The 72,089-nt window shown below is 30.7% G+C and overlaps 6 protein-coding genes across 6 annotated transcripts; 4 read left to right on the plus strand and 2 right to left on the minus strand.

The window, feature by feature from the left end:
* Window positions 1-2,996: 2,996 nt before the first annotated feature.
* LOC129286587 (uncharacterized) lies at window positions 2,997-4,744 on the minus strand. Its single transcript, XM_054922531.1, has one exon. The coding sequence runs from the start codon at window positions 4,532-4,534 to the stop codon at window positions 3,242-3,244; it is 1,293 nt and encodes a 430-aa protein (XP_054778506.1). The 5' UTR covers window positions 4,535-4,744; the 3' UTR covers window positions 2,997-3,241.
* Window positions 4,745-12,967: 8,223 nt separating this feature from the next.
* Window positions 12,968-16,282, plus strand: LOC129285237 (uncharacterized). Its single transcript, XM_054920829.1, has 4 exons — window positions 12,968-13,351; window positions 13,451-13,511; window positions 13,874-14,018; window positions 15,804-16,282. Exons 1-4 carry the CDS (start codon window positions 13,123-13,125, stop codon window positions 16,059-16,061), a joined length of 693 nt encoding a protein of 230 aa, XP_054776804.1. The 5' UTR covers window positions 12,968-13,122; the 3' UTR covers window positions 16,062-16,282.
* A 2,696-nt stretch (window positions 16,283-18,978) lies between these two features.
* LOC129285236 (probable protein phosphatase 2C 62) lies at window positions 18,979-27,371 on the plus strand. The gene is made up of 10 exons (XM_054920828.1): window positions 18,979-19,439; window positions 20,039-21,667; window positions 21,785-21,951; window positions 22,122-22,252; window positions 23,338-23,404; window positions 24,428-24,515; window positions 24,889-25,058; window positions 26,043-26,186; window positions 26,329-26,457; window positions 26,919-27,371. Exons 1-10 carry the CDS (start codon window positions 19,193-19,195, stop codon window positions 27,093-27,095), a joined length of 2,949 nt encoding a protein of 982 aa, XP_054776803.1. The 5' UTR covers window positions 18,979-19,192; the 3' UTR covers window positions 27,096-27,371.
* A 7,956-nt stretch (window positions 27,372-35,327) lies between these two features.
* LOC129285122 (non-specific lipid transfer protein GPI-anchored 31-like) lies at window positions 35,328-38,184 on the plus strand. Its single transcript, XM_054920682.1, has 3 exons — window positions 35,328-35,731; window positions 36,350-36,379; window positions 37,801-38,184. Exons 1-3 carry the CDS (start codon window positions 35,398-35,400, stop codon window positions 38,010-38,012), a joined length of 576 nt encoding a protein of 191 aa, XP_054776657.1. The 5' UTR covers window positions 35,328-35,397; the 3' UTR covers window positions 38,013-38,184.
* Window positions 38,185-44,910: 6,726 nt separating this feature from the next.
* On the plus strand, window positions 44,911-45,704 carry LOC129285112 (chaperone protein dnaJ 20, chloroplastic-like). Its single transcript, XM_054920668.1, has one exon. The coding sequence runs from the start codon at window positions 44,924-44,926 to the stop codon at window positions 45,476-45,478; it is 555 nt and encodes a 184-aa protein (XP_054776643.1). The 5' UTR covers window positions 44,911-44,923; the 3' UTR covers window positions 45,479-45,704.
* A 3,512-nt stretch (window positions 45,705-49,216) lies between these two features.
* LOC129287316 (high affinity sulfate transporter 2-like) lies at window positions 49,217-54,267 on the minus strand. Its single transcript, XM_054923531.1, is given in 15 exon segments — window positions 49,217-49,672; window positions 50,670-50,746; window positions 50,827-50,912; window positions 51,296-51,486; window positions 51,568-51,854; window positions 51,980-52,106; window positions 52,194-52,310; window positions 52,390-52,503; window positions 52,582-52,647; window positions 52,748-52,816; window positions 52,818-52,923; window positions 53,257-53,461; window positions 53,539-53,587; window positions 53,681-54,036; window positions 54,128-54,267. Coding segments are annotated over 14 exon segments (1,968 nt in total). The 5' UTR covers window positions 54,011-54,036; window positions 54,128-54,267; the 3' UTR covers window positions 49,217-49,528.
* Between the last annotated feature and the right edge of the window lie 17,822 nt (window positions 54,268-72,089).

Consider the following 72,089-nt stretch of genomic DNA (forward strand, 5'->3'; position numbering starts at 1 on the left):
TCATCAGTGCTTCTTTTTTTTTTTTTTCTTTTTTTTTTTTTGGGCACCATCCTAAATCCTAAAGATGCAGATAGTGCTTGCGCGGAAGTTTTGGGGTTAAAGGCAAAATTATTTATGAGATGTTACTCCTTTCACTTTCCGATCCTTATCATAAGATATTTTTTTAAAAGATTCTTTAATTTTTAAGATAAAACACATGAAAGGTCATTTATTATAATTTTTTAATTTTATCTCTATTGTAAATTTAATTTTATGACTCATCATCTAATATTGTGTATCTCTCTATTTTTAATAGGGTAAAATTGAATTTTTTTTTTATTTTAAACATTAAATGAGTTAACTGTCAGTCCTTAATTTCAGTAAAATAATAAAAATCATCTTATAATAGAGACCAAATGAAGTATTATTTATTCATCTATCTTCATTTCACATTTCTTCATGACTGGTTATACATATAGGATATAAATAAGTAATAAATTACAAATGAAAATATATCATTAATATCAATACTTAATGAAAAAATAATAATCAATTATATATGATATAAGTGAATATTTTTTAAGACCGGAGACGACTGCTTCATTTGTTTAGTGCCACACGAGGCTTGCATCCGTGGCAAGCCCCAAGGCATTATAAATTGGAGATAAGCTAGACCATCAGTTTGAATCACGCATTTACATAAATTAATAGTTATACTGATTGATTAGTACAACGAACATTAAATTTTAATTTAGATAGATGTTAAATTTTTGAGTACACATAATTTTTGATCTCTATACTTTACTCACGTTTTGCTTTGGCCTTTCTACCTTTTTTTGAATATTTTACATCCTTACATTTTTGTTTTCCATTGTTTTAGATCCCCCTAGTAGCAAAGAATAGAAACCTTAAAAGGATCCAAAATAATAAAAAATAAAAATTTAAAAATTTAAAATATTGAAAAAAAAAATATAAAGATTAAAAGTAAAATGTTTCACCGTGGACGTGAAACTTTCTGTGCTATGACATAATCCAAGTTGTCACTTTTCTGCGGGGATTTGTTCAAGACCTAATTAAAAATAAAAAAACTTGAAACATCATAAATTGCTTCAAATTTTCAGATTTTCAAATACAAGACAGCACTTGTCATTCTGAAAAACAGGAGGGGTGCACCATATCATATAACCAACAATTCGTGATGCAAACATGAACATAGACTAAACCCCATTGAAGCATTCCATTACAAGCATTGGGCTCTAGAAGTCAACCAGCATTATGAATGTAAGAGTTTGAACTTTGAAGGGTAACCCATAAAGTACTAACATTCCACAAGAAACGTTGACCTGTCAAACTTGGGCATATATATGCATAGAGAGAGAGAGAGAGAGAGAGAGCACAACTAAGCATGGCACATCTCCACGTGTTTATATTCAAGTCCAGATTCTCAAAACTTTCATTCCTAAAGAAAAACACAACTGACATTATTATGTACTTGAAATACCTTTCACTATGATTTTCTAAAGAAAAAAAAATACTAAAAAAAAGGATATTGAAATTCCTCATGTTCAGCAGGAAATAACTACATTATTCAGATTCCTTCTTTCCAGGTTTTTTGGGTGTTCATCTAAATCCTGGTTGAAAATATAACTAATTGTTCCGACACATGCCAGCAGTACCAGGCCAAAAGCGCTGTGTATAATAAAGAGCAACATCACAGGGTAGAAACTAGACAGGGCCAATTGAAGCTTCTGCCGCCAGCAAACAATTCTTGTTGTGCAGATTACTCATTTAACCTTGAAAATTTGAGACCAACAAAAGCCACATGACATGGAATTCAGTTAGCCTAGAGCGTACTGTTCATCATGGTGTCTTCTAACTTCTAGTTATTCCAACGACTATCGCTTTCATTAACTTCTATGTAACCATCATATATTTTATTATGATCTTGCAAGTCTCCCACAAACAATTGAAGTTTAAGGGATTCTCGAAACCTGAAGTAAAAAGTCTGAAGGCACCAGATCATGAAAACAAAAATCAAAGGTCGTAGCAGAAGTTATCATCAAAGATATATAGGGTTCGGATATAGGTTGCGGTTATCCTGTAAGTATACAATTGTTAAGTACTATGAACAGTGAATGAGCAAACTCACCTCACTCATGAATCTATTCTAGGTCACAGACCAGATTCTTCAGAGGCCTAGGCGTGAGTATAACAATGTTGGCTTAGGTGAACAGTGAACTTTGACAAAGAACCCATCTAATACAATCATCATCTTCACCTTGGTATCTTAATGTCAAAAGGAATCCAAAATGCCTGTGTTTGGCACACTGGTATCCAACATGCCTGGTGTCATTCAGAATACTAGGAGCCATAGGATAACACAACTTTGGGTAGTATTTCATACCCCTAAAAAAAAAACAATGGGGATCTTACAAGCTAAATGCTAAGCCTCGTAAACTTCTATAGAATGTCATTTATATCCTTTATATAACAATTGAAGATTGTCATATCAAACATGAGAATCTTAAATACCATATCATCTTCTTGTACTATAATATCTACAACACCAGAGAACATAAATGCCTCCTCGATAGGAACAATAATGGATAAAAACACATAAACCAGAAATTTAAGTGGATCAAGGTCCTGATCAGCAATATAGATACAAGCAAGATGATAGTAAATCATATGTCTAAAACCTGAATAAGTCATATATGAAGCTTGAAAAAAATAAGGAACAGAAAACATAGACTTTATCTTTACCAGACAACCAGTATTACATAGGACCTGCAAAGACCACTCAGTATATTCAAAGATAAGATTTGAACTCTAAAAAGATTACTCAAACCCAGAAAAACAATCATCAGCAAAACCAATCAAGAGCAAATTATGAATCATAAACAATGCCTCGTTTAATGTATTCAATCTTTACAGAGTACACCAACAATTCAGAGAAAGTAAAGCAACATATAGAATTGCACAACAAGTACGCATTAAAATCAAACGAGACACACCAATGAAACAAATGATAGCAATAAATCAAGACTATAAAGAACAATGTCAAAACAACTAAATATTCATTTGGGGTAAAGGAAAAAACATATATAACTTAAAAAGGCACAAACTATCGTTCTATGATACAAACACTGGATTCTTCTTACAGTATGAAGCCTAGACAAAACACTCTCGATCTGTTACTGATTTAGTCACTATACAGCAATCATCATCTTCTTCACAAGCACATTTTGAACCTTTCCACCAGTCACTTTGAGACCAAAAGAATTTCAGGTTTCTTGGCTTTGCTGGGCGTGTTAGCATTTGATGATGCACTTGCTGTTGAAGCCACCACCTTGGCAGCCTCCCGAGTCCTCTTATCTAGCTGGATGAGACTCCTTGTAGCCAGAATTGCCTGAGGCACCAAATCATGCGACGCCCTAGCGTATAAACACCTTACTGCAACTGAAGCAGAATCCTTGACTTCCTGAGAATTCAATGGAGCCAACAAGCAGTGTCCCAGGATTCTCAAAATTGGCTGCAAAAGCTCCCAAGGAAGAGGAATTCTACTCCCTTTGGAAGATTCAGATGCAAAATCATACCTTTGAATTGCCAAATTCTCCATCTCTTTCACAACTTCCTCCTCAATTTCCACATCCCCCTCCTTCAAATCGACGCCATTGGAAAGCCCGTTAGCGTTAATTTCTTCCCCGCCATCAAACTCTCCCTTACAGGGACAATCCTGCCCGGCCCAACCAGCAGCAAATTGGCAAAATTCAAGCTTAGACCAGCTAGGCATCTGGGAGATCTGCTTGTAGTAACAATCAAGCGCGACACCAACAATGCAAGCCCTTTTGGTCGATTTCACCGCAACCATAGGCTCAAGCGGAGCAGACATAACCCCAACGGAAGGCCTCGTTTGGTTAAACCCATTACCACCAGGTTTCTTCATCGGCGTGTGGTAAATAGAAGGCTGCGACAGATCTGGAATTGTAACCACAACAGGTTTTCCGCCACGAGATTTGGTCTCAGAAGCATAGAGAGCCAAGAGAACAGCCTCGAAGCCAGACAGAGAAGGAAGCGAAGGCGAATCGGGAGAGGAATTGTGGATTCGAGTGAGGTAAAGACCCGAGAGAAGTGGGAGATACGAAAGAACGACAAGACGGAGATGGGGGTCAGAGGAAAGGAAGGTATCGTAAAGCCAGTGGCAGAGGGGATCGGAACCGGCTCCAGAATCAGGGGAAGAGAGAGAATCAGCGATGGCGGAGTAGGCGAGGGGGGAGGAGAGGAGAGAGAGGGCAGGGCGGTCGGAATCGGCGAGGGTCATGAGAGAATCAGAGGAAGAAGAAGGGAGGATGGTAGCGAGGGCATGGATGCGGGAGCGAGCCTTGGAAATAGATTCCCACCAGGAGTGCATTGGGTCGTCGGCGGCGGTGGCGGTGGTCGTCGTGGTGGCGGTGGTGGTGAGGGAGGCAGATGGGGTATCCCTGAGGGGGTTAGGGGTGGAGGAGGAGTTGGAGGAAGAAGGAGAGGAATTGTTGTGATTGAGGTGGAAATTCATGGCGGAGGAAAGGAATTCCACCTCCTCACTCACCGAGAGAAAGAGAGAAAGATGATTACTTTAGGAGGAGGAATTTTGACTGCTTGACTGTACAGTGTAGAGAGCGAGAGAGAGGCTGATACAAAAGTGCTAACGGAAAGTCGGAGAACAGTCGCGGAGGAAGACAGACTTGAAAGAGGCGGAAGGAAGGAGAAAAGCAGAACTGATAAAAGGAGAGGGAAATAAGATGTGGTGTCCTTATTTGGTAATTGGCATCCTGGGCCGGGTTTAAGCTGGCAGTGGACCCCCTTGCTTGGTCTGGCTTTTGGAGAATGCCCAGGAAGGACCATGAAAAATAAACTAAAATTGTATCAAGAAAATAATAATAAAATAAACTAAAATTACAATGACAAATCAGGTTTAATATCTAATTATATTTTAAATAAAAGTATTTTCAATAAAAGAATATCTATAAATAATAAAAAAATCATGAGTTTGTGAAATTATAGGGCCAATATTTTTAAAAGAATTTCAATTAAAGGGCATGTAATATTTTATTTACAAATAAAAAATTCTAAAAATACACATGTAAGTTTTAAGGATGGAGATATAATAAACTTGTTACACAAAACAACTTAAATAACACATACTTATCAATAATATGTTACTCCCCCAGTCTTTTTTATAGGATAGGAAAAAATACTGAATTTTAATCATATTTATAAGATATTTTACTATTTTTATATTTATATTTATCTTTTTGTTTTTATTAAATATTAGAAAAAATTATTAAAAGAATTGTTGTCATTATTAGAGGGTAGAAATGAAAATTTAATAAATTTTAAGATAAAATTAATAAAACTTAAAGTTTTCATTAATTCAAATAAGATATACTAAAAATGAATTATAAATATAACGAAAAAGAATAACTAAGTACTTTTATTTTATCGAATTAGAATGAATATGCAAATGGGTTTGTTATAACCCTTACCCAACTTATAATTTTAGTTATTTATGCTTTATTAAATGCTGACTTGACTTGTCAATTAAATAATTAACTATTGCAAAATGAAAATGCGAGTGTTTGTTTTTTTTAAAAAAAAAATTATTCCCAATCTAACTCCCACACCCATGTAAATGTTTTTGTTATGTCCTTGCACAACTTGCGATTTTAGTTACTCATGCTTGTTAAAAAAAACTAACTAGACTTTCCAATTTTTAACTCCTACTTGTTAGTCAAAAAACTTGGTAATTTGATAATTTGATGATGCACAATAACCAACTTGTGATTTTAATGAATATAACTTATTATTTTGTTAACCCATACTTCTTTTAATATGTTGGAATTTGCATTAAAATTCACCCTTGACAAACCATCAGTGAGATGTGATATAAATCTAGTAATAATAAGTTAACTAGAATTTAAAATTAATTTAAATAATTTTTGATTGAATTTCAAAAGGAGAAGTAATCCTATGTAATAATAGTGATTATTTCAATTAATTTATTTCCTCAATAATAAGGCGAATTATTACTGATTTGATTTCTTTTTTCAGAGGTGACCTTTGTAATAGTACACCCTAGCTTCTTAAATGCTGGGCCTTAAGTATTCAGCCAACAATCCATCACTACACCGTAGCTAGCTTTCCCTATCATAATTCACAAGTTATCCCTCAACCCTTCGATATCTTGGGACCTTCCAAGACTCGAATTTTCAATCTCTCCTATATAACAAAGTTATTGTTAACTCTCGTACCATTGAGTTCTCCTTTTATGTAACAATACCCTCGACTTCTTGAACGCTGGGCCTTAAGTATTGGGCCAACAATCTATAACTACACAGCAGCCAGCTTTCCTTGTGGTAGTTCACGGGTTATACTTAATGATACGAGACTTAGCCACAACTTCACTATGTAAGAGAAATTAGGGGTTTGAGTCTTAGAAGGTCCTAAGATGCTGAAGGGTTGAGGGATAACGTGTGAACTACCATGGAAAAAGCTAGCTACGATGCAATGATGGACTGCTGACCCAGTACTTAATGCCCATTATTCAATAAGCTAGGGGTATTGTTACAACCTCCCTCCACTATTAACAGAGATAGGTGGCTGGAAGCAGAACACACACTAAAACAAACAATTCTCTAATTTGTTCTCTCTCTCTCCCTCCCTTTCTCTCTTTGGTGCGTTTGCGATACACTATAGTCTAAACTCTAGTAGTCTAAACTTATGTGGGTAGTCAAGTAGATTATACTATGCTTAAATCTAGTAAGAATCTAACCTAACTCTTTTATTCAATATATATTACTTATTTTAACATATTCTTTCAAAATATAATGTCATTTTATCCATAACAACACTTGATAAAACTTAAACTCAACTTATCAACTCCTTAAAGTGTGTGTGATGAACCACTAAAATAGTGTTGTGAATCTAATAAGTTGCACATGTCATAAAAGGAATCAACAAGTATTGTAATAGAAATAATAAGGGAGAATGACATTTAATGCCCTCTTAAAGAAATTTATTGTAATAAGGATTCATGAGTTTTATGTTAGATATTATCTTATATTACATATATATTATTGTTAAAAACTGAAACTTAACTTATATTTTTTGTTAGCTTTTTCTTAAAAATTTGACAAGTCAAGGTTCATCTTTTAACAGCAATTTGTATGTTTTTTAAAAAATAAGTAAGACTTATATAGTTAACCTTATATATTTTATATATTTATATCCAATCAAGTGATAACAAGTGCATATTAATATGTTAATAAAATTAATAACAAAAATTTATTATAGAATAAATAATCCATACAAGATTCATATGTTTTGATTTAATTGAAAACAAGCGTATTAAGTATATAAGACTAAATATATAAATTTTCTCCAAAAAAAAAAATCTAATGCAAAACTAATGAGCCCTTTTGTGATAAATTCATTTAAGAGGGCCTTAAATGTCATCCATCCAAATAACAACTATGGTATGAGAGAATAATAAGCTATTGGAACATCTACTTAGGGCTAAACACTTGGCTTGAATGCCTGACAAACTTAGCCTGGCCAAACAGTTTTTTGCCTGATCCAAAAGAGGAAAAAAATGGCCTAAAGTCTTTCAGGCATGGTTAGGCTAACCCAAAGCTTAGTTTGGGCAAGGTTTAGGGCCAACATTCTCAACCATGTTGCCTGATTAGGCCTAAAATATTTATTTATTTTTATGATTTTTATTTTTATGTTTGATGTTGAAGTTGGACAATATATTTGTTTTACCGAGTTTTATCGATGAATGTTGGACAATGAAAAATATTAGTTTGCAGGATGTTGAACATTATGCTTGTGTTTTGTAATTTGCATTATCTATGTTGGATAATTAATGTTGGACAAATAGTTTATAGTATTATTTTTTGCGTCATATGCTTATGTTAAAGGTTTGTTATTTTATTGTAATTGGTTCAATACCATAATTCCATATTTTGCAGTTTATTGTTTAGTTATGCTTTTAAGTTTTCATTGTTGTACCAAAATTGATCATAATAGAAAGAATTAGCCTCTCATGACACGACAAATTAATATTTGAATATTTAATAAAAGATATACTCATATTTAATATTTGATTGTTTTTTCAATAAGATTATCTTTAATAAAAGAATACTTTTGAGCAATAAAAAATTAGAAAAATAATAATAAAATTCTTATGAAATATATAAATGATAATTTAGTTCATCAAAATTCTATAATTCTACTGAAGTCTCTAAAAATTTTTCTGACATTAATGAATTTATATAAATTATTAAACTACCATTATTAAAAATAAATGATTCACAAGTTTTGTTTAAATATTTATAATTTTTTTCTTAAATCACAACTTCGCATATTAAATTTCTTATTTAATGTTGTATTATTATGAATATAAAAAAATTGTAAATATTTAAATAAAAATTATAAATTATTTATTTTTAATAAAGGTAATTTGATAATTTTTATAAATTTATTAATAACAAAAAAAATCTCTAAAGACTTCAAGGAAATTATATCATTTTAAGAGATTAAATTGTTATTTATATATTTTAAAGAAATTTTATTATCATTTTTCTTGAAAAATTTATGAGTTTGTGGAATTATTTGGCCAAGATTTTTGGAAAGATTTCAATGAAAGGCTCCATAACTTTTTATTTATGAATAAGGATTAAAAAAATCTGAAAATAGACTTGAAGTTTCAAGAATAGAGATGAAATAAACTTGTTACGCAAAATGATTTGAATATCTGAACTTTGCTTGACTCATACGGTCATATACCTATCAATAATATGTTAACAGTACTCTTATCAGAATTCAGAATGAAAATGCAAATGGGTTTGTTACAAACCTTACCCAACATATAATTTTAGTTATTCTTGCTTATTAGAACGCTGACTTGTCTTGTCAATTAAATAATTGACTATTGACAAACTTTAGAATGAAAATGCAAATGTTTTTTCATTTTTTAAATTTTACCTTTGACTTATTCTTCTTCATAAAAAGGAAAACTTACTTGCCCGGTCAAAATATATATTTGTTTATATTTGTTATACCCCTTGCACAACTTATGGTTTTAGTTATTCATAATTGTTAAAAAATTAAATTGTTAATTTTTAATCCTTACTTGTTAGTTATGTTAAAAAACTTGTTAATTTGATAAAGGTTAATGAGCAAAATAAACTTTGAAGTATTGTACAAAAATATTATAGATTCTAAATTTTTAAAATATTTAAAATGGATCCTAAACTTTTAAATTTATAACAAATTAAATTCCATCGTTAATTTTTTATTAATGTTGTTACTATTCACCATTATTGGTTCACCGTAAGCCCTAGTCAAATGCTGATGTGGTAGTTCCTTATTGATATATCATTTATTAATTAGCGCTATAAACCCTAAACTTTACACGAATAGCCTCTTAGACTTTGAACTTTGAAATTTTGAGTAAATTACTTTCATCATTTATATATAAAATATTAATTATTATGTATACCAAATTAACCTCAACATAATCTACTGCAATGAACACATCATTAGCCATGTTAAACAAGCCATAATTTTATGAAATGATATTTTTTGGCCCTTTTGTTACAATATTTTTCCAAACAATTGGTATCTTATGCTTCTGTATACTTTATAACTTTAATTTATTTTTATTTTAAATAATGTTTATTTATTTAATGGTGAAAACTTGGGATTTCATTTAAAAAAAATTTAAGTATCATAAGATTTTACAGATGATAGATGCAAAAGTTGACGATCTCATCAACAAATTTAAAACTCAAATTAATCGATTAATTAAAATCTCATATTTAAGTTTCTTTTTGAATAGGATCCCAAGTTTTCACCATTAAATAAATAAAAATTATTTAAAATAAGACTAAATTAAAGTTATAGAGTATACGAAAGTATGAGATATCAATCATTTGAAAAACATTACAAAAAAAAGGGCAAAAGAATGTCATTTACAAATTATAGGTCGTTCGCCGCAGCTAATAATGCATTTACCGCGGCGAATCACACTGAGGCTAATTTGATATACATAATAGTCAATATTTTATATATAAACAGTGGAGATAATTTGCTCAAAATTTTAAAGTTTAGAATCCAAGATGCTACTTGCATGATAGTTTTAGGGTCTGTAGCACTAATTAACAAATGACACATTAATAGGAAACTGTCATGTCAGCATTTAACTAGGGCCACGGTGAATAGTGATGGTGAACGTAATGGCGTTAACAAAAAGTTAATAGCAAGATTTAATTTGCTATGAATTTAAAAATTTAGGGTTCATTTTGCACATTTTAACAATTTAGGGTTAGAGCGCTTTTCACGCAATTCTTCAAGATCCATTTTGCTCATTACCCCATTTGATAATTTAAAGATGCATGATAATGAACTTATGATTTCAATGGGCTACTTTATCCATCTTTATATATAAGATATTTTTAACCAAATCATGCAACCTAATAAAAGTTAGTTATATACTTAAAAGCACATTAATATTCTAGTTTTGTCTTTAATTATTGTAAATAAAAAATGAATATTTTTTTTCAAAGTAAATATATGAATACTTATTTTTTTCCTTTTCAATATAATAAAGGAATAATGGTCTATTTATTAAAAAAATGTGCTGACAACATTATATATTTAGGAAAACAAAAAGTTCCAAAAAACTTATTATATATAGGGAGAGAGACTAACTTATTATTTTGTTAACCCATACTTCTTTAAGTACAAGATCATTTTAAATAGAATGTAATTTAGTAAAACCTGAATTCAACTTATTAACTCTTTAAAGTGTGTGTGTGTTGGATCACTAAATAGTATTGTGAACCTAATTAGTTGCACATGTCATATATAATGAATCACTAAATATTGTAATAGAAATAACAATGGTACAAGAGAATAATAGGTTGGAGGGTGAAAAAAAATACTTTGTAAAATTTAAAAATCAAATTAAAATTTTATATAAAATTAGAAAATAAAGGTATATATTAATTCCAATGTTTTAAAAGCTTCAGAAATTAAATCAGAAAAGCTAGTGATTCACGGTTCTCATAATTTAATTGATCGGATCAGTAATTCAACCGGTGAGATGATAATTAAATAAAAATATTTCATATTTATATAATAATATAAATATAAAAAATAAATATAAAATTATTTTACAACTTGAAAATAAAGCCAAATATTTCAATTTGATTATAAATTAACAAGCCACGTATAACAAAACACACACCAAATGAAGTATCTGATATGAGGGAGCTTTTTTTTAGGGTCAAAATTGAAAAGAAAAAATTTGACATACCTAATTTTCAAGTACTATCTCAGTTCGCACTTTTAAAACAGTTTTCAATCTCAAGCGGCCCAATCCAATTTAACATCAAAAATAATGGTTAAAATCTGGTTGCGATCGTGACTAGCTGGCAGACCAACTCGTTTGACCATTTGTTTTCAAAATCGTCGATACTTCCCATAAGATATATAAAGTAATGTGTTTATATTTTAGTTTATACATTTTTATATTTCGTCTTTTTATTTTTTAAGTACAAGTATACCTCATGGGATTTTGCCTGCAATATAAATTAAAAGTGTTCAAAATCGATTCAAACTGAAATGATTAATCCAAATCAAAAGAAATTGATCAAAACTGAACAACAATTAAGTTTGCTTCCGTTTTTATGATATGAGAACTGATTTGGTTTAAATTTGATTTTGAGTATAAGAAACCGAATCAAACCGAGCCAAATTTAATTAAAAAATATTACTTATTTATTTATAAAATATATAACCATTTATTTACAAGAAGCATTTTGCTTTGAATTTTTTTATAGTAATAGATAAACATTTTTAAAGGACTTGAATGGAAATACATAATATTAAATAATTATAATAATGATGCTATGACCATCATTTAATTATTTACAACTTGAAAGCCTCAATATTCAATTTATCTACAAGAAGCATTTTTTTTAATTTTGTATAATAATTTTTTTATTATTTATTAAAAAATAGATACATAGATGAACATTTTCAAAGAACTTGAATGAAAATATGTAATATTAAATAATTTTAATCTTAAAAACTTAGATCAATTTTTATGATTAATTATCATCATCACATTGAAATTTTATTATATTTTTATACCTCTATTTATGAAAAAGAGGAACTAAAAGAATTAGATTTAATTTTAATACATAGTACTATTATGAAGACGAAAAAAAAGAAAAAAATTAAATAAGTACTTTGAAACTTGATTCAGACCTTAACCAAATCGAAAATTAAACCGAATGAAATTGAACTCCATAAAAATCGATCAGGTCATAATTATGAGTAAATTGAATGGTTAGGTTTGGTTTGGTTTTTGGCCAAAACCAAACCAAATTGAGCCTATGAACACCCTTAAATTATGTACCATTAGGTCACAACTCACAAGCCTCTTGAGCATGTTTTGCATATTTTTTAAAAATAGTAATCCAAATTCATAAAAAAATAGTAATCCAAAATGTAAAGGGAGAATGATAATAAATTCTCAAAGATCATAATAATAATAATAATAATAATAATAATAATATTAATAGTAGCTAAGTTTTTGATAATTTTTTCAAAAATAAATTGAAAATACTAATTTAAAAACTATGCAAATAAAAATTTCAATTGTAAATTAAGAGTTGCGATAATGACTAAATGTCTCATTTTAATTTTTAATTAAAATTTCTGAATTCATGTTTGAAATTTATTTTTCAACAAATTTTGTAGCAACCTGACTTTTATTAATTTATTTTTTTGGGCCTTAATGTCATCCTTCTCAATGCAAATTCAAGAATGCAACAAGGCAAGTGACCAATTGTCTGTCGGATCCAGATAACCGACCCGTTTAAATCTGCTGTTACCATCGCAGTCTCACCAATCTGCCCTTCCCTTACAATTTTTTTTTGAAAGAAATTCAAAAAGCGACTTTGAAATCTCCGTCAGACGCTGCGTTCCCTTGTTCTGTCGGCCTTCCCTCCTTCCCCCAACTTCGATAAATGCAGCTCCACCTATAGCACTTCCAAGACCCAAGCAAGTAAGCACGCTCGGTGAAGCTCAAAGATGGCAACTTCTGCTTTTTCCAATGCCTTTCTCTCTTCTACTTGCCCAAATTCTCACCTTTCCGGTTCGCATCGTCCCAAATTCTCAGTTCTCAGATTTTCGAACATTGGATCTCCCTCTGTTGTGGCCAACCCTCTGAGGATGACAGCGGGTAAAAGACGATTCACGACGTTTTGTTCTTCGGATGCTGCTAATGGCCCAAAAGAAGATGATAAACCAATTGAATTAAGTAGGCATTCTTATCCTCTTCTGAGCTTTCGGGGTTGAACTGACTCCTGAACTTTCTTATCTTGCTGATCAACTTGTTTTCTGGGTTCTGCTGTTTCAGAGTATCCTGCATTCCCGACAGTTTTGGATATCAATCAGATTCGTGACATTCTGCCCCACAGGTGACTTAAATCTTTGGCTTTCTGATATTTTTTTATTGTTGATCTTTTATACTACAACCATATTTTGGTTATCCAAACGAACTTTTGTATATCACTTTACGCTCTAAACTGAAAGCTTTAACTTTGTTTCATATTTGATCCACTGAAGATTGCACAGTATTATTCTAGTTCCTATAAGTTGATGTCATTGGAATGAAATTGTACTCGTTAGCATCAAGGTGTTTAAAAGAATCTGTGGAGGACTTGGTTGATAATGGGTCACAATTGAGGATCAAAATCGGGTTTTAGTCCTTTTTTGGTTAGAGCCAGACCTTGTTGTGACGTTACCCTGATTTTCTTTGTTTTCTGCTGTTGTACTTTAGGTTTCCGTTTCTTCTAGTGGATAGAGTGATTGAATACAATCCTGGAGTTTCTGCTGTGGGCATAAAGAATGTAACAATAAATGACAACTTTTTCCCTGGGCATTTCCCAGAAAGGCCAATTATGCCTGGTGTTCTCATGGTTGAGGTAATAATTAGGTCCACGATGCTTCCTTTCTTGTACATTTATTTTTTAGTGATATTTTCTCGCAGATTTCTTTATCTTTTATATTAGTTTCATATCAATATTTGGTGATTTAATTATGCGCATCCTTAGTTTTATGCCCAATGGAAGCTGTTTACTTTTAATGCTTTGCATACTCCCAAAGATCAGTTTATTAGGGTTTTGAAAAAGTACACATCTGAGACTAGTTGGAGAAAATATATTGGATTGTAATTCCATAAGATTCAAGATCACAGTATCCTCTGGAGTTCTCATGTTTTTGGGTTTAAATATCATTAGATGGATGGAGGAGAAAAGTCTCAGTTAAGTTTTGAAAATTTTAGCATGTTGATGTTGATTGATTATTAGATATCAGCTTTCCAATGACTTCAACTATTTTTTGTGCCCCCAATATCTAGGGTGAGTGGTTGTAATAGAAACCATTTGTCTTCTCCTAAAAGATTATGCCACTAGTATAATCGGTTGATTTGGTTCTTTGGCATGGTGTGAGAACAGGTTTCCTTGAACCTATAACTGGTTCTTGGTCATGCTTAAGAATAGTTGATCCTGGATCTGGGTCATCAAAAACGTTCTTGGTGGCAAGGTCCTATGTGTTGGACTCTGTAAATGCAGAACAATGTTGGAAACAACAGCCAGTGACCCCTAGAAGTGTTTTTTTAATGAACTCGTACCTTTTGACAGAAGAAAAGGCATTGTTGTGGGATGTAAACTGTCTTTGCAATTTACGGTAGCAAGGCATGTGAAATTTCATTTCAACAAAAGTAAGTTCAAAATTTGCAAGCAAGAAAAGCTCACGTTTCTGCAAATTAGTGAAAAAGCCACATTCTAAGGGGATTACCTTTGAGCAAGCTTTGCGGGAAGTGCAATTTTTTTTCCAGATCACTTACATCATAGCTTTCACTTTTGGGCCCCAATATTTTTCTAGAGCTCTTGCACGTTTTCACATTGTCACATCCTCTTTATAGTTAGTGCCTCCAAGTCTATAAGGTCTCCATGACGGCCCCGTTAGCCCACTAAAGCCTGAAAACGTTGAAGAGAGTTTTTTTCCCCCCTTCTTCCCTTTTTGGTCTAATTGTTAGTAATACCGATTCCTGAGTTGCCCAAGCACAGAGCAAGGTTTAGGGAGACAAGCTCTGCATCTGTTCGGACAATTGCATTCCATAAAGGTCAAAATTATCAGTGCCTCAAGCTTTGAAAAATCTACATGGTGAGCAGATCGTCGTCCGTGGTTATCTTGAAGGAGAAATAGTTGGCCAAAAAAAATTCTTCAATGAAAAATATATAATTTGTCATCAAGCCATCTCTTCAGAAAGCTTATCAATTTTTTCCTTTTTTTCTTTTTATTTTAAAAATCTATGATGAGTACATTATTAGTTTTATTTTGAAAAATTTCTTACGTAGATCCATTATCCATAAATATAAGCATTTAATGGGTTAGGTTATACTGGAAAGTGTACTTGACATGTCTCTCCCTCCATGTTTAACATGATATATCTTTTGCAAAACAGTCTAGTTAACATATTCTTATCTATTGTTTATGATATCCTCAGAAGGACATATAACGTGTGATATAATTAAAGACTTTGAATTAAAGCTGCATTTTTTAGTAGAACATTTCCACCGTTGTCCATATTCCAAGTATATCTCTTGCTTGCACATCTAATAAGCAAGTCTGAAAAAACGAATCTTTTTTATACAATTCCCTACGCTTTGAAAGTGGTAATTAAGGTAAGTGGTATCTTGATGCAGGCAATGGCACAAGTTGGTGGGCTGGTCATGTTGCAACCTGAAGTGGGAGGTTCTCGGGAAAATTTCTTTTTTGCCGGAATTGACAAAGTCCGGTTTAGGAAGCCAGTGATTGCAGGAGATACCTTGGTTATGAGAATGACACTTATCAAGCTGCAAAAGCGATTTGGGATAGCAAAGATGGAAGGGAAGGCTTATGTTGGAGGTGAAGTTGTATGTGAGGGCGAGTTCTTGATGGCTACCGGGAGTGGGAGTGAATAAATAGAGATGCATTGCTCATTAAACATTGAACTGATTTTGCTGCATCTCCTTGTGCAATACTTCTGATCGAGTCTTCTAGTTTCATGTATCATCTAAATTTTGTGCTTTTTTAGGCATTCTTAGGGTCACTTAGCACTAAATTATCTTCCAGATGAACAATTGGACTAGTCGAGACAAGGTTGATGGATGAACAGAATTGCACTTGACTTTCTATTCTCTTATTCTGAGTTCTCACAAAGTTTTCATCATGGCAACAAGTTATCTGTACAATTTTTGTTTTCCATCTTGAGTAGAACCACACACCTCATTGAGCCTTGTGCATATAGAGGGAAGAACTTGGGCTGTAGTTTTGTGTTTGCTTTGAAATTCTTCAATGTCACCTGGACATTTTCTAAATATATATATGTATATATGTTTTGAGAATCCTTTGTGCTGGTACTTTGCCAAAAATGCAAACACAGAATTCTACCTAAATTATGCCCTTGAGCACAAGCAAAAGTTTATTTGCAACTATCTATTCTTAATTCAATTATATACATACTTGTAATGTTTGCCTTTGCTTTACAAAGACCAAAGTAGCATATCGGTCTAGCATCCTTGATCTCAGCCACATTGAAGCCTAGAGCTTTTCCCCCTTTGGAATTTTAAACCTTCATCCTTGATCACTCTGGCGAGGCCTAATTGGTCTAAGAACCTGTAGCTGGCATAACCCCGGCTAGCCACGGCATTGCTGAAGCTCTCACCAGCTCTTGACCATGGCTTGACAGCCCACTCATGGTCTGGGAATCCGTGCTGAAGTCCACCTGTCTCTTGCTCTCAATCCATCTTCCATGCTATGAAGAGCAACTGGGTGCTCATGAAGAAGCTTCTTAACACACAGCAATGCTCCAGGCTTCACCTATAAAGATGCTTACGTTTATGGAATCTAAGGGTTAAGTAATACCGAACAAAATCAACCACACCAAACTAATATAATGAAAACCAAATAAAACTGATCATTAATAAAAGTTGGTTGGGTTTTATAAATTGAAATCTAAATGGTTTGGTTTGAGTTTTGATTTTTTTTTTTCCTTTGAAACCTTAACTAAACCTGAATCATAGCTTTTATATTTTTAAATATAATTTTTTACGATTAATATCAGGCTATTAGTGTTTTTTTTTTTTTTTAATTTTAACTTCAACTAAAATCCAATCCAAATCCAATATACTCTCTCCGTCCCTATATATAAAGTATTTTTAATTGAATTATGCAAATTAATAAAAGTTGGTTATATAATTAAAAGCACAGTAATATTTCAATTTTGCCCTTAATTATTGTGAATAAAAAATGAATATCTTTTTTCAAAATAAATTAATGAGAGTAGTTATTTTTTTTTCTTTTCAATTTAATACGGGTATAATGGTCCATTTATTAAAAAAATACCAATAACTCTTATATTTAAGAACAAAAAAAAGTTTTAGAAGACTTTTTATATATAGGGACGAAGTGAGTACTTTAACAAAGTTATTAACTATTTCTTTCTTCATTTTGCTATTAGAGTCTAATGTATCTACTGGCATTACTTCAACAATGATCCTTTGGATAATTTTAGATGTAAAAATTTTCTTTTTTTATTTAAAATGAATTACTTTTTATTATAGATGTCAAAACAATTTATAATAAAATTTAGCTCGTCTGGCTCACAAATGCTTTTACTCAAATATTTATTAATAATAAAATTTAAATATTTTTATTTTAAATATGATGTTCATTTTCATTCATGAATGATAAAGTTAAGAATATAACTTGAAATTGAACATGAAAGAACAAAAAGAATAAAAAATTATGCTTTGCCTTGTATAATTTTATATGGTAAAAAGTATTAAAATTTGATTCATTTATAAACCAAATTTAACTAAACCACTTAAAAATCAAATCAAACGGATCTTATTAAAAAATCGATCAAGTGTGATTTTTTATTCAAACCGATTGGTTTAGGTTGGCTGACCAAAACTGAATCAAATTACACTTTTAATCATCCTTAATGGGATCTTCTTACATATTTTAACTCTAAACTTTGTTCCTAGTCCCGGGAATGCGTGTATAAGTACAACAAGACAGCAGACACAGGCACGTGTATTGCATGGGTTTTTCTATCGATTGGGTTCATAAACGGAATGTAAACTGTGAAATAAGTAAATTAAACTTTTCAGCAATGTTCGATTAAATTTTCTGTCTCATTGAACAGCATATTTCAATATTTGATATGCACGATCAAACCAAGCCGAGTCACAACAATTTGTAGAGCTCATGAATTGTAAATCGGCTTGGCTGGAATACATTATTAAGTAGATTGGTGGCCAACCTTCGTTCCCAAATAATATCAAATGACATGTTCTTCACCTTTGGTTTTTCTTTGCCAACATCATTTAATTTTCCAAGAATGATGGTGAAACTTTTGTTTTTGTTGGTTTTAGGAGCAGGGATGGTTTTATATTCACTTGTTTATGAAATATTAACGAGATGTTTAGGCTGATGATTTTATCAAATGAATTGGAATCTGTACTGATCTGCGTGTCAATTCTCATCCTCATTTTAATTCATTTAGTGTTGGTCCCCCAAAAAAATTCTTATTTTAATTGGGTTTTGAATAAATTTTTCAAACAAACATTTTATTGGTATTTTTCTAAAATACCAATAATTGAAATAAAAAATATTCACTCACTTACATCTCAATCTATATTTATGTTTCAAGAAAAAACTATTCCTTTCTATTTTTATAATATAATATACCTATCCTTTTGTTAATAAAATATAGGATTTTTTGTTTATTATAAATTTGACTAATCTTATCATTAAAAAAAAAAATGTCGTAAAATCATAACCACGCATCCTGGAGGTCCAATTATACCAACAACCACAGAACAGAGAATCACAACGTCCAATGATAGTTCCTCTGTTTCTCTCCCTGCTCTGCCTTCCTTATCCACAGAACACTCCTTTCGGCTTTCGCTTTCTCTCGATCATCTTCTTCTTCGTCGTTACTCTCACTTTTGTCCTTCTTCTCAATCTCCCCACTTTCCATTTCTGAAAATATTCCAACCCATAACCATTGAGGCACTTAAGCATTGTACTTGAAAGTAAAATTCTGATGGCCCATCTCTTCTCCAGCTCTCTTAAATCTCAGCCTTCGAGCTTCTGTTGCTTCCACTGTCTGTTCATTTCTTGCCGGAACGTTTCGCCAAAATCATCGCAGAGACTTCAATTCTGTAACACAATTCCATGTTGTGCCAAGAGATGGGTGGCCCACCATGCTAGCATGATTTCCCAATCAAATGAACCCTCAGGCTCCTCAACGAATTCTGTTTCTGAGGATTTTGATATTGTCTCTGCAACTGGTATGCTTTCTTAACTCTCAAGATTCTCTCGTTCTTGTTGAGCTTATATTAAATTTTAGTTGTGTTGGTATTTTGTAATTCCAAAAATACATTTTTTCCTAATTTATCCCCACACTTCAGTTCTTCAGACTGCAATTTCGTTAAATCAAACTTGTTAATAGAGATGGGTCTGTGATTCTGGGTGAGATTCAGTGATCATTATGTTCCTAGTTTTGGGTACTTAAGTGACAAGGTGCGATATCGTGACATTTTTAGTTATATTTATACATTCAAGAGTCACATTAGTTTTACATTAGGGCATGTTATTGTTAACTGTTTAATGTTTTGGCGATGAAGTTGAAAAAGTGTACGTCAAGTAAAAGACATTAATTCACTATTCATTGTTTGACTGGTGGAAAAGCCTGTAAGGGAACGCCTCTGCAGCTTTATATTTACTTTCCTCTTCATTGTTATTTCCATCTTACTTAACCCCAAGGTTCCTCTTTTTAGCTCCTATTTTAGTTTGATATTATAGATTCATCTTACTTAAGCTAATTTCCTTTTTTTAAATAGTTTTGTCCAAATTATGCCAATAACTTTTGCTTCTGGACATTTGTCAGAGTGTTCTGATGGTAGTATCTTGTACCGTTTTGGAAATGTTGATGAGATAGTGAAAAATACGGTCAATGTTGACGAAGAGAAACCCCCCCAAAAAACTCTTGAGGAAGGAGGAAAAGTTAGTGCTGGGGCTTTGTGGAGTGAAGATGTTGAAAAGTTAAGCCTTGAAGGTGATTTGGATGCAATCCATAGAACCAGGAGTGAAAACACTGATGTTGGTCATAGTTTAAATGGGGAGATTGACTCTTTCTCTGTCAAAGACCTAAGAAGTAATTTAACAGTGTTGAGTGATGATGCTGATAAGGATTCTCAGCATCCAGAAAATGGAAGTGTTGTTGATATCTCACTGAAAACCAGTAAGCTTACCAAGTTTGATTTAGTAGAGGAGGGAAAACATGAAAATCATCATGAAGACGTTGTATCTGAGGTTCAAGACGTCCCAAGTGTGTCTGATGAAAGTTCTGAAGTTAATAGTCACACAAAAGTGGTGGTTCCAACAGTTACTCCAGAGCTGGGTGTGTCTCCTGATTTAGTAGAGGGGAAAAAACTTGAAAATGACCATGAAGATGTTGTTTCTGAGGTTCAAGGCATCCTAAGTGTGTCTGGAGAAAATTATGAAGTTAATAGTCACACAGGAGTGGTGGTTCCAACAGTTACTCTAGAGTCTGGTGCGCCTCCTGATTTAACCGAGGAGGAAAAACATGAAAATGACCATGATGATGTTGTTTCTGTCGTTCAAGATATTCCAAGGGTGTCTGAGGAAAATTCTGAATGTAATAGTCTCATAGGAGTGGTGGCTACAACTGTCACTCCAGATTCTGGTGTGTCTCATGATTTAGTTGAGAAGGGAAAACATGAAAATGATCATGTAAATGTTGTTTCTCAGGTTCAAGACATCCAAGGTGTGTCTGAAGAAAATTCTAAAGTTAGTGGTCAAGGAGTGGTGGTTCCAACAGTTACTCCAGAGTCTGGTGTTTTTCCTGATTCAATTGAGGAGGAAAAGCATGAAAATGGCCATGAAGATGTTGTTTCTGGGGTTCAAGATATCTTAAATGTGACTGAAAAAAATTCTCAAGTTAGTGGTCAAGGAGTGGTGGTTTCAACAGTTACTTCAGAGTCTGGTGTATCTCCTGATTCAGTTGAGGAGGAAAAGCATGAAAATGACCATGAAGACGTTGTTTCTGAGGCTCAAGGCGTCCTAAGTGTGTCTGAAGAAAATTCTGAAGTTAACAGTCACACTGGAGTGGTGGTTCCAACAGTTACTCCGGAGTCTGGTGAGTCCCCTGATTTGGTTGAGGAGGGAAAACTTGAAAATGACCATGAAGATGTTTCTGAGGTTCAAGATGTCCCAAATGTATCTCAAGAAAATTCTGAACTTAAGAGTAACACAGGAGGAGTGGTTCCAACAGTTACTGCAGATTCTGGTGTGTCTTTTGACTTAGTAGAGGAGGAAAAACATGAAAATTATCATGAATATGTTGCTTCTGAGGTTCAAGATGTCCAAAGTGTGCCTGAAAGTTATGAAGTTCATAATCATGTCGGAGTGTTGGTTCCAACAGTTACCCCAGCGTCTAGTGTATCTGCTGATTTTAATACCAGTGCTCATGGGAAAGTTGAAAAGAAAAGTGAAGGTGATGTTGCAACTTGTTTGTTGTCTTTTCAACATGGATTATCCATTGAATTTTTAATATTAATTGTTCTCTTTGTCAGGTAGAAGGCTAACATTGACGTTGCTCACTTCTCTACAGCTGATGAGAGTAATGTTGTAGATAGAGCAGTAAACAACCTGACTGCTGATGCCACTGAAGACGTAGCTGACATGATGCCAGGTCTTACTTCTTTAGAGTCTGAACTAGTTCTTGATGAGGAAACAAGTCATCACATTGATGTTGAATCTGTTGATGCAGATAAAAAGGTGAAGACAGCATTTTTGTCTAATTACCTACTTTTTTCTCTGGTTGTTTGTTTTCCGAGTTCATCTATAGTCCAACGCTCATAATCTTTTCAGTTCAAATGTGAAAAATGTTTCCTTTGTATTATATGCTACAGTTTCTATTATGACATTTGCACTAATATTTTGTTTAGTTAGATGAATTGGATCCATCCTTCAAATCGGACAATGAAATAGTAATGGATAATGCAAGAAAAAGTGATTATGAATCTCCATCCAGTGCTCGTGTGTCAGAGATGCATTCAGCAAAGACAGTTCCTGATGAGTATGTACTCCTGTTCTGCAAGAACTTCCTGAATTGGGTGCCTTTTCAAGAGCATGTATATTTTCTATGCTCTTTCTTTCTTAGAACTCCTTTACTGATAGAATCTATATTAATATTGGTTAGTAAGGGCATACACAAACACTGGATAATAGATTGGGAAATATCTCAGGGGGTAGGGGGACATATGGAGGCCATTTAAGGAAAATTCTAGGAGTTCATTGGTAATAAAGGTAGGGGGAGGCTGAGAGGGAATGAATTGGGGAAAATTTGGGGAAAAGTTGCTTGAAGAAATCCCTCAAATAGCTAGGTGTATATTCCTTTCTTTTTCTCTGTTTCTTATGTAAACCCAGAGGTTTGTATCATGTATCAATCCTGATCCTTTTACTCCTCCCTCCTCATGTTGCTTCTCTTTTTCACATTTTTCTGTCTCATTTCTTCCTTCTCAGGTTCAGATTGTTTCCTACCTGAAGAAATTTTTATATCCATCCTTTTATTGATTTTTTATCAAATGATCCATCTTTTAATTTGTATCTCTTAAAGATTTAGCTTGTAAAAGGTAAGTCAAAATGTTGGAAGAGTTTCAGAAGGTTGTGGCACTTGGTATCAAGAATTGGCATAGTTAATGGACATAGAGGAAGTATGGCAACCTGAGTTGAAATTATCAAAAAGTCTATCACGTTTGAGCATAAAAAAAATAGTGTTGTATACTGGATCCACACTATTAGCTATCACAGTCTTTTGTATACAAGTAGCCAAATTTATTTCCATGGAAGAAGCTTGTAATTTGCCCCCTGAAAATAACTGTTTCTGAGCATGTTTGTCTAGTTATTGAATTTTCAATAAAGGAATTATGAGTTTAAATCTTTTTGCTGAATATTGCAGAAATTGCAGATTGTGCAAATTGTGTGTAGTTACATGAAGGGAATGAAACTTAATCTCAATGGCTATATTATAATGAAGAGTAAAAACAGGAACGAAACCATTATATATGCAAATTTCTTTGTTTGATGCTTGACTAGAGATTCGGGGTTTGTGAAGAACATCTTGTGTGTGGTTTGTCAAGCTTGTCACTTTTATTTATGCAGGGAGAAAACATTGACTACCGGACTTTCCCTAACTTCTGGTGTTGCCTCCATGCCACATCCATCTAAGGTACTTTTCATATACTTTAACAACTTTGATTCTTGCTTCATAAGCATTAGGGCTAAGATTCTTGCTACTTAGGCATTAGGGCTAAGAATAAAAACATTTTAACTGATGAGCAAGTGGTGGGATTTTTTTATCCTAACTAAACCAAACTAATTTTGGAATGAATGGATTGTTTAAGTTGCCCCTTTCAATTTTGTTAGCCATGATATTGATTTTCTTCTCCTTTAATTATTAATTATTTTTTATGATTGTTGTCATTGGTGTGCTTGGCTTTATTTACTTGTTGATGTGATTTTGTGACTAAGCTTTTTTTTTTTTTAATAATTTTTGGGTGTGAAATTTATGTGATTAAGTTAACACCCGGACATTCCAGATTCTGCTCCTGTACATAGAACAAAATACAAATGGCATTTGAGAAGTGACAATGCTTGGGAGTGAAAACCTTAAATATTTTGTTGATGGCCATGGATCAAAACTTATAGTAGTCCAAATGCAACAGATTTAGAACTAATGCAACCAACATTTTAATGATTCCTTCTTGCTTTGAAATCTGATGTATCTTTTCATATAAATTGTTTGCTTTTTCTGACTGGCCCGTTCCTTCCAAAGCTGCATCTAGTGGCAGATGTACTTGACATTTAGGATACAGGAAGATGAGTATACTTTATATTTAAGAAGTATTTGATTTCCAACAATATTTATGATGCCCGTGTATGGTGCATTGGTAATAAGATTATAAATGACACCACTTTGGGTGGGTATCTCATGTCACCCAAAAACCATAGGGGTCTCACTTCACACCCCTTTTAATTTTATTATCTTTTATAAGACATAACTTTTATCTTTTTTATGACTATATTCAATTATCAAACATCATTATCTTAAATATTGTGGTTTCCTATATTATGGTTACCAATATACCATAGAATGTGAGGTAACAATGTACCCAATGCTTCTTTTGAGGTGTTCTTTGATCTGAGTCCTGAGCAACAGCTAATAAATAAGCCAACTAATGACGACTTCCAGGCATTGGCAGGTCGAGAGGATGCTTATTTCATTGCTTGCAAAAATTGGTTAGGTGTGGCTGATGGAGTTGATCAGTGGTCATTTGAAGGTAATCCTTTTTCTATACTTGAAATTGAATATACAGGCTTGAGATCGAATATACAGGGAAATAAATCAAGCAATAACTACTATGATTCATCCGAACTTTACTTGTTTGCTTTACCTCATGTTTTTGGGAAGGTCTAATTTGGTTCAGAATTTCTGTGATGCATGTTGATAGCTGATCATAAAACCCAACTCAGTTACAGCATGGACATCATTGAATTTATGTCTATTCTTCTTACAACCTCTGAGCAGCATTTTCTGTTGCCATTTTGGTCGAATGAACAAGATTTTTCATCAATTCCATAAAATGCTCCCCAAAATTTGCCACTCTATGCTATATCATAGACGACTGCTTATCCTGCAGAAATTTTTTGCAGCAAATAGTAATGGACGATATACAAAAGAACTCATGGAAAAGTGTGAAAATATCGTGTCAAATTACCAAAGCATTTCTGTGATTAAGCCTGAAGAAGTTCTTAGAACAAGTGCTGGAGAAACAGGATATCATGGATCATCTACTGCATTGGTTGCTCACTTTGATGGTCAGGTGAACAGTTGCCTGTTTTCCCAGTATTTAAAGTTACTTTCTAGTGTTTATTTCAAACACAACTCATGCTCATGGCCCTTTAAACTCCTTTTGTCATTTGGGTGACTGAAAAGAACACCCTATGAAAACTTTGATATTTTTGTGGTTCTAATATCTGTTAAGCATGAGGGTGTTGCCACTGGCACAACTTAGGAAGTAAGTATGTGGAAGGCAGGTTTCTGAGAGGCTAGAATTTATTCTTTATGAATATTTATTGTAAGCTTGAGATCTCCATATTTGAAAGAAAATATAATTGCTGCTGAAATATTTTTTTTCCTTTCTTATCTTTTACCTATTTTTTGTTTTCTATTCAATATCAACTAGAAGTTCTTTTAATTTTTACTTAAAATTTAATAGTTTTGATGCATACCACATATTTCTCTTCGTATGATTTTTGAGACTTACATTATAAGTTCTCATCTACATGGTAGAATTAATTGTTGGATCCTTGTAAAATAGGTCTATGGATTCTTCAACGTGGCCTCAAAGCTTGTAGAATAGTTCTATGGTGGAATTGATTTGATTTCCTCATTTTTGCGGATCTCTATTGTTTTCCATGTGAAATTCCCAAAATGCTTTTATGTGAACAGCTTGAGGTTTTTGATATTATTTTATTACCAGTTCTTCATAGCTTGAGGCTTTTGAACAACTGATCCATCTATAGGGTCAGATAAAAGCCATTGATTTTCTTGCCAGTAAGCTTTTGCATTCCATACATTGGTAATATGAAATGAGGTTCAATTACTCACTCATGTGAGATCAATTATCTTAAGCACATTCAACTTGTTCATTAGCAGCATGAATCATATTATTTTAGGTTACAAAGACAGCCATCTCATTGCTTTTGGGTTGTCTAGTGCTTAGCAAAAAGAAGTGAATGAATGAATATAAGGCATCTGTGGAACAATTCTCAAAATTGAATCAAATCCTGCGAATCATGTGCAGACCCTCCATGCTGCCAATGTTGGAGATACAGGATTTATCATTCTAAGAAACGGTGCTGTCTTTAAAAAGTCAACTCCCGCTGTTCACGAATTCAGTTTTCCTTTACAGATAGTTAGAGGTGATGATCCCTCAGAAACCATTGAGGTATGTAATCCATCTAGTAGCATTTTCACTTTAACTGATTTTTCCTTAAAGGACATGAAATGTGTCCAATTTGTGTTCATTTTTCTTTGGCTTGCATGTATTATATACAGCATATGGCAGCTAAAAGTGAAATGTGTTTCAGGGGTACAGTATTGATCTAAACGAAGGTGATGTGGTTGTAACTGCCACTGATGGTCTCTTTGACAATCTTTATGAGCAAGAGATAGCTATAATTGTTTCCAAGTCCTTGCAAAGTGGCTTCAAACCTCAGGTTATTTATCTCTACAGTTCTTCTTGTTTTAGCATGTATCTGTTCTCACTGCTCCTGTCTACGATTCAGTAGTAAAGAAATTCGTCACATGAAGAAAATCTTGAGTTATGGCATTGCAAACTTTGTGGTTAAAATCTATGAAGCAAGAGCAATTGTTAAGCTGTATCTGATATGGATAATAGATAGGTAGAAACATTAGTCAGGAAGTTATTTTGGTAATTAGTTGGAGTTGTTTGACTAACTAATTTTGCTAATATACCAATGCAAAGGGTTGAGGAGGACAAGTATGTTGGTTAATGAAGACTCTTTTCATATAAATCTCTCTCTCTCATTTCTTTCATCCTTCTTTCCTCCTTTCCATAACATACCCAGTATAAACTGAGAATACTTTTTCCTGGTAATTGCTAGATTACATGTAATAGTGTAGCTTAGCTGAAGTGTTTGATGGTTGTGAGTTTCAGGAAATAGCAGAGTTCTTGGCCATGAAAGCACAAGAGGTTGGGAGATCACCATGCACAAGAAGTCCATTTTCTGATGCTGCCCAAGCTGCTGGCTATGTAGGATGTACTGGAGGCAAGCTTGATCATGTGACTGTTATTGTGTCCTTTGTTCAACATAGATCTTCCTCACCTTCATAAAGTTGCTGCCCTTACAGAGACACACGCACACGTTTACTGGTATCATACACACACACACACACACACACACACAACAATCATTGTGTAAATTTGGCCTGATACTCTTCTCAGTTGCAGTGTAGAAGGAAACAAAAAAATGAGCTTCCTAGTTATACCTATTTCATTTCAAGCATAGTTGTGCATAGCATGAAAATTTGGGTTAATTTGCTCGACAGTAAACTATTTAACTAGTATCTTGACTGGTTTAATAAAATATTTTGTTTATGATTGATTTAATTATAGTTCAATTATGATTTTGATCATTAACTCTTAAATCAGTGTTTTGACTGGTTTAATGATTGGTTCAATTTTTGTATGTGTTCATTGAGAGGAAATTATGCAAAATCATGTGTCAAACTTGGGAAATAAGATGTTGACGAACATTGGAAAGATGTTGAGTTGAAGTGTGGTGTGATGGAAAATATATTATTAATGTGAAAAGAAATCTGCCCACCTCTTTACTTTTTTGTGTGTGGGGCGAATCATTATGAGAATTGAGGGGAAAGGGTGGTTCCACTGAAAAGGCATCGATTTTCATGCCTAATTCACGGTGCTTGTGCTATTAAGTATTCGTTATAGGAAAGAAAAAGGTGAGAATAAATTATATTGATTCTATAAAAAGAATCATCATCATGTATACTCTAAATTTTATAACTTTATTAGTGATTATTTAACTTTTATTCTCTAATTTTTTTAATTATTTATTTTGTCCCTAAATTTTGATTTAGTATACTTTAGTCCTTGTAAGTTATTTCATTTGGACTCTAATATAAGGTATTAGCAGCTATAGCTCTAAAAAAAATTAAGTGAAACCTTAATCTTTTAAAAAAAATTGTACATAATCTTTTGAATTATATCATCATTAAATTTTTTATATGAGTGTTTTAATAATGACTATTGAAATTTCAACACATCATTTTTTTTAAAAAATAATAAATAAAGTAGGAGAATAGTAAAAAATAATTATAAAAATGATCTAATACTTTATATTTTGAAATAAATAGGACCTCTTCATATGACTTCTTAAAGATGTCCTATATTATAGTTTGGAGGAGGTTATTGAGTTAATGTCTAGGAAATTATAGTGATTGAGTTGTACTAAATTAAAAAAAAATTATAAAACTAAGTAGTTTTGAATCAAGAAACTATAAAGATTTAGATTTTCTGAGCCAAAATTTAGGAACCGTTGATAATCAAATAAAGGTCCAAGCCAAAAGTTACATTTTTTCTATATATTATTGGAAATTGCACTGTGCATAATGGTGTGGTTAGTGTGGCTTTCAAGTTTCAGCCTCCTTGAGATTTGTCTTTTGACCATATAGGTACATAGAAAGCATGAGACTGGAAAATCCTACATTATAAATATCAAAAGTTTAGCAAAGTCCTCAATCAATGAAAGGGGGTCCCAATCATCACTCATGCACTTGGCTACACGAGAGTGAGAGTGCGGAAAGCAAAAGCTTTTAAATTTAAATTACTATATGTGATGACCGTTTGAAATCAACATCAATATATCTTTAAAGAATTACAATTAAGTTTGTATTGTTTTACTAATCATCTCGAATTCTATGCAAATTGTTCTAGAGATCCACTTGAGTATAAATAATTACAAATGTTTTTCTAAGACATGGTGTTCATGTTCATGCATGATTGATGTAGGGGCAGAGTTAGGATTCAAGTATGAGGGTAGTGAATCAAATGATTGATTGCATGCATATATATATGCGGGTGTGTGTGTGTGTGTGTGTTGGAGCTTTAAGCTTTAGCTTTAGTAGTGAGTGGAATGAGGAGGCAGGTGGCAAAAGCATGATGAGGAGTGTTGCACTTTTGGCGACGATCATGGAGTCGCTTCCATAATTGCCACACTCATCATTCTGCTTCTCATCCCCACGTCATATTCTCTCTCTTCTTTTCTCATTTAGTCAGCGTTTCACATTCCTCATGTCTCTTCAATATTGTTTTTTTGGGGGCATTTAAAATAGGTATATATAAGTTTACAATGAAAATTGAAAACTAATCACTCTCAAGAGAGTACGACGCAGAATTAAATCCTTATCAACTTGTTTGTTTAAAATTGTTCTCACACGCTTCTAATAACTCATCAGGATTGCTGAATCCTATTATTGGAAGAAGTCTTCTAAATTTCTAAGATAATGAATAGAGCTTCATTTGTATCAAGAAAGAACAAATAATATTCAATGAAATTAAGATCTTAGCTCTTGTGGACAGAAGACAAGTAATCATGTTTATTTGGTCTAAGTGTAATTGTGTGTTTGGATAGGGGGAAAAAATCAATTCCTCCCCCCCCCCCAAAATTAATTTTTCTAGCAAATTACTCAAATAGTCAGAAAAGGATGAAAATTAATTCTAAGCCCATACGCGCATTTTCTCATAAGTTACTTCCATCCTACTTCCATCCGGTTTTTGCCAAAAGTTTGTCAAAAATGTTGGAAAAAATTACAAAGATAGGCTCAAGAAAAAATTATAAAGAAAACACATAATTTAATGAAAATAAAATTAAACTCTCTTTTTTTTCTTTTTTTCTTAATAAAATTTAAGCTTTGTATACTCAAAAAATTAATATTTAGTATTTAAAAATTAAATTATATAGTAATTTATATAGTTAAAAATTAATTTTGATTAAATTATTCAAACATCTTTAATTCTGTTAAAATCAATTTTAGAAAAACAATATTCAAACAGATTGTATTATAATATAATTAATTATGATTAAAATCTATCACTTAATTAATTATATTTATAATCTATTATACTCAACTGAAATCCAAATAGGCACTAGATCTACAAATCTGAGTGGCTTTAAAATTCTTTGCCTTTATTCAACCTTTGCTCTCTTGACAATGACTCCTATTATGGGGATCTTTGATATCAAGTTCTCAATCTCTTTTGCTATCTGAACTTCGTTTTTAGTAAATTTTTAGCTGGAAATTCTGGTTCGATCATTATAAAATATATTTACTCTCTTTTTAACAAATTCAATGTAATCTTCACCTGGAGTTTGCATATGAAACTAGTGCAAGGGAATACGTATCTCCCGTGTTTTAGCCTTTTCTTTTAACTTTTAGCCTATGTTATTTTAATTTTCTTTTTAGTGTATTTGGAACTATTTGTCCTTTTATCAAGAAAGAAAAATCTACCCTAAAAAAAGCATGTTTTTGAAAAAATTAAAAATAAATTAAATTTTAAAATACAAATAAAAATAATAAAAATTATCATTAGTCATTTAAGGTTGTGGTCAACTTGGCCTTATAGTCTTTTTCTTTAAGAAATCACGTCGTTTTTGGTCAATTTCAAGTGAAGCTTCTACTTGTTACCGAACACAACACACGTTATTTTCAAGTATTTTGACCAAAAGTTGACTGTATTTTTAAGGATTGATTTCTTAACCGAAAGAATTATACGCACCTTGATTATAGTTAACAACAACTTTAGGAATTCAAATCCATGTTTTTCCTTGATTTTTCAAGTAGTATGGAAATTTCTCTTGATCCATTAAAAATCTGAAATTCCCAGAAAGTTAATGTTCATATTTTCCTCACAACTATAAAAAGTAATTTACCAATACGTTTCTCCAACTGGAGTAAGCTTTTCTAAAGATATTTTTTGTATTCTCACCAACTAAATCCTGAAATATTATACTTAAGCTGTTAATGTTATAATACTTTCCATTAACATCAACGCGGTAAAAACAAGATGGTGTATGCAATTTAAATTTCACTATGTTTCTTTTGACCAACCAAACGCAACTTTTATAACTTAATTTACGCTCTAATTTAACGTGTTTGAAACGTTAAATAACTACAAAGGAAAAAAAGGACGTGTGGTGTTTTTTTAAAATTATAACCTCTCTCATATGATTATGATCTGTAAGAGATCATGCCCGCCATTTGCATTTGATTAATTGGATGTTTATTTTTCTAACTCCATCTCTTAATATATATATATATATATATATTCTTTCAATTGAACTAAACTGTTAAATTATTTTTTAATCATTTTATCCTTCAATTTTTAGTCCTTCAAAAAATAAAAAATTAGTTTGTTTCCTAAAGCAATTTAGCATTTGGCAAATTTTTGTGTACACTTGGTTTGGACTAAATCATAAATCCTCTAAATTTATCATTTTTATTTTTTAACTTATAAATTTATATTAATTTTTTCATAAATTTAAACTACATATAGACTTGAATTTACCGGCTTCACATTTCTAATTTATAAAATTCCTGTCAATTCATTTATAAAATTTGATTAAATGCAAACTCGATTAAATTTATTAAACTTGTTAATTTCTTATCAAGTTGAGTGAGTTAGATATGTATTGTATAGAACTCAGATTATATAGGCGATAGGACTTGATTCAAAGAAAATAAAGACCCAAAAAGAAAAAAATATTAATTAAAATAACAAAAAAAAATAAGTTGCCTAAATTTTAAATTTCTCTATTATGATAATTTATTAATGTAGATGAATTTAACTTTAATTATTTATATTTGAAATATATTTACATCAAATTATGATCAAACTTTATATTTTAATTATTTAATTCTATTCTTTTAATGGTTATTTATTAATATAAGTAAATTATTACAAGTTTACAATGCAAGTTTACATCTATGTCATGAGTTTATTTAAACCCATGAGTTTAATAACCTTGATAGTGGCATCATCATAAATATTCACGTAGTACTTGGCTCACCTAAGAAAATAAGGTGGGAGAAGGGAAAATAAAGAGAAGAAAAAAATGAAGCAATGTAAGCTTCTCTCGTATACTTGGTTGAGCAAGGAAAAAAACACAGAGAAGGAAAAAAAATTATTTCGTATGAACAATAAATGCCTTATTGTTTGTAAAAATATTTATATATATAATAAAGTTTAATATTTTAACATATTATTTATATAATTTTTATTATATATTTCTAATGAATAAAAATATAGATGTAAATTATTTTATGCAATGCTAGCAAAAAATTATTTCATCCAATTTTAAATTATAAAATATATAATTATCTAAAATTTTTAAGTGACGGATAAAAATTGGGGGAGGTAATATGTGGGAAATGATAGATTTGTGGGTAAATTTAAAAATTAAATTTTCTCTTTAAAATCTTTTAGTATTTGGAGAGAAAAGTTGAAGGTAAAATTATGTGGGTTTTACATATTATTTTTCTCTCAATTTTTTCTCCTTTCTATTTTTCTTTTTTTAGTCAAGTAAGAAAAAATTCGAAATGAGCAAGAGCATAAAGTTGGAGTAGCAGAGATGAGAATGTTACGATGGATGTGCGGACATACACATAAAGATAAAATTCAAAATGAGCACATACGCGAAAAAGTGAGGGTGACACCTATTGAGGAAAAAATGGTAGAAAATCGGTTGAGATGGTTTGGGCATGTACAAAGAAGACCAAGGGAGGCACCAGTGAGAAGAGTGGAACATATAACTTTAAGTCCGATTAAGAGAGGTAGAGGAAGGCCTAAGAGAACACTCTTGGAAGTTGTTGAACGTGATCTCTTAATTAATAATATTTCTAAAAGCTTGATAAATAATAGAGCACAATGGCATCTTGCAATTCATGTAGCCGACCCCACCTAGTGGGATAAAGGCTTGTTGTTGTTGTTGTTGTAGTCAAGTAAGAAAAAATGTCATCTTTTTAACCTCATTTTTCTTTTCTACTTTATTCTTTTTCATATTTTTCTCTTCAGCCAAATATAACATTAAGGATTCTTGAGGAGAAACTTCAGTAAATCGAGAGGCCTGCCAAGGGCTTATAGCCTAGTTTGATTGAGCAAATTATAGCAAATTATTCATAATACTCGCTCCATTTAGGATCATAAGATATTTTTAATCAAACTATATATTAAATGAGTAAATTATTATTTTTAAAATTACAAACTTTTTATGTCTACCCTTGTTCAAAAGAGTGTCTCAATTAAAAAAAATATATTAATTAAACCCCTTAAAGATATTTTTAGAAAAACCTTATTAATTGTACTTTAAAAGACTCAAAATGACTTATTTTTTAATATATTATATTAAATATATATATGTATATATCTCTTATAATATTGAACAGGAAAGTATACCAAATTACTGTATTAGGAAAAAAATATAAAATAGGATGTGAAAGAAGAACAACAACACAAATGCTATTCCATGGTATGTATTTTTGAAATGTGTTAACTCTCAAGTTTTTTGAAAGGGAGATCACATGTCACTTTGTGCAATGGTTACTAATTGAAGAATCAAGAATCTTTCAATATTAAAAAGGTTTGAAACTTTGAGATGATTAAAACATATTCATTTAAAGAGATAATACATAATAAAGGATTAAATACCACTTTTGTATATTTTAGGAAAGAAGATCAGATACAATTATAAGCAGCAAAAGCATCTTTGATCAACTGAGGAAAATTTTAATATATATATATATATATTGGAGAAATTTAGTTATATTTTTTTTAAAAAATAGCTCTAATAATTTCTTTTACAATTTAAGAATTCTGCCTAATTTTTTTGGAATAAAAATATAATATTAACGTCTTTTTATTATTAGTCTCATCATAAGGGGTTTTATATTCTAAAATAAATATCAATATCAACATAAAATAAAAAAATATATATAACAAATTACACTGTTTAAATATTATGAATATTATAATTTATTTTTTAAATATATTTAAAATCACTATTTATAGTCAGTTTATTTTATTAAGATATCTTTGGGTTGAGTTTTTAATCTTTTTGAGCAGTTATTATTATTTCTTTTTTCAGGAAGTCTGCATTTTACTTGTTTGTTTTATCTCGACAATTCGTTAGAAAGTTGAATATATTTTTTAAGATATACATATTAATTTTTATTTATTATTTTTTTTAATGGAAAACGGGACAAAGAGCTTTATCAAGGCCTAGAAAAAAATGGGAGGTTTCCCACCATATATCGACAATTCGTTAGAAAGTTGAATATATTTTTTAAGATATACATATTAATTTTTATTTTTTATTTTTTTAATGGAAAACGGGACAAAGGGCTTTATCAAGGCCTAGAAAAAGATGGGAGGTTTTCCCACCATATATCGACAATTCGTTAGAAAGTTGAATATATTTTTTAAGATATACATATTAATTTTTAATGTTAAAGACATCGATAGGAGTATACCATTATTATTTCGGCTTTAAAAAATTAATCCGAATTATATTTTTAAAATTAAAAATAAACACTCTTGAAAAGAGCACGTAACTTCCTTGAATTTCATTTGGGAAGTTATTTCAGCAGATATTTCTTAAACAACTAGATATCCACATTTTCCTAGGAAAAAAGAAAAAGAAAAAGAAATTAATCATTTTAACCTTTATAGTTTCTGCTTAATTACAAGCAGCCTTTGCAAACTAATACTTCGAGTATTAGTGTATTAGTTATTTACTCCATTATTATAGGACTTTTCAACTACTTTCTATTTCCCAATAAGTTTATTAATATGATATTTAAAATTAAACTTTTTTTTATATATACTCTTATTTAATAAATTGTCTTGATTAAAAAATTTAATTAATTACATCTCTAGTTAAGAATATTTTCAAAAAATAGTATTAGTCATAGATCCAAAATATCTTATATTTTTTAATATTATATTTAAAAAAAATTATAATCCTTCTCTTTATAAATCAATCGACGATTACAAGTTAATTTTTAAAGAACTATATATCTCTTTTCAGACTATCAGAAGCAATGAATTGAACACAAGTAATTTTTTTATTATATAAAAAATTATTTTATTAATGATAATTATATTTAAAATATTGTTGGATTTTAAATATGAACGTATTTTTTAAAAAGAATTTCAATCTTAACTCATTAAATAGTGATCAGTTCATTTCATTAAACCAATCTATTATTAATTGTTAATTATTAATTGTCAATTTAATATTTAAAATTTGAGACTAAATTTCACGAGTCAGATTTTTGAGAGATTAAATTGTAACAGTAATCAAGTCAAAATTGATTTTATTTTCCATAAAAATCTACATGTTCAAATTTTATTTATTAATTAATTAACTAGTATTGATTTCTCACTTAAAAAAGAAAAAGAAAAAAAGAAAAATCTCAGAAGTTGCCACCTTTTCGTATTCAAATCCCAGGCTTGCCTATTTAACAACCTTCCAGATTCCCACTTTCTCACATCTCTTCATTCCATTTCCTTCCTCTCACGCCTGTTTCTCTCCGTCACTTCCTTCTTCTCCGCAACAATGGCATCAAAGCTCTCTTTGATTCTCTGCCTTCTCGCTATCTTCGTGGTGTCTTCCGATTCCGCTCGCGACGCTCCGGCGCCGTCCGTCGATTGCTCTAACCTCGTCTTGACCATGGCCGATTGCTTGTCCTTCGTCTCCAATGGAAGTACCGTCACCAAGCCCGAGGGCAATTGCTGCTCTGGCTTGAAGACTGTGCTAAAGACCGACGCTGCTTGCCTCTGTGAGGCCTTCAGAAGCAGCGCTCAGTTGGGCGTGGTTTTGAACGTCACCAAGGCCGTTACTCTTCCTGCTGCTTGTAAAGTCTCCGCTCCTTCTGCTACTAACTGTGGATGTAAGTGATTCTTCATTTCTTCTGCTTAATCGTCCCCTTTTAGGGATCTCAGATTGTGCTGTGTAGAAATGCGATTCTATCTTTGCGTATTCGTTTTCTTCTTGGGATGGGGAATCCGGACTGGTGTAACTACTTCCTTGTATTTTTACAGCGTTCTTAACTTCTAGTGTTTTCCTTTTGAAGGACGCTTTTCAATTTTTTCATATCTGAGAAACGCTTTCGGCTGCCCTCCTTTTTTTTTTTTTTTTTGAGGAGTTTGAACGCATTGATCTAAGTTTCTGATCCCTTTCCTCTAAAGTCGACACTGATAGTAAGCGCCGCACAAACTAAATATGCATTGCTCAGACTGGGATCGTAAAATTCTCTGTGGAAAGTGCAGAAACAAACTATCTGGGACCCTCGTTGAAGCGCAATTAGTGGAATTTCCTTAATGCTGATTAACATATTGTATTGCGTTAGATTAATTATTGAACTTGAAGCGGCTATTTTTTTCCTAAATATTGTTGTTTCCTGTCATGGCCTCCCCTTGATTTAATTTATGTGAGTTTGATCTGGTGTTTTCTCGATTTCTAGATTCATTCAATATTTTAAATTGCTGTGTCCTTTTTTTTTTGGCAGTGTCTGATACTCCTGCCGCTGCACCAGCTGGTAAGTTTCTCAAGTCTTAATAATAGAATATACTGTTTTTTTCCTTTTTTTCATTTTAAATTAAATTAAGTAGTCCCAGATATGATCAACCCATTTGAGATTTTCTGGATTTTCGCCTGCTATTGCCTTCTATATTCTGAAATTCCACTGGCAAATATATAGTTAAGGATTTAATAATCTTTATATTATATACATATATACACTTGTGTTCCCTTGTGTGTTTGTGAACCTCAGAGTTCATATGTTCTACAGATGATCCAAAATTCTAATGTGTATGTCTACCTAGTCCAATTGGGTCCATACGTAATTGTAGATGATTAGACTCTAAAGTTCATTTACATATGAAGAAGCATGTTATTTTCCTACAGCATATGACATCTCACTTTACAGTATCTTCAATTTCTGTGTTAAAAAATAATGAAATGCAATTAAGGTACAGTCAAATCAATAGCGTGTATGCCCTCCATAAATTTCCCTTAAATAATGACTTGACTTGCTCCCCCTCCCCCTTGTCCCTTTCTCTCTTGGTGGGGTTGTCTACAGCCATTGATGCAATAATGATTTATTTTAAAGTTTGTAACATCTTTGATCATCCATTTGAAAGTTTCTCAAAAAGTATTCAGAATTCACTGAATCAATCATTAAAATGCATATTACCATATTTGTAATTTTTTTTTTTTGGGTGAGATGCTGAGATCCTCCTCCTACATTTTCATACATATCTTCTTTATTTACTTGTTTTGCTTATCTTTTATGTATTGTCTATTTAAGAATCCTTATTCTGATTTCGAATTCAATTTTTCTATTTTCTACAATCATAAGAATGATGACATATATTCAGAGAGTAAAGGGGAATAGATAAGTGGCCCCGACATATATTACCCTTCAATCACTCACAGTTTACTTCGGAGGATTAAAAAAGATCGGTGTAAATTGTAAAGAAATAGTCATTTCCCCCCTAATGCTTCTTTATCTGAATATATGATTTTTTAACTTCTGGGAATTTAGAATCACTCATAGTCACTCACAGTTTACAAAGATGGATATGAGCTGTAAAGAGAAAAGGTGACTTTTACCCTTTTTTAAAAAAACACGATTCCCCCTAATCATATTGGGGTTTGATTCTTTAACCTCTTGCATCAAGAAGTAAATTATTAGGATCGGCTGCACTAGACCAAAAGTTTATTGGTTATAATTGAAAGACTTACAGCGTGTTTTTGAAAAACGTATTGGAAAGTTGGTGTTAGTAAACGAGCTCTTAATTTAACCTCTCAAGTTGAGGTTGAGAGATTCTTGAAAATGCATTCATGCGTGTGTACATGAAGTCATAAATAAGTCAAAAGCAAGCGTATAGGCTACAGATAGGCTTTGACATTATGATTGGAGTTTAGTAAAATTGTGTTGATTTGTGTGTGACTCAGGAGGCCTCACATCTCCTCTATCATCTCCACCATCTGCTGCAACTGGTGGAGAAGCGCCTGAAGCTTCTGGTGGAGAGGCTGCAAATGAGATATCTCCAGCACCATCACCATCTCCTGGCAACACTTCGGCATCTTCTGTGCTTGATCCCATTTCAGCACCATCTTTGCTTCTTGCTGCTGCTTCATGTGTAGCCATTTTCTCATCCTTCTGAGAGACTAGTGAGAGATTATATGATGAGGGATTATATATTTTGATTTTCTTCTCTCTTTTTGTTTTCCCCCCTTTAAATATTCATTTGCCATTTTGAGCATCAGCTCTTCTCATTTATCATTTCATGTGTTCGTGACTTTTTAACAGTAGATTAAAATTCATTCTTAGAGTGACTTGGTCTTCCTATATTTTGACTTTAAGGAGCAATCGAACTTATAAAATAAATTATTGAGATGTTACTGAAAAAAAAAAATCAATGCTGAAATTTCTTGAACTATGATCTCGGTAAAATCTGCGCCCAACTGAAATTAAATTCTCCGCATGCCGTCTAAAGAGATACTCAAATTACCGATCGAATAAGTCAGCACATGTGAAGAAAATTCTGCGCCCAACCAAACAGGATGAGGCACATCTTGGGCCCCACAACTCGCCTCACCACACAACTAATATTGAGATAAAGATAATTAATAAAATTTTATTTTTATTAAAGTGTTTTATATTTTTTAGATATTCAATTAGTATTAAAAATATTTTATAAATTGAAACGGATGAAATGTATCAGTGAAATATGCACCCGACAGCCTGCTGCTTGATCAATTTGGCAAGAAGTTCATTGTTCTTAATTGGAGGTTTTAAATTTAAAAAAAAAAATAAAACATGATTTATGAGAATTCAAGAAAAAAGAAGAAAAAGTAAATCTGCACCGAACAAAAAATGGAGGCGTGCATTTTGGGCCCACCAACCCCAACTCGGGCCACACCATCATCGCCCACCGCTGATGCTGAGTCAAAAAGTCTACAGCATCACCAATCTTCTTTGTTAAAATTATTATAATTTAAAATTAAGAAAATGCTACTTTTAATTTTATACTTTACTCAAAGTTTGATATAAGTTCATGCATTTTATTTTTAATATTTTAAGTTTTTATATTTTTTTTATCTATAATATTAATTATTATATTTTTAAAGGGATTGACTTAGACTCAAACGAAATGTGAATAATGTTAGCATGTCAATTAATATTATTAATTATATGCTTATATATTAAATTGATGTTAGCATAAATTTTTTAATAAATAAAATTTTTTAAAAAAATCTGCATCAAATGAAATAAAAAAGCTAACCTAAACTCTTTAAATGATAAGAAAAATGCACAAATTTCATGCAGGCTTTTTTTTTTTTTAAAATCTTATTAAAATTTATATGTTAGCATCATTTTGACATGTAAATACAAAATTAATATTGTTAATTGATATGTTAATATTATTAACACCATTTATACTTAACGTTCATTTAAAAATATAGGAACTAATGTTATAGATGAAAACAAGTCCAAAGACATGAAACATAAAAAATTAAGTATAAAATTTATATCAAAACTTGAGTAAAGTGCGGGCACTAAAAAATAATATATATTGTATATATTTTTGGTTCTGATGTAAGGATCTAGTACTGTGCTGTTTATCCATCGGGAAAAAAAAATTCCTTTAAAATTTGACTTATTTTATGAAACAAGGGAAGAGAATTAGGCATGGATAATCTATGAATAATGCGATGTGATTTTTAAAATTTATCATATATTTGATATTAAGCAAAAACATTTATATTAAAAAAATTATAAACTTAAAACCATTTCAAGCATTTTATGGATGAAAATTTAATTTCAGCATACACATTATTTTACTGCGTTTTTCTTTTTTTTTTGGTCCAACTATTTTATTGTGTTTTTCAAACAAAACGTTTTTTACATTAAAACTTATAATGCAAGGTTTTATGTTGAGATTTGGCCCCAAAAAAGTTTTACATTACGATTTTCTTTGTTAGGGTGATTAAAAATAATTGTTAAATATAAAATTATTTTTTTATTATATACATGTAGCTTTCTATTCAAGATAATCTTATTTAAATATAAACACTTGACACAAATTTGAACCATGGATTATCATGTGAGGAAAAATTTAAAATCAACTTATCAATATAAAACCTAGATCTGATAAACTGCATTATTTCTTAAATATGATAAATACGACTTACATTTCACACAGATTGCTGACCTGAAAAAAATGTAATTCATAGCATTTAAATATAAAATATAAAATTAAAATTTTTTAATAAAAAATAATTTTTGAGGGGAATAATAATAAAAGCGAAGGTTTGGAAATGATTCGGTGGGAAAATGATGAGAGGCTTGTTTATCAAAGCATTGACATTTGTTGTGTTGTGTGTCTCCTTTTACGGGCATGCTTCCCCAATATTTCGCCTCAGCTTTCTCCATCATTTGCGATCACTTGTGAATCTTTTTTTTTTTTTCTCCTTTTACTTTTAATTCTCTAGAAAATTTGTTCATCCCTCTCTTTCATCTTCTACTTTTTTTTTTAATACCTTCTCTTATTTTATCTTACTTAGATTTTTTATTTCAATGAATTTATTCGGTCTATTTCTTGTTCTACTTGATTATAGTGAGGTTAGGAAGTGATAATTTTTTAAGTTACATATAAATTACATTTGTATATTAAAATTAATTTTGTAACCCAGATCCTATGTGGTTTCATGAATTTTAAGTATTTGAGAAAAAAAAAAATGACCCGTGTCATTTGGAGACATAGGCTTGTTATTCTTCTATTATATATGTGTAAGAATAATTTAGATCCAAACAATGTACAACATTAAGTAGTGGAGGGTATTTTTTTTTAATGTGATTTTTAACATTTGGAAAGTTAAATTCAAGATTTTATTTAAGAAACACTCGTATATCTGTTTTAAATTTTTCATATAACCACTCTTATGTTATCCTTCTTTAGTTCTTCTAGAAGAGTAACTAAAGTTTAAAATTTTTAAATTATACATATATATATATATATATTAATAAATTGATATTTTATTCAAATGATTTTAATTTTAAATCATTTTTAAAACGAAAAATTTAAATTAAAGTAATTGACATTCAAAATCTTAAATTAAATTTGCCTCCCTAAATTTAGAGAAGACGTTCATGAAAGTAAAGTTAGAGAAAGCATCAATGCATCATTGCGAGGGTTTATCTCTCTTCGTTAGACCGTTACATTTCATTGTGGATTATTTATAAGTTAAATTACACACAATTTTCCTAAACTTTAAACCGTATACAAATAACTCTTTTAACTTGCAAAATTTAATAATAAATCTCTTTGAACTTTTAAATTTATACAAATAAAACCTATTCATTAATTATATACTCCTTAAATTTTATTATTATTTGTGTTTAAGCTCTCAAACTTTAATTAATATATAAATAAGCCCTTAAATTTTAAGTTATGTGTAAATAATTAATGTATAAAATTAATCATATATAGTTATTTACATAAATATAAGAGCTGAAAGGGTTCATTAGTTATAAAGTTTCAAAAATTAATGAAGTTATGTTGTACATGTGTTAAAATTCAGGAAACTAATGTATAATTTAACCTTATTTTCAAACAGTGCATATTCTAGTTAATCATTAATCATATACTATATATTGACATCTTGATGCAGAATCCTTTTCAACAGTAGAATGACTCCACTTTTTTGATGGGCCAAAGTTTTGAAGTATCAAAATTATCATAGATTAAGATGCTCTTATGTTTTTCTTTATTTGTTAAGTCTAATGCTTTTTTTGGACCTAAACAAAGCCCAATTTTAAAATTCACTCTTGAATTGAAATGAAAAAATGATAATTAAAAATTTCTAAATCACTAATTTTAGTTAACAACCATTAAATATTGAAATTTTAATTAAGGACCATAGTCCTTATTTAAAATAAAAAACACGCATAACTTTATAAAGTTACTTTTTACTAAACACTAAAATAGGTTTTTGGTTTAAGGGAAGGGAAGAGGAGGGAAAGAAAGCTCCCCCTAATTTGGAGGGGAGGGAAGGGAAAATTTTAAAAATTTCTCCTTCCCTTCTTCTAACCAAAGGAGGGGAGGGGCTCCCCTCCTCCTAACCAAATGAGGGGAGAGGGCTCCCCTCCCCTCCTTCCCTCTAACCAAATACACCCTAAATGTATATGACATTGCAAAAAATACTATAGTTGTATAAAAATATTATTAATGTTAGTTGAAAAAATAAGGAAGCATGCTTGGGAATACGTTTTTTTTTAGTATGAAAAAAACTCACTTTTAAAACATTCTAAAATCAACTATGAATATACTAACTTCACTCAGTAATTTTTTCTTGACAGGCATTTAAGACAATTCATATTTTTTAAAAAATTTTAAGTAAGGATCATGGTCCTTTATTGAGATTTTAATATTTTATAGTTTTCAATTGAAATTTCATTGAGTGAAAAAAATTGATTTACTTTTTAAATACGTCATGCTAATACAATTTGTTATTATAATTGTCGTGGTTGTAAGTGGTCGTCCTTGTCATATGATGAAAAAATGTAGATATTATTATTCATTCACTTAACATCATGTTATGATTCAACCTCATTTTATCTAACATGAGACTTCTATGCCTTTTCTAATAAGAAATCAAATTTAATGTTAAGAAACTCAGACCAAGATAATTGAATTGGTTTAACATAATAGTTCTCAGTTTAATGGTAAACCGTGACCCAACAAATTATAAATAAGTTGATATATTTAAAAAAATATATTTTTAAAATAAAAAATCATATATATATATATATTTATAAAAATGAATATTTAAACTATAAACAAAATACAATACAATAAGAAAAGTAATATATGTTTTCATTCAAAGCATGCATACTTATTTCATAAATTATAATTTATAACTTTAATGCACACACGCATAGTTAATACATATTTCTTACATTTTTTTTTCATTTTCTCAATTTCCCAATACTTGCTAGGTATAGATTTGTATAAATTATAGATTAGAAATATGAATTAAAATTTTAAAAAGATAATAATGCAGCTGATTCCCCATCAGCTCTATCGATTTTGACCAATTTAAGGTTGGTTTGACTAGTTCTCAAGTTTGCTAGTTTTCTGATGTGATCTAATCAAATTTGGAAAATGGAGCTGGCCGGTTTGGTGCGCTCCTCATAACACTGATCAAATTTACTAGCAGTTTCATTCAAATATGGCCATTTTCCTATCAAAATGGAAAATATTGTGTGAAACCGATCTATCAAACGCATTGCGAAGTTAGGACAAAGGAATGGTCCAAATACAAAGAGCTCCAAATTGTCTTATATAGTGTCCTTTCCAAGAAGCACACATATTTAGGATAGATTATTATTAATTTACCTCATCACTTAATTTAGTAATTATTAAGTTATCTTGATTAACTTCAACGCTTGTTATTAATGTACTTAATTTTTAGAACAAAAATATGATTGTTGGTTCCTATCTTTTTGACGTGTTTTAAATTTTAATGTTCATATGTTAAGAAGTATCTTGAAGAGTACATTATGAGACATTTATTTATAAACATTTCTATGATCTATCTAATTTTAAAATTTCTATAGATCTCTCTGAGTAAAAAAAAAAAATCCACTCTTCATCAAGGTCCTCTAAAAATCACTATAATATTAAATGAGAATAAACAAAAACCTGTAAGAACTATGAAACAAATCAAAGTGAAATATTTACACAAGCTTTGACAGAATAAACAAGAAATTTAAATTAAACAATGGGCTTTGAACCAAGTTAAAGTGGATGATTCCATAATAGGCTTGGAAATTAAAATGGCATAATTATCACTAAAAATAATATGGATTAATTCATGAAATCAAAATCTAGTGTTTGTGTGAATTTTGATTGAACACTGGTGTAATTTTGTTTGAAACACAATCGAGCACTAAATGCAAGTATCTCTTTTAGTGACAAGAATTTAAACATTATTGAGTTGCTATGTTATAAGGAACTAGGCCATTTCACTAGATCTAACTCCGTTAATCAAAATCTAGTATATTAACCTTATCATGTGATGATGCTATCTATTCCTATAAATTACAATAGACTAGATAGGGAACCAAAAATAATTGTGGGAAGATAAAGATATTGCATGAGGATATATACATTATTCTTATATATAATAAGGACGAAATGAGCAAGCAGTATAATAAAAAGGAAATGGCAGACCTATTTGACTGGTATCACCAATGTGCTCATCATATATATGCTTATGATTATTGATCAGAAGAGGCTAGATTTTATGATCTGAATCTGATATAATCAATTGTTTTTTTACTATCTCTGCCGGCTGATAATACAAATTAATCAGAAGGATAAATTTTATATATATGCATCTGAATCAAATCGAGTACGCACATATCCAAATCCAATTATATATATAGTCAATATATATATAAGACAGATATATATTCTTGGACTCGGCTTCTCTTCCAAAGCCATATGGCGGTAAAACATTTCAATATAATATGGCAGGCCAGTTTTTATAGAGATTTAATTTTCCTATGAAATGAACACAAAGACCATTAAACTTGTTGTCCTTGTCGTCGTTGGTATAATGTTTTTTTCTTGAGTTTTAAATAAGACACATCATTTGTCGTGAGGCTGCTGCCCTGCATGCATGTGAAAGACTAGGGCTTGTCTGTTTTACCAATCGGTCTCTTCTTAATAATAATTATTATCTAAACAAATCTGCTTTTGGAGCTAATTACATTGATAATTAGGTGTAGAAACATTCAACGTTTTATTTTGTGTAACTTTACGGTGTACAGACCAATGGGAAAATATCTCGAAGCATACCAAGAAGAAAATGCGTATATCTACAGATCTAACAATTCAAGACCCTAGAAACATATATAGTTCTTTTTTTATTTTATCAATGCAAAAAAAAAAAAAAAAACAAAAACGTGTTCTTGTGACTTGGTACTAGTTTCCTTGACCCATTTGTAGATATATAAATAGGTCTAAAACACTGTGAGACTTGGTAGTCAAATTTCAAAGCAATAATGGAAGTTTCATCCTTGAGCTCAACCTTATTTCCCAATAGGCCCTCTCATGGCTTTAATCCTTTCTCAAAAAAGTGGCAAAGCCAAAGGCTGATTCCGGCTCAATATGTTTCATGCAAAGCAAGAAAGCTAGCTATTGAGGTCAAAGAGATAACCACTGAAAACTTTTACAAGATGCTATCGTTGAATCCGAAGAGTGCAACCAATGAAGAAATAAAGAAGGCGTATAGGTCGATGGCACTTCAGTACCACCCAGACGTGTGCCTAGATCCTTTAAGGAAGGAGAAGTGTACGAGGATGTTTGTGCAGCTCCATGCAGCTTACGAGACATTATCGGACCCGGTACTCCGACAAGAGTATGATTATGAACTCGGCTTGATTACAAGCAAGAGGAATAATAGTAAGAATGTTAATGGTGGAGGTGAAAGATGGAGAAGAAGGTGGGAACAGCAAGTGGTTGAGTTGAAGAGAAGGTCTGATACAAGGATGGCTCAAAAGGAAAATTCATCATGGGGTAGTAGAATTAGGGCTCAAAATATGAAAAATGATAAATAATGAATCATCAATTCATTGATTAATTGTGTGTGTGTGTGTGTGTGTGTGTAATTAAGAATTTTTCTGTCATATGTTTTTAATTTGATGTCAACTTTTTGTGCTAATTAATTATATACATTCTTGGGACATGATTCTTTCAGCATGTAAGCATAATTCTCTGTTGAAATCAAACACATGTATATTTAAAATGTTTTTAGAGGCTATTTTGTGTAAATAATATTACGAGTTATACTGCTAGATAAATTTGTTATTGTAATTAACAGAAAATTTTGTATGGAATTACAGAGATATGAAGAGAGAGAGAGAGAGAGAGAGAGAGAGAGAGAGAGAGAGAGAGAGTACTAACTACTGGGGAGGATTCATATATTTGTATTAAAAAAAAGAAGAAGATCCATGTCTCAAAAAGGGTTCAGATCCTCTTTCCACGCTATCTATCCATGGGAAGAGGATATGGATTGGATCTGGTTTTAATGCTCATTAGCCTCATAAGATCTGGGCTGTCCAAGTTTTTGTCCCGTTTTAATTTCAGTTTATATTTGTTAAAAGTATATTTAGAAGATCTAACTATATTTGGAGGATTCAACTATTTGTTAAATTTGATAAAAAAATATATTTTAGATGTAATTTTGATGTATTTCTGAGAGTTATTCAAACAGGCTATTAATTTGGAAGGTCCAAATTTAAATGTTTTATTTTTTATTTATTTAAATAAAATTATAAAAAATTAATAAATTTATTTTATCATCAATCTAGACAATACATATTTAATTTGAATGATCCAATTAAATATTAAAAATTTAAAATTTTTTAAATTGACTATTACAATTTTTATAATTTTTATTTTGGTAAATATAATATTAAAATTAAAGATAATCTCCAAATTGACACTTTCAAAAAAAATATTTTTTAAAAAATTAAAAATTCTAAATTTAAACTATTCAGGATATATTTGGATAATTAATTTATAAAGATTATAAAAATTTTAATATTAAATTGGATCATTTAGATTAAATATGTATTGTTGGATTGGTAATAAAATAAATTTATTAACATTTTCATAGTTTTTATTGTAATAAAAATAAATCTTTAAATGTGGCCTCTGGAGGGTTTAGATCTCATCAGCCATCCATCATCATGACTGAGATGGCTGAGACCTCCCAATATAAAATTGAAGTTGGTTAATTTTGGAATTGAAGTTGAAAAAATTGTATAAAATAACACAATGAAAATCTATTATTGAAGATTAAAATATTTTAAAGCTATTTATTAACATAATTAAAACATAAAAGGGCCGTTCAAACATATTTCTGAAGATAGAGATAGAGAGAGAGTGGAAATTTTTAAAAGACCACTGATAATATTCTGAAAGTATGAGTGGAAATTACACTCACTATAATATTCTGAAAGCAAAACAAATGAATTAGAAAGATGAATTATAGAGTCAGGAAATTTAGAAATTAGAATAATGATTGGTGCCTGTGCGGAACAAATGAACAAACAGTAAAATAAGAAGGAAATAGCAGACCTAGTTGACTGATACAACCAATGTGTTCGTTTATTCATGATTCTTTATTAGAAGGCTAGCCATTTTATGTGCATGTGAATCAAAGTACGTACGAATCCAATATTGTTTTCGTCGTCGTCCAATATTGTTGTCATCTGGATGTGTCGTGAGGCTGCTACCCTGCATGTCATGACCAGGGCTTGTTTGTTGATCAATGGTCTTCTTAATTAATATGTTCATAAATACACTTCTAATTTTGAAGCTAATTACATTGATGATTACGTTTGGAGACACTCGACGTACGTTTTATTTTGTTTACCTTCGAGAAAATATATCCCAAACCCTAGTTTTGTCAACCAAAAACTTCTCTATTAATCTTAAGGTTCCCACAAACTTGCACGTTCTTGAGAGTTAAGTGTTAGATATTCCTTGACCCATTTATAAATCTAAATAAACATAAAACACTAAAGTTTCCTTTGGTTGTTATAAAGAAATGAAATGAAATAGATTGAAAAAAATAACATAAAAACAAGATGATCAAAACGTGGAGGAAGATAAATAAATCATATTCATAAGAAAAAAGGATAAATTAATTTAGTTTATATAATTGAAAATCATGATTTATGAGATTTTTAGAGGGTGTAATGCTTTTCACATTTGTAGTATATAATATTGAGTTTTATCATATTTATCAAGAATAAAAAGAGTGATTTAATTCATTTTTATTTTAATTTTTTTCAATCTATTTCATTTCTATCATTTTTAACAACCAAATGGGACCTGTATAATTATAAGTTTCTCATTAACTAACAACTTAATATTTAAATTTTAAAAGCCACATAAAAATGCGTTTTTTTTTTAATCCTTGAGCTTAATCCACTAGTGCATAATGCTATTTTTTGTAACTGTTAAGTTTGCATTTTTGCGACACTGCATGACATGTAGTAGAATAAGAATAGTAATAATGACTAATTTTCGTAACATTAGAGTAAAAGGAGGGAACTTATGCAATTAAAAATACATATTTAACCAATAGACATTGGTCATAAAAAGAGCTATATCTACTTAAATACAAGGTCTTGAGCTCGAGTCTGTATAAATAAAAAAATGCCTTTGATAAAACTACTCCCAATTAATTAATTTGATAATACTTAAATTGATTAAGTCAGATAGCCATATCAAAATTTAAAATTAAGAAAAAGATGTGCATATTGTTATGAACCTCTCTTAAGTACACTAGCCGGATCCATTCTAGAGGCGTGCAACAGTGCGTGTGACACAGGGGGAGGGAGGGGCCTCTGTCATGTTCAAGCACTGATATATAACCTTTATGGTGATTGCTTTATCAGCAGGCCAAATGTGAATTTAATGGCCAGAGATTGCGCGTAGACATGATTAGGAAAGTGTCAATGAAATAAATGAATCATTTAACAAATCATAGCGTGAACCCATAGGCCCTGTTTGATATAAAGGAATGAGGAAGTGAGATTGGTATCGACATTGATTAATCCCAAATTTTTATGTTTGGTATGAAGGAATAAGAATTTTAATCCCAAGCCCAACCCATCTAGGTGGGATTACCCAATACCACCCACCTCCCCGGTATTGGAAAATCAATCTTGGGATTGATTATTTTTTGACAAAAGTACCCTCCATCTCTCTCGTCTCTGTTGTCTCTCCCTATACCCTCCACCCCTCACCTCTCACATCTCCGCCACTATCATCCATCGTGCTTCCCACAACCACACACAGGCACAACAACGACGCTAGAACTAGGAAGACGAAGAAAAAAGGCGACGCCAGAACTAGCAGATTTGGAGATACGGAATCACGAGCCTGAATCATTCACTCAGATCTGGATTGCTCGTTGGCCACCGTCGACGATGCAGAGACTCGAGTGAAGGACAGTTGCAGTGGTGTTGAGCGCAAGCATGGATGTGAGAGAGAGAGATTATAGGCATTAGGAATGAAGCTAAAAAGGAGGAAGATGAGGAAAATGGAGCAGATGTAAGTTGAAGTGAAGAAGGAGGAAGATGAGGGTAGTTGGGTCTTTTAACTAATTTTTGTTGCCTATTATTTTTTTTTAATCCCACATACCAAACATGAATTTAAATCCTTATTTTCAGATTCAATCCCATTACCAGGGTTTTTTTTTTTTTTGGTGCTTCCACCAATTCAGATTTTCTTTTTTGCCAAAACCACCAATTGAGATGAATACAAGCTATAAGCCAGAATAAAGAGAATGGAAATTCCCAAACTTATTTTATCTTTCACTCCAACTGGTACTATAGAAAGTAAATACAAAACGTTAAACAGAACAAATATTACATGAACCTTAATGCATGATCTTCCTTTTGAGTCCCATGAATGTACACATCTTTTGGAAAAAGAAAGCGAAATAACAAAAGAAGACTACAGCATATGCTACATGGGAAGGACCTGGACTATATGGTTGACCAAGTAATCATGAAACACTATTTACAGCTAATCTCTCGAGCAACTATTGACACCTTATGAATAGAATCATACTGTCAAATATGAACCTATCATACTTGTTCTTCAGCTTTTGAACGAAAAGTTGCAACAGCATCAGCCACTGATAGAAATATCTTGTCTTCCCCAATCATGTTCGCTAACTCGGATTCATAGAGCTTCTCCATTACAATTGGCCCAGGATTTGCCAACAGAAGCTGTGAGAATGCCAGAGATGAATATCATATCACAATAAAATCAATATAAAGATTGTTTTCTCACATAAAATATTCTTAGGCTTGAATAATCATGAGTTATTAATTAGTGAAAAATAGGCACAACGTACTTCATGTAACTCCTAGTCTTGATCATTTGGTCTAATACCAATTTCAGAACTAATTCATCCTAGAACTCAAGCTTTTCAATAAAATAAAAAAAAACCTAGAAATAGTGTTGTGCTATGATCTCTAGAAGTGCATATAATCATTATAGATAGAGCCGATAATTTGGGCCGAGCCCAACGGGTTAGCCTGAACCCGCTCGAAAAAAGTGAGAGTCAGGCTTAAAAAAATATAAGTTTTTTATGTTCGGGACTATTCAAGCTAGCCCGAATAGGCCCGAGACAATTCGGGTCAAGCCTGATCGGGTTCGGGCTTGGCTCGAATACCCAAATAAAAATACTTTATTTTTACAAAATATATTAAATATGATAAATATTAATAATTAATTAAATTTTAAGTTATTTTATACAAAAATACCATATATTTAAGTCCTATACATTATTTAAGTATCAAAAAATATATTTTATATTTTTTACAAAATAAAATAATTAATTTTAAAGTGAAAAATTAATTAAAAATGATTTTTAAAATATAAATTTGGGTATTTGGGCCGCCCGAAGCCTGAAGGAATTCGGGCTGGGCTTGGCTATTCAAGCTTCTAAGGGAGTCGGGCCTATTCAGGTTGGGCTTATTCGGGCCGAGCCCGAATAGGTTTGGCCCACCCGAATTCCCAGCTCTATTTATAGATGAGGTTATTTGCGAATAAGCAATTCATTTGGTTCTGAATTTGAAGATACACGCCCACTGGTGTTCCTTGATATTTATTGTCATTATAAAGAGTTAAGACATCTGCACACAGTATTACCTTCAGAAGAGTTTTACACAGCAAATTTTGTAGATGCAAAAAATGTTGAGTTCTGTGATTATGTATTACCTGGACCTCTCTCTTCAGAAGGCTCTTGTACAAATCTTCAAAGGCATGGATGCCGCTAGTGTCAATGTCAGTAACAGCTGCAGGAATACAGTTCCATAAATGAGAACATTTTCAAGGTTAATAATCAATATCAAATAATCTAACTGCAAAGCCTTACGTGACATTTCAATAAGCACATATTGTATTGTCGGTAAACAACTTCCTTTCCTTCGCTCATCTTCATCTTGCAGCCATCTCAGAATTCTGCAAGTTTTGATTGGATTATAGACATCAGGTATTTTTGTTTTTTTTTTCCTTTTTTTTTGGGGGGGGGGGGGTTTCTACAAACTCAGATTATGCATTGTACACAGTGAGTAAAATCATTAGATTTCTGTAGGTTCCCACTCAGTAGCTAATTTATTGGTAATAATAGTTCGAAACTGACAGCTCATGATTCTTAAATTTACACATATAATTGCAACTTGTCATTACTTTTTGAAGTTATGTAGAACGTTCCCCCCACCAACTCTTTTATAGAATTAAGGTCTGGACTCTAAACCTAAGACTTCATATAGTTAATACACTCAACTACTAAACAACACCTAGTGGTTTCCAGATTATATGGGACCGGAAGTTCAATTAATCACCTGTCCTTGATATAGTTGGAGTTTGAGAAGTAGATGGCAGAGTCAACTCTAATAATCAGTATTCGGGGAATTTGTGCAGCATTTGGGTACTGATTGATGTTCCTGTACACAGTGGTCCCTGGAAGTTTCCCAAGTACCACAGTCCTCGGCCTTGTCACTTGTAAAAGGATTTTAGCAAATGATATGGCCACCTGCAAAACATGAGTTCATAAAATGCTTTCAAGATATGAAAAAACCAGAATTTTAAAATTTTTCTTTCAATTTCTTTTTACCGCAATAAGAAGGCCAATCTCAACATTTTTGAAGATCACACCAAAGAAGGCTCCCATGCAGGCTAGAAAATCAAATTTGTCAATCTTCCATAGCAGAATGACCGCATCAATGTCAACAAGGCTTACCACAGCCGCTATTATAATAGAAGCAAGCACTGCATTTGGGGTGTACTTAAACAGTGGTGTAATGAACACCAAGGTTAATAACACAACAATGGACATAACGATGTTTGATACAGCAGTTTGACAGCCAGCCATGTAGTTCACTGCTGAGCGTGAAAAAGATCCTGCATGAACAACAGAAATGGTTTCAAGATCTATTCAATACTAAGAAGGTCTCCTTCATAGGAGAGGCTCGAACAATATATTAGATAATAGAGTTTTTGCTTCTTTGGTGTTCGATCCTTTGCACCTGTTGCTACATAGCAAGATGTGAGGGAACCAACAATATTCATTGTTCCCATTGCCACCATTTCTTTGTTACCATCCAAAGGATAATCTTTCATAGCAGCAAACGTTCTCCCAATTGCTACAGCTTCCTACAATTCAATAAAGTTGGTTTCGAATATGTTAAAGAAAGTTCTGTTGAGGCTAGGAATCACTAGTTATGTGTAGAATTAGCATACCGTGAGTGCAATCAAACCAGATACCACACCAATCCGAATACCAGGGCCAAGATATTTTCCGCTGAAAAAGATTTCACTAACAGATGATGGATTCACTCCCTTTTCTATGTGGGTCACCTGAAATAGCATATTTTGAGCTCTAAAGTTGATGACTTTTTTAAACCTATGATAGAAAAGTCAATTTGATGTTACTCACAATTGCAACACCTTCCTTGTCAGCACGAGTAATGCAGACAAAAAAGGTGGACAGTATAACAGACACCAAAGGAGCAAGTGCAGACACCCAAAAGAGTTTCTTCTTCTTTTTAGCCTGTCATTATTACAAAATAACAGTTCAGTAAATTGTAATGGGAGAATTTATGGAAAGGTCAATCAATAGCATTCTTACCAGATACTTAGTTGCAAGGAGGAAAGCCAAGAATGCTAATCCAATGACTATTGTCTGCCAATTCCACTGTAAGAATAGAAGAAATTGTAAATATAATGCTTGTGAGCTTCTAGTTGTCTTTTCCTCGTATACCCAGAGAAAGGAAAATCAAAGCTTTAGTAGGTACCCCATGGTGCACGTTTGTCCAAACTGAGCGCATGACAGAAATTATGTCAGTCTTCTTGGTGAAGCTTTTTTATGCCAAGCAATCCTTTAAGCTGCTGCAAGGCTATAGTAACAGCAGCTCCAGCCATGAAGCCCACAATGGCAGCGTGAGATAAGAAGTCAATCAAGAAACCAAGCCTGCAAAGTTGTCATAGATTGCAGTACCAGACATGCTTAGAGTTGTTATAGATGTTCAAAAGCTAGCCTAGGCTTTTAAATTGAAGTGATTCTTTAAATAGTACTAGAGGTTCCGTGATCATGTCCTCATCCAAAAAGGAAGAATAAACAAAATTAAGTTTCCACACTTAAAGTTCAAAGGGCTTTTGTGAGTGGGAATTGAAATAAAAAATTAATATTCTTAGCCTTCATCAAAAAGTTCAAACTTTAGAGTTGAGGTGTCTTTTTAACCAGAATTCAGACAGATCAAGAAAGAAGAATGTATTTGGGTCATGTACAGTGCCAAGGGTGTACCTGAGAACTCCAAGTGCCAGTTGAGTGATTCCTGCAAAAAAGGTGGCAGTAAATGCAAGACGAAGATAGTCATGACTTTTGTAGTTACTAATCTCATCCGTCAGCATGGTCCCAAGTAAAAGGGATACCACAGCCACTGGTCCTATGGCTATATCTCTGGAGCTTCCCATGAAAGCATAGACAAGAGGAGCCACAAAGCTGGTGTCTGCACATACATGAAGCCACACGAAGCTGGGATATATGTCCTGAAGAACTAAAATGTTATAAAATCAAAATACTTACACAGTCCATATTGAGGTTTCAAATTTGCCAGCTTTGCATATGCAATATCCTGTTGTGAATTCATATGTCATTCCAAAAGCATATGCCAGTGTATTTTTTTTTCCTTTTGTGCATGGTAACATCCTAATGGAGCAATACTTACCTGAGGAATACAGAGACTTGCAATGGTAAGTCCACCAACGAGATCCCCTTTAAATTTACTAAGATTATAGCCTCTTGCCCATTCAAGAATTGGGAAAACTGCTTGCAGGCCAAGAACAAATTTTCTGGATGCAGGTTGGTCCTTGAAGTGGCTTAAGGGCTTGTCTGAAAAGAAAGTTTCCATCAGAGAATCTTTGATCTCTTTGAGAAGACTTTGCTTAGGAGGAGCTCCCACCTTGTAAATATATGGCACATGTCGACGAGAAGAATGCCCACTTCGGATTTCCTCTGTGACCCTGTCCACAACATCGTCGCTAACACGGTGACTCATTGAGCCCAGAGATCACTAGCAACAACCTGCAACTCACAAAATTATGAAAAGGAGTAACTTGCCGTTAGTAGAGATCTATGATACCCAGTCTCGATTAGAAAGGAATCATAAGAGTACCTCAATCTCAATTAGACAAGAATATACTGAAATAAACAGTAGATAACCCAACGAACTTGCACTTTACTGCACAAGGTTCTTGCTCATTATATAGAGAGGGGGCTGGGATATAACGGACTTGGAATTTCAGTCTCTACACATTTTGACATGCGAGTGTTAATATAAAAAATAACATGTTGCACATTGCCAAAGTCAAATCAATTTTTAATAGCTTGCGTATTGCAAAATGTCAAAAATCAAGTTGATCATACATTACGGCTTCATCAACTGAAGCGCACGCAATAGAGAGACAAGGAAAAAGAAAGTGAAAATCTGAAGATTCACAGTCACAGATCAAGAAGATTAGGAGGAAAAGCCGAAAAGTGGCAAAACAATTGGGGATTTTTTGACCAAAAGGAAAGAAGAAGGATCTTAATTGGATTTTTGTGGTAATCAAGTTCAAATCAAACAAAAAGATATTGTACTTTTACGTCTCTTTCAAAGTGAGGTGGAAAATTACTCAATAATTTATTGTAAAGTTTAGAATCTTGCATGCGTCTGACTGTATTATAAAAAAGAATCTTGCTCTGAAACGAATTGAAGACAAAGAAAAACACAAACTATCCAAGCATAATCAACGATTCATCCAAAGTTTGACAATCAGTCTGACGCAAAACCATCGGTGACTTTTCTGTTAACAGTATACCAGCTTGGAGTATATGAAGATGGAAGCACCGAGCATGTAATATCCCACCAAAGAAAAAAGTTAATTCATGATTAACGAAACAGCGAAATGATATGAACAGAAGACAAGTTGTATTATAACTGTAATCGTACCAGTAGTTTCGGAGAGCTTTTAGAATGAAAAAGGGTACAGTATAGAATAGACTGGAGACCGGGAATTTGGATTCGGTTGAATGAGTTTATTGTTATGTTGAATTTTATTAATATTTAAAAATTATTAAAATATTTTTAAAAAAAAATACAAAACAAGTTATCAATTTACTTTTCCATTCAAAAATGTGATATTTGGTGAATATTATACAATAAAATTTTTAACAGTCATTTAATTAAATAATTGTTTTTATTAGACATTCATTGAATAAATAAATTTGTATTATTCACTAAATTCAAATACACAATACAATTGAGTTGGCCAACTAAAAATAATTTTTAACAATATTTTAAAAAGTATGATAATAACTTGTTAGTCAAAAAATTATAATTAGTTAAAATATATTTTTATAAAAATAACATTAATATTAAACTAATGATTTTCTAAATTAAATATACTTAACAGTTATTCATTATTTTTACATAATAGAACCTTAAAAAATTAATTTAAAATTTTAAAAAATAAAATTATAAAAAATGATCATGATAATCATAAAAGCAAGGCAGAATGATATTTAAGGCCCCCTCAAAAAATTTATTACAATAAAAGGCCATTAATTTTGCATTGAAATTGTCTTATGAAAATATATATTTTGTTATTAAAAACTGAATCTTAACTTATATTTTTTTTAATAATAACATATACGTATTATTACAAGATAATATAGGATGTAAAACTAATGAAATCTTATTGCAATAAGTTCCCTTAAAATAACCTTAAGTGTCATTCTCTCTAAAAACAATATATTACATAAAAATCAGGAAAAATTAAAGGGCGAATATATTACATAAAATATTAGGAAAAATTTATGCGCACGTATGTGTATATATATATTTAATTTAAATTTATTTATGTTTTTTATTTTATTTGAATCAATTTCTTTTAATTTTTTCAATTATATATATTGATTCATGAAAGTTAAAAATAATAAATGATTAATTTTTTCAAAAAATTAAAATTTTATAGAAAATTTTACTCAATACTTTTGAAAAAAATAATTCTATAAAGTGTTTATATTTTTACTAATTTTTTTATGAAAAATGTTTATATTTATAAAATTTATTTAGAGGATATAACCTAACGATATAAAATTTGAGTTATAAAATTATGTAATTAATTCTAAAATTTTATAATGTTTAAATAAAAATATACAAGTGCTTAATTTAATTTCAAAAATTCAAGAATTTAAACCCTCAAGAATTAGCAATTCTAAAAACTAAAATTATAAAGGCTTAATTCAAACAAAATAAATTATAATAAACTTAATTCAAAATTAATGGAAAGTGCTATAAGGATTTGCATATTTTTTTTTCCAAAATGCATAGAAAAGTAATGCTATAAAATAATTATTTTTTAAAAAAAAAAGAGAGCATAGCAAGGCAAGGCTTGACCTTGACTTGAAATTAAGATTGACACGGTTAATTAAACTAATAAACCATTAATATAGTATATTTACCTACTTAATTAAATATTTGTTCATCACTACTGAATGATTTTAACTATTTACTTTTGAACTTGTAGCTTGCTTAACGTTGAATGACCCTTCAATTTTCAATATATTGATGGAGGCTGTATTTTTGAGATTAAAAAAAAAACATTGAGGTAGTATTTATTAGAAATGCGAATACCAAAATGAATGGGTTCGGTGTTTCAGTCCAGGTTCGATAGACCCGAAAGCGTTGAATTCTCCAAATCCGTTTTTTTTTTTTTTTGCCCAAACGAATTCTCCAAATCTCCACTTGTGAATTTCCATAATATTATACACATAAACTTTATATTTTATCAAAAAATATATATGTACACGCTAGCTATAATACATACATACATACATATATATATTATATTATATAATACACACTACAATTCTTTTGACTAAAATTACGCTCTAAAGCTTCGTTGTGCAGATCCTACCATACGTGAAAATGTTTGATTTTTTAATACTTTGTTTTTTTAATTTAAAATATTTATACGACAAATTATATATATATATATATATATATATGAATAATCATTAAACATATTAAAAATATAATTGCAATTCAAGATTTATATATATAGTGAAAAAGGGCCTCTCAGTGGCCAAGTGTAGCCATATCGCCAACCCACGTGTAATCCTTTTTGAGAATGATTTGGAATTCATAAGAAACTTGTTGCAACGGCATGAAACCACGGCATAGTTGACAATTCGAGAAATATTTAAACTAGCTTAGTGTTATATATATTTTCATAATATTCAATAAAACATAATATTTATTATTAGGTGGAAAATGGAAAATTTTTTCTTAGTATCTTTTATGCCCAAAAAAAGCTTCATTGATTTATAAGTTTTTTCTAGTTAAGAAAATATAATATTTATATTTTATTATATCCAAAACTTATTTTCTAAGAGAAATCAATGTGTTTGTTTTAAATAATAGTTTACTCATATTATATGGAAGATACAGAAATAAAATAAAAAAATTCATAAGCTAGTTTTATTTTTAGAAAGATAAGAAATATATTTTCTAAAGAAATCTAAAATTTTATTTTAAAAGAAAATGATAAATATATATTAGGAATGAAAAATTGCTATTGCAATCTTGAACAAAATTTGATTTCTTAAAAAAAAAAGCTTTAAAATATTGGTTTTGATATATTGATGCAGAGCTTAGAACCATTGGATATACGTCAAAAAAAAAAAAAAATTAATGTTTTGATACTTTTTAGATGTGTACTCAAAAAGTATTGGCACATATTGATATAAAATATGATATAGACACGCATATATCAAGTTAGGGCTTTTGAAAAAGTCTTCCCTTTGGTTTAACTTAATTCAATTTAAGATGATTCTGTTCTATTCAGTCTTTATAAACATTAATCCTTCAAAATTAAAAAGATTCAAAAGATCAAACTATTTTTTTAAATTGGACTGGATAGGAGACTAGGTATCTGGACCACTTAGTCCGGTCCAGTCCTATTAATTTATTTAATATAATTATAATTAATTTATTTTTGATAAATGTTTCAAGTGCAATTGAGGGTAAGAAAATAATTGCATGAATATTTGTTAAGTTTGTTTTTAAATTGTGACTGTAATGTAGTGTTGTTAAAATTTGCTGGATGTTGTTTTTGTTGAAGTTATAAATTTAAATCATTTGGACTGTAATTATATTTTTTTATTGCTAGAAATTATTTTGAATTTATTATGATTATAAGTGATTTTATTATCTTAATTGAACTTATTAGATTGAAATGGATTATTGCCTTTCACAGAGAAAAAGAAAAAAAATAGTTAATTGAGCACTGAACTAACAAGACCTATCTTTCAGTCTTATAGACCAAGTTTAGTCTTGTTAATTTTTCAGTTATTACTGGACAAGGTTGAACTATGGGTTGCCAAACCCAATCCTTTTCATAAAAAAGATCAAATTTTGAGTTAGACTAAAGTTCAATGTTATCTAATTCTTTGTGCAGCCCTATATCAAGCAATTTAAATTTACAACCTCAAAATACAATTTTTTTTTTGTCCCAAGAGAAGAAATTCGCATAGAATAATTTCCAAAATTAGAACATTATATAAATCTCTTTTCCAAGGCTATATATTCATTCTTAGATAGACTAATCAAATCACCAAAAACTAAATATCAATCAATTTCAGCGCAAAACATCATTTAGACACAAATACCCAATTCTAGAATCTAAGGCTTGCCAACATTAATATCAGCTCATGAAAATCCAACAACCATAATCATTAAAACACTAAATAATCAACCTCAAATAATTTCTTGAAAGTTATTTTAATTAGTAGATCGGAAATCCTTTATGTTTTGTAGTCCATCACAAACGGCCATTTCCCCCTTTTAAACCTAAGAAACTTTGAAGACGCAGTTCTTTAAACCTAGTCGGAGAAACTAATCTTACAAAACTTAGAATGTTAAAATTTACATATATACGACATATATTAGTAAGCTATACTATATTATATGGGGCATTTTTTTTATTTGTTATTGATATTCATTCGCCCAACTTTTGTTTTATATTATGTACTTCCTCCGTTTAAAAATATAAAGTATTTTTTAAGGAATTGAATATTTAAAAATATAAGACATTTTTAGCCTTTTAAAGTGTAATAATTGTCTTTTTTTTTAAATGCTCCTATTGATAGTGACTTTATATTTATTATAGGGTGTTTAATAGGAGTAAATATAAAAAGATAGGGTTAGTTTGAAAGTAGATAATTACTTTATTGAAAGGTAAGATTTAATTAAAAATACTTTATATTTTTGAACGAAAAAAGTATATAAATCATACTTAATTAACATGCATGATTGATCAGTATAACTTACCATGACTTGGAGCAAATATTAAAAAAATAGTCCAAGTGACATGAATTTGTTATGGCCAATAATTGGACCTTAGTTTTGACTTCTCTCATAATAATAGTTAGAATACGAAATAATAATAATATTTAATAAATAGGATGTTGATTTTGGAATAATTACCAACGGGGTCAAACAAACTCATACCATAATAAATTCATTTAAAATTTGAACATTCATTTTCTCATTATACGTTATTTATTATTTTAATTCAATAGTGAATTGTGGTCCTAAAAATAAACCTTATAAGATTTAAACCTTCTCCAAGATCAAAATATCAATTTATTAATGACAGCATGACACCCTTGTCCAACAATTTGTTTGCCTTGTTATGTGGTTCTTATTTATTTGTTGTTTTTTCAGAACTTTTTTTTTTATTTGTGAGTGTGTGCGCGAGAGTGAATGTTGAATTTTAATTTTCCTCTCTTTTCATCAATAGTTTTAAGGGTTTGCAATTCTAGCTCAAAAAAAAATTCAAAAATTGTAATTCAACATGTATTCAAAAGATTTTTCTATAGTTTTAATGATTTTATGTTTGCTTTGGCATATTTGTTTAGAGTTTTATTATTTGTGGCTAGTGTTTTTGGTTTTCTAATTTTAAAATAATTAATACTCTCCTTTTCCTAATTTAGAAGATACTTTTAAAAAAAAATTGATGTCTCAAAATATAACACAGCTTGAGCTCTAACAAAAATAAGTTCTTATTAATATCTTTTTTTCAATATTACTCTTGCCACATATCCTCTCTCTCTTTCTTAATGAATAGTAATTAAATGAAGGATTTTTTTTAAATTTATATTTTTGTTTTGAAAAATAAGATTGTGAAATATATTTAATAAGTTTTATTGGTATGTATGATTTTGTTTAAAAGTATTTTATAAATTGAGATGGAGATATTAATAATCCTATGTTTTTGGACATTGTTATATGATATTGAGTGTTGCTAAATCAAATTCAAACCTTATTATCAAAACAAATTCTATGTCATTATTACAAGAGTATCAAACAAAATAAACAAAGAAATATATATATATATATATATATACTTTTTCCATTTAAAAATATAAGGTATTTTTTAAGAAGTTGGATGTTAAAAAATAGAAGCTATTTTTAGCCTTTTGAAGCATAATTATTGTCTTTTTTTTTAAGTGCCCTTATTAATAATAACTTTATATTTATTATAGAATATTTAATAGGAGTAAATATAAAAAGATAAGATTAGTTTAAAAGTAGGTAATTACTTTATTAGGAGGTGAAATTCAATTAAAATTTTTTTATATTTTTAAACGGAGGAAGTATATAGAATATAACGACAATTTGGACAATGCCATAAAACTTACGTATATTATTTGAAACTGTAAAATAATATTCACATAAATGTCATTTTCTTGACGTATATGTGTTCATTAATTTGTTAACCACTGGATGATATCGAAATGATGTAAGATAAAAAATAAAAAAAATATCTAATATCTAAATTTTATTCAATATATTTTGTTATAAATTACAGAGAGAGCCATATTTTTTATGTGAAATCTGACTAGGTCAAAATCAAATATTGTTTGACTAAGTGTAATTCTCCCAAAGAAATATGCATGTTAAAAAATGTTGGGAGAAATACAGAAAAATTACAATAATTTTTTTTTTTACCATCGCCGATGGCATAGCTTAGTTGGTTAGGGGCTGTGTTAGCTTAATTAGAAATCTTGAATATGAATATTGAATATGTAGCCATGTTGTTGGCTAAACCAAAAAAAAAAATAAAGAAAGAAAGAAAGAATATGTAGCCATGTTAAATACTTGTTGCAGAAGCTTGTTATTTTTGTAATTCAACTCAGTTCGATCTAAATTAGTCAAGGTTAGGAAGACTCCAAATACCAAGAGCACATGAAGTAAAAAAAGATTTTTTTTTTTTTGCCACTGCAATGAAGAATTTGAAACCCACTTGCATTCACTAAATCAAGATGCGTTTGGTTTAATTATAAATTAAATATGGTCATGACCATTGGATGATAATATATAAAAATATTATAGCAACTGCATCACATAATACCATAGTTAAGAGGCATCAATGAAACCTTTTTTAGGACATTAATAGACATCGATGCTATGGTCATGGCCATAATTTAAAACTAAAAACAATGAATCAATTTGTTTTTGGTGCAATAAATAAATGAATCTTATAATTCTTTGGCAAAAAAAGAAAAAGAATTAATCTTATAATTCTTACTACCATTTTCTGTGGACGTATTGCCCAGGTGTGTGTGTGTGAATTCGTTGTCTTACAAGTTAGAGAACAATTCAAATTCAAGGGTATCATTTGATTATTTTATATACGAATTATGTTATATTAATTTGTACGGGAAAGAGATTCTCATGAATGAACCTGGACGGTAGTTAAGGGAACATTCATTACCTATTTTTAATACCAAGAATATAATATATTACAAGGGTGGGGGATAAAGAATTCATTAATTGCCTGTTAGTGTGACTGATGACTATTTTTTCCTCTATAATTATATTCGATGAATGCTTTTTATGCATAACCCCTTGTATAATATGCATACATATAATAACGCATATTTAATTATTGATAGGCTCTTATTTATTGATTTAATAAACTACAAAGCCAACCAAGGTTATCATTCTCAAGGTTTACTCATTAAAAAAATCTAAAACCCATATCATATCATAATAGATCATTTTTAATAATATATAATTTGCTAATGATTATGCCCAAAAATAATTTTTTAATAAAAATATGAAAACACGGTTAAAGATCTTCAGCTTCATAATTTATGTATACTCCTTCCAGTTCTTTTTATCAAGTCATGTTAAGTAATTTTCTAAAATAAAAATTTAGTTTTTTTTACAATAAAAAATCAAAATTAGTATTTCAACTAAGTGATCAACTTAGAAATATAAAATATTATAGTATTTTTTAAGAGACAAAAGTAAGCTAAAAAATGAAGAGGTAATGTCGGCTGTTCGAATTTTTAATTAAAAAATAACATACACACATATATAATATCAAAATAATATAATAATGCAATTTAAAAAATTAATAACCAAAATATTTTGATAATTTGGGTTATTTTTAATTTTATGTAAAAGTTCGTGTATTATACTTATAATGTACTATAAAATTTAAATTTAATAATTTAGAAAATAATTCACCTAAAAATATATCATGATAACATTTTTATGACCATATAAATTTAAAATCAAATAGATAAAACCCAAACAACTTCATATTCAATAATGCAAATATCTCTTATAATTTTACGTTATATGGGGGCGCGCGCATGCACACACAATACACACACACGTGCGCACACATACGCGCACGCATTTATATTTATATTTAAATCTAACAAAAATTATATTAAAGTTTTAAAATATCAATTTAATTTAGGTTCATTGATCTCTACCCATTATTTAGCTTCTAATTTATATTTATATTATGTCCATGCATATTAAAAATAAAAAATAACTTATTTTATTATAGAATACTTATTCTATATTATACATACATATATTGTAAATACGAGTAACATGTTATTTTACTTCATACGTTTTCATTCGTGAGATTTTACTTCATGGGAGTAATATATACTTTAGGACTTGGCTTTGCTCCTCCTAGGAGGAGCCTCTACCAATCCAAAATCTAGGCAGATGGTCAAGATTTAATGTTTTATTTTTTATTTTTATTAAAAAAGTATAAAATTTTTAATATATTTGATTATCACCAATTTGAATAGTGTAGATTTAATATTAATAGTGAAAATTTAATATTGGATTAATGAGTAAAATGAACCCTGAAGTATTACACGAAAAGTGCCATGGACCCTGAATTATTAAAATATGCAAAATGGATACTAAACTTTAAAATTCATAGAAAATTAAACTTTATCATTTTCTTTTTGTTAACACTGTTATTGTTCACTGTGGGCCCTAGCCAAATGCTGACATGGCAATTTTTTACTGATGTGTTAATTATTAATTAGCACTACAAATACTAAACTATTACGTGAGTAGGATTTTAGACCTAAACTTTAAAATTTTGAGCAAAATATTCCTACTATTTATGTATAGAATATTGATTATTATGTAGATCAAATCAGCCTTAACATGATTTGTCTCAATAAATGCATCATTGGCTATAGCAAACGACTCATAATTTTGTGAAATGCCTTTTTTTCGCAATGTTTTTGAAATGATTAGCATCTTATGCTTTTATATACTTTATAACTCTGATTTAATTTTATTTTAAATAATATTTATTTATTTAATAGTGAAAACATGGGATCTCATTTGAAAAGAAGTTGAAGTATTGTAGGATTTTATAAACGATGGATGTGAAAACCAACAACTTCATCAACGAATTTAAAACCTAAATTAACCAATTAAAATTCTTTGATATTTAAACTTCTTTTTCAATGGGATCTCAAGTCTTTACCATTAAATTAATAAACATTATTTAAAATAAGATTCAATCAGAGTCATAAAGTATATGAATGTATGGTATACTAATTGTTTGAAAAATATTACAAAATAAAAAGGCAAAAAATGTCATCTTACAAAATTATAAGTCGTTTGTTATGGCTAACGCTGCATTTATCGCATCAAATTAAACCACGCTAAAACTAATTTAATGTACATAATATTTAACATTCTATATATATAAACGATGGGGATAATTTGTTTTAAATTTTAAAGTTTAAGGTTCAGGACGCTACTTGCTTAATAATTTAATGTTTTTGACATTAATTAACAAATGACATATTAACATGAAACTGCCACATTAGCATTTGAACAGGGCCCATGGTGAATATTAATAGTAAATAGTAATGACGTTAACAAAAAGATAACGGTAGGGCTTAACTTATTATGAATTTAAAAGTTTAGAGTTTATTTGCACATTTTAAAAGTTTAAAGTTCGGAGCGCTTTTCATGCAATACTTCAATGTCCACTTTTATAAATTGATTATCCAAATAGATATACTCTGAACCATGCATATTTAATATGAAATTTAGACCATTAATATTAAATTTAAACTGCTCAAATTGGTAATTAAATTTATTAAAATTTTTTATAATTTTTTATTTTAATAAAAATAAAAAATAAAATATTTAATTAAGACCGTCCAAATCTTAGACTAGTATAGCGGAGTGTTAGGTCCCATATCGGAGGGATTTGGGAATGATCTTGGCTATATAAGCAGGTGTGTTGCACACCTTAATGAGCTAGCTTTTTGAAGAGAGAGTAATGGCCCCGTGATAAAGTGATATTAGAGCCAGATCCGAGTTTATCCAGTCGGTGGACCCTTTTGTTGGGGCACTTGTGATGGGGGATCACGAATTGACAGGGGGAGTTGTCAAGTTTCATATCAGAGAGATTTAGGGAGAGTCTTGACTATATAAGTAGGTGTACTGCACACCTTAATGAGTTAGCTTTTTGAGAAGAAAGTAATGGCTCAGTGACAAGAGGCTTTTTTTAGGAAGAGCAAAGCCGAGCCTTATATTGCACCTTATACAAATTTAAAATTTAAATAAACAGTAAAAATATATATATTCATTGATATCATGAATAAAATAAAAAAATAACAAAAGATATTATTAAAAATATAATTTATAATACATACATACATACATTATATATATATAAAGGCTAAGAAGATTGTGAACTGAACTGTGAAGTTTTATTGAAAGACGTGTCAAAAAAATAGAGTCTTGTCAATCAATCGTCTTTGGCTTTGGCTGCTCCAAGTTCTACATTTTTGCAAACAATTCTCTCCTTCTTCGTCTTGTATTGATCGCCACTCATGTACGACGGTGAGTAAATCTCCGATTCGCCGGCGACGGCAAGAAGACAAACTATACCAAATTATGTCTTATGTTGAGCCTTAAGTCTTCAGTCTTCACCTGGTAATATTTTTTTTTCTCCGTCTTCATTTTCTCTTGGCTGTGCTTCTTTCTTCTTCATCTTCAACTTTCCTTTTTAATTCCTCCTTCTAGCTTTCTTTCTCCTTGCTTTCCATTTTTGTAATCCTTCAACCAAGCCGGTTGATTCAGTTCACCCACCGGTTTTACTGGTTTTTATCATGTAATGCCGAGTTAACCAGTTCACGCCGATTTGTAAAAAACGCGGCTAAATCAATATCCCGAACCGATGACTCAACTGGTGTCTAGTTTTGCATACCATGCAATTTATATGTGTGTGTATCCTCCTCTTGTTATTATTATATAACATTTTTAATTATTTTATACATTTTAAAAAAATTTATTTTATATTATAAAAAAGTGAAATGTATTTTTATTTTATTTTTAATTTTAAATAATAATACAATTATATTAAATATCTTTACAATAATTAAGAAGAGGTAAAATTAAAAAAATAATTTAATTATTATAAAGTGTCTTTTATTCTAAATTAAAAGTTACTTCTAAAAACTATCTTGTAAATAGGTCCGGTGAGAGTATATGCATCCATATGTAGATGAAATGCAAATATCAATTGAAATTTTTACAAATATACAAATCTTAGCACAAATTTTTTTTTAAAGCACTGGCATGCTATTTTTGAAAAAAACGTACCAAATCATTTACAGGCCAATACGTTGTATTATAATATTGTACCTGAGAATTTATGTCTAAAAACGTTATGATATAATATTTTTTTCAATAAATATTTTATAAATATACCAAAATATCTTCAAGCCTAAACGCTTTTGGGGGGGGGGGGGTGTGAAAAATATCATTCTAGATTCTTTTATAAAAAAATAATGCTTCTATATGTGTTTGCCTCTGTAGTACATATTAAAATGTTTCCGTATATATTATAAACAATCTGACAGATTTTTAAGTAGTGGAAGCATTGCATTGTCCTACATTTGGAAAGCTTTTTTTTTTCTTCCACTAAAACTCATATATATATATATATATATATATTAGCAGGCATCAAAGTATATCAATCTAATGACCAATCCATTTTTTAGTAACTTAGGTGAAGATTCTTGTAATTAACTTGTGAGGCAGGTTTTCCTTTTATTTATTCTCTATATGTATATGGATAAAATTGATTTATTTAAAAATTGTGAAACACGAATGAAAACAGGACTGAAATTTTAGGCAACCTTTATATAAAATAAATTATTGAGACATAAATAAAACAATACTAAAATTTCTTCAATTTCTAAAACAATAAAATCTGCAACCCCAAAAAGGCCTGCGTTCTTCAGGATCTCAAATTAATTTAAACAGTGTCTCATAAAGATGGAGAAAATATAATTAAAATTTCTGAAAATTGTAAATAAAAATAAATAAATAGATACAAAATTAAAATATGAAATTATATTGAGAGTTGGGGACACACCAGATGAAGCACAAATAAAATACACCACCTTCTGTTTTCGGGCACAAAAATTCTTCAAACATAGAAAATGTTTGTTTTCGGTTGAAACTAAAGTTTCTTTTGTAGGTGAGTAGAAGAAGTAGAACTTGCGCAGAGAGATTTTATCCTCCTAAAGTTTATTTTAATATACATTGATGTCTGGAATAATTTGAAGGTGTGCAATGAGGAAACGTTTATGAGAGTTCGGCTTGAAGAACTCACTAAAGTTAAAACATACTTTCAAATTTAAAGAGAACTTATGAAGATACTAGAATTCTCTTCACATTGATAACATGATTTGAACTTTTGCAATTATGGCTCAAACTATTAACAATTGAACTAATTTTTATTGACTTAATATTTTAATTTCACATCACATGTTGTTGCTTGTCCCCTTGAAAGTATATTATCTATTTTGGGCATAACTCATCACTTAGTAAAATCAAATTTCCCTTATAAAAAAATTAGGGAAAATAAAACATTTAGTGAGAATGGCACTGAGGGCTGCTAGAGGAGGGGAGGTAAAAATAGTGAGAGCTTTGAACAATTGAAAGAGTAAAAGTTTATTTATACACAAGTCAATTGATAAATATTTAATTGTACATAAATAAATTTTTGGTGATTTAGGGCCCTCATTGCTTTTTTCCCCCTTTTGAGGCTCTCACAACTATTCTTCCAAAACATTTAATCCATTTCATTTACCTCAATTCTAAATTTCATTTAATCCAATAACAAGTTGTTCTAACAGCAAACCCGTCTCCCTATAAATATGAGATCTAGGGTTTAAATTCTACATTGACTCTTGAGTATGTGAGTTGTGTAATTGATCAATTTCTTTAAAAAAAAAAAAACTCTCCCTTTGCTTTTTGTCCCCCTTTTCTTTTGACATCAGGAGGGTTTGAATAGTTAACCTAACCTTTATCCACATCCCACACCTTACCTCTATCACTTGAGCTAATTGCGGGTGGCACTCCGTCTGCTTTTTACGGTTAAATCCATTATAATGTTTACTAATTTATCTATATGAAATTTAATGTTCACAGAAATGAATGTCAATAAGTTTGGGGTTAGTTCCTGAAAGGTGGTTAAACAAAATTCAAATTTCTATAAAGAGATATTTACATTTAATGCCTAATTATATCTTAAATAGGATTGCTTTTTATAACAAAACACTTGTAAAAAAAAAAAAGCTTTGGGTAGAATATAGAATTGTAGGCAATGCAATATATTTTACTTCTCTTTTTTTTAAAAAGAAAAAAGAAAACTAGATATTAAAATAAAATATATGAATTTTATACATTATTCATTATTCCGTGAAACAGTTTAAGATAAAGGGATCGTCCAAATGGAAGCAACTCGAAGAGTTCTTATATGGCGTTTTTTCTTAGAAAGACATAATAATACCAGGCAGGTTATAAGCTTATTATTATATTATGGGCAAGATTTAGGCACTCATTCTTGTATATTTAATGTAATTTTATCCAATCAAATCAAATTACATGAAGTTTAATGTATTGATAATAATGATAATAATATTAATAACAAAAATTTATTATAAAATTGTAGAAAATGAGAAACAGATTTAATAGTTTTCTTTCTTGTGGGTATATATGTCATTTTATTCTTTTATGCATTATTTCAGTCAACACAGTAGCATTATAAATACTTTGTATACGTTAGTTTTGTTGAATAGAGAGAATTATTCATTTCATTGAGATATGGTGTATGATTTCCTCTTAATAATTAGAGTCTAGATGACTCATAATCAGAAACTTAACATGGTATCCAGAGCATAGTCGTTTTTATGCCTCTTATAAAACAAGATACATGAGACTTAGATCAAAGAATCCAAGATTCGCGTTTAAAGATCCACTGAGGTGTGTGCTGAGAACAACATAATTTTCCCCCAGTGATATTGGGCCAATAAAAGAAAGGACCCAGACAACCATATAGCTACATTACACATATCAGACTTAGGTCATTATTCAAGAAAACCCTAACCTTCTTCTGAGTTAGATGTGAATGAACAAAGACGCGACTAAAGAAAGCATAGAAACTATCAATTCTTCCATAAGCCTTAAAGACATCCATATGCCAAATGAGGAGAAGAAAGCGGTATCAGTGACGGCCACTAATTTCACACATCTGCTATATCTTCATCCTTCAAACACAGGCCATCATGCTCATCCCTCACATTTTGACTGGAAGCAAGAACTACAGTATTTGGAGCAAGGTGATGCAAATCTCGTTGCTTGGAAAGCACAAATTAGGATTCGTTAATGGTTCTTGCATAAAAGAATCACAAGATCCGGCCCTTCGTGATCAATGGGAACGTTGCAATGCTGTAATGTTGTCATGGCTTTTAAACTCTATCATGAAGGAACTTTCTTATGGTATCGCTTTCTCACAAAGTGCATCTCAAGTGTGGAATGATCTCAAAGAACATTTCAATAAGGCAACGGTGATTGGGATTTTCTCCATCCACTGAGAAATCAACTCTTTGATTTAGGTTTACTGTTGATTTTTAGCTACTTTACTAGACTAAAGGAGCTATGGGAAGAACAAGCTGTGCTCATTATTATCCTATCATGTAAGTATGAGACTTCAAAGGCTTATGGGGATCTGATTCAACAACAGAAGCTACTATAATTTTTAATGGGACTCAATGACACGTATAGTGTTGCGAGAAGCCAGATACTAATGATGACCCCCCTTCTAATAGTTAATCAAGCGTATAGCATGATTGTTGAGGATAAAGCTCAAAGATCCATAATGAACCTGAACATGCCCACCCTGTTTGATGGCAATGCTATGGCAGTCACTGGAAGACAAGGCCCTGGAAAGGGACATGATCGTGGAAACCTAAATATAGAGTTCTTATTACAAAAAGAAAGATCACATGAAAGAAAATTTCTTCCATATTGTGGGGTTTCTACCCAATTGGAAAAGCAAAGACAAAAAAGCTTCTGAGTAGTGCATTAATTAAGTGACAAGTGATAATACATAGGATGAAGCAAATGGTAGTGTGGCACCATCATTTACAAAGGAACAGTATGAAAAAATCCTCCAATTGCTCAAAAGGGATCCAAAGCCAGCAGGACATGCCTTGACTGGTATAGGTTTGAGTAATTATAATTCTAAATTACATGTTGATTGGATTTTAGATTCAAGAGCCACCACCCAAATGGTGAGCAGTCTTGATTATCTGGATAGTTATAAAGAATATAATGAATTAAAACATTAAAATCCCTAATAGACAATTTATTCGAATTACTCACATAGGTGATATCAAATTAATTAATGATATTATTTTGAAGAATGTCCTGTTTGCTCCTGGTTATGTTTTGACTTGATTGCGACATCTAGACTAACAATAATGCATGGTAGCTTTTTTGTTTTTCCTAATTTTTACCTTTTACAGGACCTTCAAGATGGCAAGATAAGAATGACTAGTAGACTAATTAAGGGATTGTATATTCTTACCATTGATAATAAACAACATTTTCTTGCTATTAAGGATTTTGATTTGAATAAAACAATAGATTATAATTGGCTTTGGCATTATAAATTGAGTCATGCACCCAGCAAGGTTATTAAACATTTACCTAACGTACATAGTGTTTATAGAGCTGATAATACAATTTGTGACATTTGTGTTCAATCTAAATAAACCAAGTTGCCTTTCTCTACTAGTATTGTTAAATCCAAGCTATCTTTTGAATTATTACATATGGATGTTTGGGGACCTTATAGAGAACATTCACACATGGGTCATCAATATTTTCTTACTATTGTAGATGATTTCTCCAGAGCAACATGGTTTTACTTAATGAAACAAAAATTTGAAACCATAGATTATATTAAGAATTTTTTCTTTTATGTTTCATACCAATTCTCTACTAAGATAAAGAAGATTAGAACTGACAATGGGAAGGAATTTGTTAATTTTGCTCTTAGGAATTATCTAGAGGAAAAAGGGCTTGTTAGTGAAATAACTTGTCCTTACACCCTAAAACATAATGGAGTTGTTGAGAGAAAATATAGGAGTTTAATTCAAGTTTTTAAAGGAGTAATGATACAATTTGGTATGCCCATTAAGTATTAGGGAGAATGAGTGAAAATTGCAACATACATAATCAATAGAATTCCCTCTAAAATATTGCAATTTAAGACTTCATATGAGTTGATTTATGATGAGGTTCCTTGTTTATATCATTTGAGAGTGTTCGGTTCTCTTTCTTTTGCTACTAACCTAACCATCATAGATAAGTTTGAACCACAATCTGTTCCTTGTGTTTTCTTATGTTATCCACATAATCAAAAGGGTTTTATTCTACTTGATCTTGCTACTAGACGTGTTTTTGTTAGTAGACATGTTAAATTTCTTGAGAATCGTTTTCCTTTTAAAGACATTGCACAAACAAACTAAGAATCTCAATGGTCTTCTAATCACAACCAGTTTTGGGATGATATTGAAACCATGCATTATAAGCCTGAATCTAACAGGTCTGGATACACAAAACATGTTAATAATCAAATGGAATGTGGTCATGATGTAGGTGAAAAGGACATAATAGACACAAATATGACTAAACAGCCTAGGATGAGACCTTTCAGGGAAAGAAAACCACCAATATAGGCAAAAGATTGTGCTTTTTTTTTTTGCAACTTCATGCATTAATTCTAGCATTAAGTATCCTATTCAAAATCATGTTTTGTATGCTGACATATCACGTTCTTATCACTCTTTCTTATCCTCAATTAATTTTGTTCATGAGCCAACTAGTTATGAGGCTACTATGAAAGATGGGTTTAGGCCATGATTAATGAGTTACAGGCCTTAGAAAATAGCTATAGCCAAAAGGAGGACATAACCTATCATGAGACCTTTTCTCTAGTAGTTAAGATGGTAACGATTAAAATCATACTTAATCTTGCTACCTAAAGTAACGGGGGCTTGCTCCAAATGGATGTATATAATGTTTTCTTGTTGGGAGACCTAAATGAAGAGGTATATAGGAGGGTACCTTAAGGACTTCATAGTAAAAGGGAAATACAGCATGTAAATTGAAAAAATCACTGTATGGGCTGAAACAAGCTTCAAGGCAGTGGAATTGTAAGTTGTTTGAGGCCTTATTAGAAGCTAGATTTAAACAGAATAGGTATGATTATTCACTTTTTACTAAACATACTGATAATGGTATAGTATTAGTACTGGTTTATGTGGATGATCTACTTATAACTGATAGTTTGCATGTTGATATTGTTGAAACTAAAGATTTTCTCAAATCTAAATTTAAAATCAAAGATTTGGTGTCCTTAAAGTATTTTTTAGGG

This window comes from Prosopis cineraria, unplaced genomic scaffold (assembly GCF_029017545.1).
Source record: "Prosopis cineraria cultivar Desert tree isolate PC_DT_omini unplaced genomic scaffold, ASM2901754v1 PC11, whole genome shotgun sequence".
Lineage (NCBI taxonomy): Eukaryota > Viridiplantae > Streptophyta > Magnoliopsida > Fabales > Fabaceae > Prosopis > Prosopis cineraria.

What these genes read in the sequence shown, in the direction of transcription:
- LOC129286587 (XM_054922531.1), bottom strand. Translation starts at nt 4,534, where the DNA reads ATGAATTTCCACCTCAATCACAACAATTCCTCTCCTTCTTCCTCCAAC.
- LOC129285237 (XM_054920829.1), top strand. Translation starts at nt 13,123, where the DNA reads ATGGCAACTTCTGCTTTTTCCAATGCCTTTCTCTCTTCTACTTGCCCA. An exon ending in TGATAAACCAATTGAATTAA is followed by an intron (nt 13,352 to 13,450) that starts GTAGGCATTCTT and finishes CTGCTGTTTCAG; the next exon opens with AGTATCCTGCATTCCCGACA. An exon ending in CTGGTGTTCTCATGGTTGAG is followed by an intron (nt 14,019 to 15,803) that starts GTAATAATTAGG and finishes ATCTTGATGCAG; the next exon opens with GCAATGGCACAAGTTGGTGG.
- LOC129285236 (XM_054920828.1), top strand. Translation starts at nt 19,193, where the DNA reads ATGGCCCATCTCTTCTCCAGCTCTCTTAAATCTCAGCCTTCGAGCTTC. An exon ending in CCATGCCACATCCATCTAAG is followed by an intron (nt 23,405 to 24,427) that starts GTACTTTTCATA and finishes GACGACTTCCAG; the next exon opens with GCATTGGCAGGTCGAGAGGA. An exon ending in TGATCAGTGGTCATTTGAAG is followed by an intron (nt 24,516 to 24,888) that starts GTAATCCTTTTT and finishes AATTTTTTGCAG; the next exon opens with CAAATAGTAATGGACGATAT.
- LOC129285122 (XM_054920682.1), top strand. Translation starts at nt 35,398, where the DNA reads ATGGCATCAAAGCTCTCTTTGATTCTCTGCCTTCTCGCTATCTTCGTG. An exon ending in TTCTGCTACTAACTGTGGAT is followed by an intron (nt 35,732 to 36,349) that starts GTAAGTGATTCT and finishes TTTTTTTGGCAG; the next exon opens with TGTCTGATACTCCTGCCGCT. An exon ending in TCCTGCCGCTGCACCAGCTG is followed by an intron (nt 36,380 to 37,800) that starts GTAAGTTTCTCA and finishes TGTGTGACTCAG; the next exon opens with GAGGCCTCACATCTCCTCTA.
- LOC129285112 (XM_054920668.1), top strand. Translation starts at nt 44,924, where the DNA reads ATGGAAGTTTCATCCTTGAGCTCAACCTTATTTCCCAATAGGCCCTCT.